This window comes from Sinohyriopsis cumingii, chromosome 18 (assembly GCF_028554795.1).
Source record: "Sinohyriopsis cumingii isolate HCF-2022 chromosome 18, ASM2855479v2, whole genome shotgun sequence".
Taxonomy (NCBI): domain Eukaryota; kingdom Metazoa; phylum Mollusca; class Bivalvia; order Unionida; family Unionidae; genus Sinohyriopsis; species Sinohyriopsis cumingii.
In genome coordinates, this window is record NC_142978.1 from 56643729 (window position 1) to 56715817 (window position 72089).

The 72089-nt window shown below is 33.9% G+C and overlaps 2 protein-coding genes across 2 annotated transcripts in view; both read left to right on the forward strand.

Annotated features, from left to right (window-relative positions):
- Positions 1-17550, forward strand: part of LOC149776697 (SCO-spondin-like) — a 22837-nt gene extending 5287 nt beyond the window's left edge. The window contains exons 5-20 of the mRNA XM_089941332.1: positions 984-1098; positions 2730-2815; positions 3623-3736; positions 4393-4552; positions 5066-5309; positions 6508-6655; positions 7403-7705; positions 8742-8906; positions 9693-9930; positions 10423-10678; positions 12770-12819; positions 13659-14003; positions 15210-15409; positions 15794-15939; positions 16711-16820; positions 17369-17550. Of these exons, the coding sequence (XP_089797458.1) occupies positions 984-1098; positions 2730-2815; positions 3623-3736; positions 4393-4552; positions 5066-5309; positions 6508-6655; positions 7403-7705; positions 8742-8906; positions 9693-9930; positions 10423-10678; positions 12770-12819; positions 13659-14003; positions 15210-15409; positions 15794-15939; positions 16711-16820; positions 17369-17550 (2862 nt within the window). The remainder of the gene's footprint in view (positions 1-983; positions 1099-2729; positions 2816-3622; positions 3737-4392; positions 4553-5065; positions 5310-6507; positions 6656-7402; positions 7706-8741; positions 8907-9692; positions 9931-10422; positions 10679-12769; positions 12820-13658; positions 14004-15209; positions 15410-15793; positions 15940-16710; positions 16821-17368) is intronic.
- A 6013-nt stretch (positions 17551-23563) lies between these two features.
- On the forward strand, positions 23564-52781 carry LOC149776698 (uncharacterized). The gene is made up of 31 exons (XM_089941333.1): positions 23564-23779; positions 26687-26822; positions 27479-27574; positions 28907-29190; positions 29907-30036; positions 30685-30768; positions 31401-31630; positions 32383-32530; positions 33392-33624; positions 33798-33945; positions 34504-34593; positions 35509-35738; positions 36562-36709; positions 37096-37149; positions 37584-37816; positions 38175-38322; positions 38881-38970; positions 39826-40055; positions 40882-41029; positions 41416-41469; positions 41904-42136; positions 42489-42636; positions 43094-43201; positions 44689-44921; positions 45998-46145; positions 48128-48369; positions 49290-49455; positions 50960-51204; positions 51538-51691; positions 52125-52262; positions 52486-52781. Exons 1-31 carry the CDS (start codon positions 23564-23566, stop codon positions 52779-52781), a joined length of 5241 nt encoding a protein of 1746 aa, XP_089797459.1.
- The last annotated feature ends 19308 nt before the right edge of the window (positions 52782-72089 follow it).

Genomic DNA, 72089 nt, shown 5'->3' on the forward strand with positions numbered 1-72089 from the left:
CGGACGCTCTAACCACTAGGCCATAGGAGAGGTCTCCTCAAAATGTACTCTGTTAATTAGTTCAACAAATCCGAATTACTTGACCCAGGTTACGGAAAACCTGATACTCACCAAAACTGTACTATAAGTTCGATTTCATTTCACATTGAAATCACATTCTCTTTACTGATCTGAATTGACACAATAAATCAAGTCCATCTTAAGCAGAAAAGAGGGAGTCAGATAGATCAACAGAAACACTAAACTCCATACATTGCAGTCCAACTGCAGAAGTTTTTTTCAATGTGGCTTAATTCAAAAGATGACTCTGAATTTCAATATTTTAAATTCTAAGTAGACTAGAACAAATTCTTTTTAAATTAGTGTCGAGCTCACGACAAAAAGTTTAAAGGTCGTTGGGCGGTGCTATATGCGCATTAATATTGTTAATGTGCTTTGATGAATCGACAGTTACGTATTATTTTTGAATACAGCAAAAATTAAATTGCTTTGTTTCTTGCAGAGTATTCCATTATTATTAGGCTCTACGAAGGAAAACGAAATGAGTAAATACTAAAAAGATTATTGCATTTGCATGGGAAAATATAAGCTCGTTTTTGTTCGGAATAATATGGCACTCCTAAGGTCGTGGAGTATTACTCAGCCAAAAAAACCCCTGGTTCATATTTTCCATATAAATGCAGTAAGCTATAAATATCATATTAATATATAATATTTCTATCTACCATAGTAATAGTTAATATGTCTACCATAACAATAGTAAATCTTTCTTACTCTGCACTGTTTGTACGGACACAGCTCTATATGTCTTCCTTTCTGTTTGTCTGCTTTCCCTTCTACTTGTGATGCAATATATCGATATATTGTCAGAAGATTGCCAAATAATTTCATCTAATCTATATGCTCTTTTCATTACATTTTGAAACTATACAGTTTATAAATACAACCTATCAATCGAAACAAAATTGCCATTTTTATTGCAGAGACTGATTTTTAGATTTAGTGGGAAAACCTTTGAGTTGGAGGGCGGTGCATTATATATTGATGGTGAACCCCATTTCCCTTTGTTGGCAGAGCCAAAATCAGGGGAGGGAAACGGTAAGTTTATCTCACAACCGTCCAATCGTTGTCTTTTCTTAAAGATGCTACTTACGTAAAACCATCGCATCTCTGCGATTTTACAGCCCCAACCTTAAATAAGGCGTGGATTATTGCTGAATAGAGAATGGAATTTTAGTCATTCAAATGTAAAACTTTCAAACATTTAGGCGATTAAAGGAGTAACATTGACCATTTTTATTTTTGTAACAGACTTTTAGGAAAGTATAAAACATTTTAAGGATGACTTACTTTTTTCAAAACACAGATTATGAGTGTAAGAGAGAGAGAGAGAGAGAGAGAGATGAATGCATTTTGTTGTGATGGAGTGAACACATGATAACACTAATATATCTCCTCTTCCACCTACACACAGCAGGACGATTTTCTGTCCTATTAAGAGTAGTGTTATGCTTGTGTGTAAATACTTAGAGTAGTGTGAATACTTGTGTGTAAATTCGTTTTTTCACTTCCGTCTCATTTTATCAGCGTACAGCTTCTACAAATTGGGGGAATACGTAATGCTGGTATTCCTAGGCGGGACACTGAGAGTAAAAGCAGACGCCCATTCTACTGTAATGATCACCTTACAGAAAAACTCTGTTCATAAAGTTAAGGGTCTTTGTGGGACCAACAACGACAATCCACTTGGTAAGTATCGTATAGAGTTAAGTACCTGTCTGGGACAAACAACGAAAATCCACTAGGCAAGTATCATATACAGGACACACTTTTTGAATTCATGAAATTAAATTTCATCTGAAACATTGCCATAATGTAATATAGAAGACATTTACTACTTCATTAAGCTGCGAAAATCTTATGCCGATAATATCCCACATTGATTGTATTACTGGTAATGTCTCGCATACATTGATTATATTACTGGTAATTGACTATACTAGCGGTAATACACCGCAAGCGTTGACTGTATTGCCGCCGTAGGATACAACCTATACTGACTATATTACCCGTAATATAACGCATGCATTGAGTTTATTCACGAAAAGACATGAGGTTAGAATACTGTTATATACAGCATTTTATTTTCTATATTGAAATACATTAAAAAATATTTATATAGTATGCAACAAAGTATATATAGGATCCCATTTTTTCATAACTGGTTAGTTTTCATTGACTTTGTTAATAATAATTGTAGCCATATATATTCATATTAGTACATCTTTTAGACTATAAGTAATCCCGAAGAAACGATATGTCATAATAGAAATTACGACATACACCGTGTGGTAAAGGATTATCCTGTACAGAGGTTGGACTTCTGAGACAAGAGCGAGACTCTGCCGAGTTTCTGCCGATGATTGTGGGATTTAATTCTCATGCACTAGCACTTTTAATTGATTATTTATATATGCTTTTTATATATAAAATAACATGGTGAAATTAGCGATGGTGTATGTACTGTGCATTGTGTTGGTAATAAAACTAATTAACTTCATCTAGATTCTTAGGAAGGATGTACATTTTGTGTCATTGGATGCGCGAATGGGGAATATAGTTTCTTTTATTTGTTTTTCTTCTTACTTTTGTTTTACCATGAATAGGTTTTGTTCGATATAAAATAACATTTTTTCTTTACTTAATTCATGGTTTAATTAATAACTCAGATGACATGGTTCACTACGTTACTGGAGAAGCAGTTAATGAGGTAGTCTTTGGAAACTCCCACGCTATTGCGAACGGCGAAACGGTGGTAAGTTGAACGCGTTTTTGTTTTGTTTGTTTCAAATCTTTAATAAAATATATGAAAATTAATTCAGACGAATATAAAAACTTATTCTTTCAAACGGTTTTTCCACGCGAATAAATTGCCCGAAGCATAATAAGCTTATTGTCTCCTTGAATGATTGACTATATTTAGACTTATTTGTCAAATTTTTATTTTGGCTTTTAGTGAATTGTCAGGTACTTTTTTCTTGATATATATTTGGTCATCATTACAGTTGTCAAGAACATGACAAAAGAGCTACATATCCCACCAGGAAAGTCCCCTGCAGATTAAACAAATCGAAGAAACTTCCTCCATGTGATTATTTATTTCGGTTGCTTAACCAGGAGCTTTTACATCTCTGCTTAACATTATCTATGTGAGTCATAATAAGCGTTAGGTTTGCCATTTTATCATCTTTTTAAGAAAATATTTGAAATTTTGAAATTATTTGATAGACAATAGAGAAACAGCCACAAAGTGAGGAAGATGTTTTTATAAATGAGGGTAAATAAATCCACAACATTGCTAGTTATGAAACAAATTCAGAAACTCTGAAAAATATAACTGCGCATTTCTTGGCAAGAATGACTGGTGGGGAGCGGTCGAGTTCTGCGGTATAGGGTGTTATCTATTGATCAGCACACTCACTAACCAGCCAAAATGGTTCGAACCTTTTTTACTCTTGCGGTGTGCGTGTCTTTCTGTTGTGCAAGATAATCTTGGTTCATGCTTCACCATTTTTCATTGGCATATATGGCTTAGGTAAGTTTTGTTTCATTTCTGTTTTAGTGTCCAAACGCGGGCAGCATTCCAGATCGTTGCAGCACTCAGGATCAGCGTGTTCTGGCTGAACTGGCTTGCAACAATTTGATCTCACTAGGGTTTAGAGGATGCCACTCAGTTGTAAGTCCGTGATACTCTTGTAAACGAAATTAATTTAGGCAAAATGTGTATTTTGTTTTACAGGTTTTACGGCAATATGAAACTATATTCATCTCGTCATTTTGGTAGGAAATCATTTTCGAAATTTGTTTGTCATTTAATTAAACACTATGGAATCGGACACAAATTAACGCAACTCACCTAAATTATTTCACAAAATATAAAAATGATCAGAAAATGATATTAGTCGTTATGGGTATTGAGATGATATAATAAATACATACTTGCAACGAATGCGATGGAATAAAAGACATAGATGATCCCGCACATTACAGATTTGCAAACTCGTAAAGAAATGCAAGGCTGAATATTAATTGTTTTTCACAAAATATCAGAAAAGGGCGCCCAGTTCTAAAAAAATAATACACACATATGAGAAATTGTTCTCATTTTCAGAGTAGCTTGGGAGAGTCTTGGTGTAAATATTAATATCTAGTGCATCCTGAAAGTATATTTGATAGAAAAAAATGAGGCTATTTAGTAAATCATCTTTTTTTATTTACATTATAGGTGTAAAAATACGAAACAAACCCAGAAAAGTGTGTATGTCTTAACTGAAACTTTCTTATCTAAATCAGTCGATTTCAAAATTTCATTTTAATATATAACTATTGCAGGTTGACCCATTTTTGTGGTACCAGATGTGTATCAATGACTATTGCGCCGCAACAACACCAGATGGAAGAGATGCAGTGCAGTGTGGTGCAATGGACGGATATTCAAGAAGATGCTCCCTCAACGGCGTACAAATCTACTGGAGATCGCCATTCCTCTGCCGTAATTAATATACAATATCACCTTTTGTTTTATATATATATATATATATATATATATATATATATATATATATATATATATATATATATATTGCCTTGACAACGTGATTGCATTGATAATTAGCTAATTTGATTTTCATTCTATATATAAGCATTACGTAATCCTACAGTAGGCTATATCAGAACAAATATTGCTTGATACGGCGTAAATCGTATACACATTAATGTTTTATTTGCGTAACGGCAATCGCTTTGAGGCTGTTTATGACTGATAGCGTAATTTGTTACATTATGGAAAAAGAATGTTATTGTATTGAATATTTATCTTGTCGCAGCCGCTCTAATTAGGTAAGATATTTATAACAAGATTGCTGATGGCTAATGCTAATTGTTGAAAAATCAAAAGCCACATAAAATAAAAACAATGCTTTTATTATTATTGCTTTTTTTCTTTTTATCTTTTCATCAATTTATATTGAACTACGACACATTGATGTCATGATTTCACTTGCAGCTCCCATCCAGTGTCCGTCAGGAACTGTGTATCAAGAACATATGTCCTCTTGTCCGTTCACTTGTTCGAATCTGTACACCATTCAGCAGGGTCACTGTGTACAGCAACTAATTTCCGGCTGTAATTGTCCCAATGGATATTACATTCAGAACGGATTGTGCATGAAACCCGAAGAATGCCTTTGCTTCAAGAACAACAATCCCTACAAGAACGGAGACACCATAAAGGACCAGTGCAATGAATGGTGAGTTAAATTATTTGGTACTATTTCTACTACTACCTCCACTATAAACACGAGGACGATGTTATGCTGATTAAAGTATTGATGACATAATGTATATTTCCTAACTGAAATATTTTAATTTGCTTAGAAAGCTATTTAGTTAAAGTATATATGAAGTTCAAACTACCACCACTGATGTCACTACAACAATATACGCACATTTAGCTGATACTGTTAGATGATCTAATAATTTTATTTGGCAACAGGCTATTTCATTTAAAGTGTCCGTTTTCTTAGCATACATCTTTTATTGCAACATAGCAGCTCTTACAAATTTGTATTTTAGATTTATTTTATTGCCGCAAATTCAAATACAAAATCAACAGGATCTAAACAAAATTAAACAAAGTTACTAATTTCTTTTCATTATAGTAGTTACAAGATACATTCAGAATAACAATGGATTGGATAACCGAATAATTAGCTGTCAAAAAGGCACAATAAAAAAAATTGACGAGAGAGAGAGAGAGAGAGAGATGATCATTGTCGTTGTAAACGATTGTAATTTCAGATATTATTTTGTGTTTTAGTTAGGATGGGTTTAGTTTTTGTATTAGTAGTATTTCACAGCCTCAAAATGTAATGGTATTGTTTTTAAACTAGATAGCCATAAAAAGCTGTAGTATATGATTAATTCAAAGAAATAGCGGAAATCAACTGGTACAACCACAGTAACAAGACATTTGTCTACGATAATATATATAGAATGAAAATCAAATTACATAATTATCAACGCAATCGCGTTGTCAAGGCAATATGTTGACACAACATCACAAACTTGTAGTAAGCTAAATTTAAGTTACGACAGTGACGATTATATTTGCGCTCTTCGTGTGACATGGACTTCAGTGACCATTTCTCAGAAATTCAAAGAAATAGCGGAAATTAACTTCATTGGTACAACCACAATAACAAGACATGTTTCTACGAAATTGGCATATAGGATCCATACTACGTTTGTGCTTAATATGTCAAAATAAGATTTTCACATTTTCTGTCACTAAAAACAAATCACGTTGGCGCAGAGTCAAAAAGATAGAAATATTGCTTTTTAAACTTATTGTGGTTGAGTTAATCCTAATTTTTTATGAAAGACTCTTTCATCGTTGCGTAAGGACAGAACGTGTATTAAAATTTTGAAATTCTTTTCTTCTTTCAGCACATGCAAGATGGGTCAGTGGGACTGCACACATTACAAATGTTCATCAACCTGTTCAGTTTTTGGATTTGGTCACGTGACAACATTTGACGGAGCGAGTTACAGTTTTAGTCCTGGAATCAAAGATTGCACATTCAAGCTGCTGACTGTAAGAATTACGTCATCTTTAACTATAAAAATGCCGTATTGCTTGCAGTTTCTTTTGCACATACTAATTGCTTCACCCACAATTAATTAGTTACTCAAAATAATGTTTCTTTTCTTTATTTTTTATGTTTTTTGTACATGAATATTTTATAGCGATTTTGCAGTTTCTGAAAATTAACATACGAAGGGGCTGAATATTGTGGCTTATATTCTGACCTTTAAATTTTAACACACCGAAATGTTAGTCAATAAAACTATACCATAATTACATCAATATAGTTATGAGTGTATCACTTGGTTTTAGTTGTAAATAATGTTGCCATAGTAAAGTATTAATTTGTTAAAATGAAAAAGAGTTATGCTATGAGAATCAAATGTACAAACTTTACAAGTGCAAATCCTTTCATATAATGTTTTTTACTTATTATGTATGTACATGCATTATTTAGTACACGAAGTGCCAGGTTTGAGTGTAACAGTTCTTGTTTACTGGAACGTGTCTAATTGGTAACTTTAAGAAAGATGTTTATAACAACAGAAATAGGATTTGTAACCTGTAAGAACACAAGGATTTCATTTAATAGAAATACTAATATAAGAATATTCAGGAAAATACTGATATAAGAAATGTCCGGGAAAAATACTTGTTTTAATGATTAATATTTACAAATACTCATATTTATTTAATATCTAATTAACTTTACAGATACAATCAAATCATATTGTTTTTTTCTTCTTCTCCAAACAGACTGGCAACACATCCTCGAATGACGCCGTAGAAGTGACTATGTACACAGCTGCATGCAGGGATCTTCAGACTGAAAAATGCATCTCCAAAGTTGAGGTTACAATACAAGGAGCAGTAGCTGTGATTGGAACGGATACATTCAGTATAAACGGGAAAGAGACATCATTACCGTACACCTCTAACATCCTCTACTGCAAGCAAGTGACCTCCATCTTCACACAGTTGCAGACATTTGGACTGGATATACAGTTTGATAGAAGAAACAGAGTTTATATAAGGGCTGACCCAGTCTATGCCTACAAGGTACAACAATATTTACTGATATTTAGTTTAAAATGCTACATTCTTCGGAAAGTTATATAAACATTGTTGAGGGTACCAGATCGGGTTGATGGTACCAGCTTTTGTTATTGGAATTTCTACGTATGCTACTCAAATACATCGTGACTGGTTTGGCCTAAAACCTTACTATAAGATTGTTACACAAACAGCAACAACACCAGCAATACAACTACTACTAAATAAATAAATAATTCATAAGAGAATAAAGAAGGCACAATATAGCAGTATTATATGAAAATGACTTAATTTGATTACCGAATATAAACTGGACTACAAGGGTCTTTTCCTGATTGACCGCTGAGGTCTCATCTGGTTTTGAATTTGTTGGACCCTAAACCAATTTGGCATAACCTTTAACTATATTTTGCACCGTGCGCAATATCTTTGGTTGGCCATCGTGACGAATTTCATTCCTAGTCCTTGCAATCTGTCAATGAATTAATTGCTAATCATATAATTTTTGAAAATGCTAAGTGAATTTCTCATCAATCCTGTTCAAGACAGCCGATGAGATGTTGACAATCAATTTGAGCATGTCGTCATGTTTCATAACTATTGCCTTGGTCTTTACTATTTAAATACAATTTCTTCGTAACGTAAATAACCTATTACAATTTTTAAGAGTGTGTTTAACTATATATTTGTAGTTATCTTATCCTTATGCATTATTGCCTAATTATATACATCGTGGTTCCTAAGTATAGCTGTTATTCGTATTTAGGAACCATGCAATATGAATTCGCATTTGATACCTATGTGTTAATTAAACACATGTAAAGGGTCATTAAAAATGCTTACCATTGAAAATTAAGTTTTTGCCGACAGTTTCACAACTAAAACAATATTGTAATCGCATAATACCTGAAAGGGTTTCCGAGCTTGTCAATGTACAATTTTGAAACCTGATGATGAAACAAAATTTTCTGAGATCGTTTACGTAAAAAACACTCTTCAATATTTTGAGATAACAAATATCTTTTTGTACACATTCTTGCAGATACGCGGTCTCTGCGGTGAATTCAACTACGTGTCCGACAACGATTTGGTGACAGCATCTGGGATGCCAGAACCTAAAGTGGAATTTATGGTCAGCTCCTTCGCAAGTGGCACTTGCTACAATCCAGTTCCATACGCCGACCCCAGAGAAATTCAGCAGTTACTGGTTTGTATGCCTATATTGAATGTAAAATATAAATATGGTTTTTGTGTAACTGAATCAGGCCATTTTCACACAGGGTCTCTTGATATACATGTAGGATATTTTGCGTCAATAAATCATTCATTGTCTCTTGTTCTCATTGATAAATCCTTTCACTTTCGTTTCTAACATTTTAAAAATCATATAGGTATATATAAACATATACTGAATCGACGTTTAGTTAGTATAATTTAAGTTGCATCACTTTCTGTTAATGAATTGTATGATCATAGGAGGTGTTTACTTGGATAAACAGCTGGTTGATCATAGCTTTATGTATGCTATAGAACTGATTGACATTTATTCATTTACAATGTTTTTACAAATTGGGAAGCCCTTTTATCGGCTTGGTGCTGAAACAAACAGTAAATTACACAATTGTGCGAGATACGCTCTACTGTGAAAGGGATGGAGTTCACATGACTCTTATACAGGGTATGAAGCAGATGAATGTGTGACTGTGATCCGTAGCTAATGCCAATACAATGTGCTGTATTGTCGTAATTAAAAGTTGCATATGATACGTTTGGTAAAACCTAACTGTGCTAAAGCCTAATGCAGACGTTTTCGTAAACTAATAAAGTAAGTCTTTGCTTGAGATGTTACAGAGAATAAAATGCTGAATAGGCTTGTACAATATCTAATATATATGTTTTCAAAGTTTTTAAAATTAATTTTAAAAAGTTGATAAAATTATCCTTTAGCACAAACTGTTCTTTGAAAAAGACTTTCTTTTTAATATATTTATAGAGACCAAGAGCTGAGCAGGTTTGTGCTCACCTGAAAGATGCTGAAGTATTTGGCAACTGCATGTCATTGGTTAACTTTGAATATTTTTACGAGCTTTGTGTCAAGGATATGTGTAAAGTGACACAGCCCAACAATCTGATTCCCATGTGCGATATCACCGGAACCATGGCTCATGAATGTGCTGCACACGGCATCATCGTCAACTGGCCCAACTATGGTAGTCTTTCCAGCGACTGTGGTAAGTGAACCAGATCATCGGTTAAATGGCTGAGACTATTATAAACATATAGACTATTGTAAAGTTAGAGATGATCCGGAGGAAAGTTCCTGTTCATTGTTATGTGATTGGTTAGTTAACCCGCGTAAACGTTTGATAAAAATTGATGTTTCAGGACTGACTGATAATGGTTTTCAGATTGTTCTGCAAATTAAGAATGTTTGACAAATTGTTCCATTTGTCCTTTAATAGAAGTGTAAACTTTCTGAAGAAAATTGACCCTCTTTTTTTTAGTATAAATATTGACCAGAACCGCATAGGTAGGTATGTTGCATTGAAACCAATACTATTGATATTATATACAAGTCGTAAAATTACGTTAAAATAATTTCACTATATTTATTATAACAACAATGCTGAACGTTATAGTTCAAGGGATTTATGTGCCAACAGTGCACCTAGTATATCGTAAACAAAACATACATTAATATTAAAGGGATATTTGTTTTACAGCACACATGTTGTCCTGCGTCACTCAGGGAACAACTTACACGGAGGCTGCATCCTCATGCGGCAGTCACTGCCGTGACTTGGAGTTAAGCGGCCAAAACTGCGAAGAGATGCACATTGCCGGATGTAGCTGTCCCCAGGGTCAATACATCGACGATTACGGTGCGTGCCGCAACCCAGAACAATGCACGTGCTATAATCCTCACAGTAGAAAGACATTCAATCCAGGGGAAAAAGTAATGGGAGACTGCAATGAATGGTGATTATTTCGTTTTAGTGTCTATTAGTGTCTGCATTAAAAGCAAATGCAAAAATTAATAAACTGATAAAAAATATATTTAATCAGTTATTGATGTATCTTTCTAACTTGACAACCAATCATGTACACTCCTTTCCAGATGGTATATCCATCGAATATTTTCTCGGGCAATTACATTTTTTTTTCCCCAATCAATTTTATTAGCCCTTAATTCATCTCTCTTCTTGTGAAGTTCACGTTTTCATATATTTTGTAAAACTGAAGCATTTCAAGTCACTAAAGTCTGCTTAACACAATTAAATATCAACTTAAGGCAAGAAAAAGTAAAAGAGCAAAGCAAAATAAAACATCCGTCCTCCAGCAATTAATATAAGTGAAACATTCTCGTAAAAGTATAGTTTTCTTTTCACAGCACCTGCTCAAATGCTATCTGGAACTGCACGGAAGAAAAGGAAAACTGTGTTACTCAGGTACATTGTCCAAGAGAAGGTCAGGTCTACAAACAGGACACATGCCAGATGACGTGTGACAACTATAACGCAGAGGGCATTTGTAACGCCAACGAATTCAATGGGTGTGGCTGCATAAAAGGACTAGTACTTGCACGCGATGTAAGTGTTGAAATAGTCATGTTTGAGGTTTCTCTTGGTTACCATGGAAGATTTGCTACTTAATTGCACAAAATTTTGTAATTTCGGCCGCTTTTAGAAAACGGAATGGCTCAATGGTTAGCATACTGGGTTCGCAACTCCAAAGGTACACGATCGATTCTTCCCATACCAGAAAGGGTCGGCTGATTTGTGTATAACAGGAGAAAACACTTTAAATGCCATGTCACGAGATAGCTTACCATTTATTGATGTGATGTTAGACACAAATCAGTTGATCTCATTTTTAGTCTGCCAATCTCATTGCCTAAACCAAACCTTGATTAGGTTTCATGAACAAGTAGTATTTTTATAATGTAATTTATAGAATTTACCTTGAAACAGTGGATCCATCTATAAAAGAGTAAAGACAATTCTAAACAACACAAGCTCTATGGAGCTAAATTATATTTAAAAAATATCGGCGATTTCATGGTATTTGTTTCATATACGTAAATGTTATTAGAAATGATTTTAAACAGGTTTATACCAATTGTTTAGACTTTCATTACTGATTTCATATTTACATACAGGGATCTTGCATAGAGCCACAGAATTGTCCGTGCCAATATGCGGGACAGTATTTCCTTCCTGGGGAATATATGGACACCGAATGCATAAGATAGTGAGTATTCATTTTGTCCAATATTCATCTTTTTGTAGTACAGATCAGCAGATAATGGAACATGGCAGACAATACATGTCTTACTCACTTACTGAATTGCCCACTGAACTTAGACACAACGACACAGTGATCACACTGAAAAGGGCTCTTAAAACTCACTTATGTCGACTGCAAGAACAAACTTAAAGACCTAATAATGTTCCCTACCTTAAATATTCTCAGCATGTTTTTATAATTATTTTCTAATTTCATGGTGTTTGTTTTTGTAATCATATCATATGTTTTTTTTAAATATTTTATAGGTATTGTCTAATGTTGTAAAGCGCTTAGAGCTTCTAAAGATTAGGCGCTATACAAAGTCCTCATTATTGTTATTATTATTACTCCTCTCCCCAAAACTACAACCAACCAACCAAAATAAACAAAACAGAAACAAAAACAAAAATAATATTAAAAAAACCAATAAAAGCAAGCAAAGAAGCAATCCCCCCAAAACAAAGCAAAAGCAAACCAGGACAAAATACTCCCCCCCCCCAACAAAACAAACAAACCAACAACCAAGGACCAGGCGTGCATATGAGTTATGTTATGTTCACAGAAACATAATAAAAATGAGTAGATAATATTTTTGGAAGACTGAATTTGTAGTTATGTATTTATCTTCAATCAATAAAATTTATTTAATACTTGATAAATGGTTTAATTTTTCTTTATATTCAAATAATTTCCTACATCTCACAAAGACAGAAAATATACACCTTGGATCGAATTCGACTCCTTGAATCGTGATATATATGGTATTTCTTTTCTTTTTTTTAGCAAGTGTGAAAATAGAGAGTGGGTGACAGTTCTTCACAAAGATTGTTCAGGTACATAAGCTTTATGATCTTCTTAGAACTGTCAGTTTTGACATCTCATACGTTTAGAAGTTGAAATGAAATGTATTTATTGCAAATTGAGATTGTTTAATGAAATATTGATATAGAAAAGAAAATAAATGTTTAAAAACAGGTGAACTGAAATATTTTGACCTTCAACTGACTTTGCATCTTTGCATTTGTAACATTCTCATAGGTTATATATATATATATATATATATATATATATATATATATATATATATATATATATATATATAGAAAGAAAGAAAAAAGGAAATGAACAACTATTATGGTCAGCGATGTAAAAGAGTCGTATATAATTTAAAAACAATGGATGAATCCATTAATGCTTGTATCATATGCATGCTATGTAATTTACAAATGCTGACTTTTAAAATAAGTAATAAACATTATTTGTATATAATTACATAAAAATAACGTAGTTGATAACATTACAAGGCCTTAAATCATTGTTTCGCTCTCTGCGTAAATTGGCTTTTTTTTCCCCTCATTTTATGCTAACGCATTAATTATATTCCATTGAGTATATCTTAAACATTGTACTGATTTTGAAATATTTTGAACATTGTAGTGGCCATGAAATGTCCTGAAGATTGTATTGATCTTTCAATATCTTGAACATTGTATTGATCTTGAAATATCTTGAACATTATAGTGATCTTGAAATATCATGAACATTGTACTGTACATTGTACTGATCTTGAAATATCTTGAATATTATACTGATCTTGAAATATCTTGAACATTGTGCTAAGCGTGAAATAAATGATCTTTCAAAACTGTAAGAAGCAAATTTACTATTACAGCTGTCTGCTGGACCTCCGGAGACAAGCACTTTGACACATTTGATGGAAAGCACTACAGTTTCTCCGGTGACTGTGAATACAGTTTGGTTGAAAGCAAGGATGGTACCTTCCGCGTGACAGTGGAAAATATCCCTTGTGGGAGCACAGGTGCCGTCTGTACCAAGAGGGTCAAGATTAATGTCAATGGCAATCTAATAACGCTTGTCAAAGGTATGGATCTAAAAATCGGTGACCTCAGTATTGCCGGAAATAGCTACGTCACAAAAGGTCTAGAGATATCATCAAGCGACACGATGGTTCGTATTGTCGCCGAGGAACTAGGATTCGCTCTCCAGTATGATACAGGTGCGTTTCCTTTAGAGTTTGAAGTGGTATGTTTTACAAATTATATTTATCCTGTATAATGTATTTTGATGTAGACTAACATGAAAGTTTTTGTTTCCATAGGTGTTCGTTTTGATGAGGTTTTCTGCTGAAACGTTTTGTCCTTAATTATCCAAAATTATATATATATATATATATATATATATATATATATATATATATATATATATATAATTCATTATTTTTCAAAGTTTTGTAATATTTATTCGTCGATGTAAATTATACAGGTTATCTTTAGTTAGATTGTGTCTAGGTGACAGGGTCTGTTAAGAGCTTAAAATTACATAGGATCTATCAATAGATGCGTACGTATCTGTTGACAGTAAATAATAATACTATTAATAATAAGCTTTAACGACGACTTTGAGTTAGTTTCTCATTGGGGTTTGGACTGTTTTAGAAAAGTTAAGTAACTTCTCATTGGTTGGGCTCGGTCACCTGATAGTCACTTTTTGAAATAAATTGACTAGTAATATCCGTCACGTGGGGTGTCTTGTAAAATATAGTCATAACAGAAGGTTATACAAGGAGAAAACCGAGATTCAGATTCATTCCAAATTTGTAGTCATTTTTATCTCTTTTGTTCCTGTTGCAAGTCTGCGAATGTAATTTATGCTGCACATACATTGAATTTGCGAAGGAAAACATTTGTTTAGACCGTTCATTAGCATTAGAAAGTGATCATTTCCTGGAGTATACTATTATTCTGGAACGGTTGTGACTTATTGAAAGGAGTTCTTTACAACGCTATCTTGACGACTTTTCATTGATTTGGACTTTCATAGAACTTAATCAAGATTATTTTGGATTCACTTCATAGAAGTTAAGTTCCTCTCACACTTTCATTTATAACAATGATAATTAAATTGGTTGTTAACATTTTCAAAGCTTGTTGGTTTTGCCTCTTTCTTTTACTTTGTTTGTGACCGTAGAGTCGTATTTTTGACATAAAGGGACCACAAGACTTTCAATTCAGTAAAACCATTGTATCCTCATCCTCCTAACTTTTTTAAAGATGTTTTTTGATCCATCTGCAACTATTACTCCTCTTTCCTTATAACTACATTTATTTCTTCGTCACCATTACCATTCTTTCATGTGCATTGCTTGTTCTGACTGCAGTGCCAACTATGCAGCGTCAATAATATGACATCTTCTCTATTATAGGAACACGAGTGTATGTATTCTTGAAGAACCAATGGCGCAATGCAGTTGGAGGCTTGTGTGGAAACTATGATGGTAATGCACAGGACGACTTTACTTCAAAGTTTGGTGAGCAGTCAAATCTACAGAATTTTGCAGATAGTTGGAGAACAAGCACAGATTGTCCCAAAATAGACGATCCAGACGGCAGTGATCCTTGCTCGGTATGTAGGCTTACTTTACACTGTAGATACTTGCATAGTAGGTTGTTACTTTCCAAGCGTAGTTCTTTGTCTTTCGCATGTAAGATATTTTGCGATTTTTAAATATATTTTTACGAGAGCTGACGAACAATATAACAATAATTAATGGAAATGATATATTTTAATTAATATTTCACATGAACGTAATTGATTTTTCTTTTATTGAATAATCGCGTCTCCACAAACGAAACTGTTTTCTTCAATATAAAATATTTACTTTCAAAATGTTTTAAAATCATTGTCACATATTGGTCCGAGTACTTAAAAAAATGTATGTTTGATGCTGTTGAATAAGACTAACCTACAAGGTATGAATATTGTCGCAGTGTTATATTTTGCCTACAGGGAAGTCATGCTGTAAGAAAGGCCTGGGCCAAACAGCAGTGTCAGATGATTACAAACGTAGAGGGAGTATTCGGACCATGCATTCGACTGGCATCCGATGTGAAAATTCAGATGTTCTATACTGACTGCATGTACGATGCTTGCAGGTATGGGACGAATCATTTTATTTTCTAAATGTTGATGTAATGTTTATGTAAGAAAAAGTTATTCTGAAAATGTTACAGTATGGTGATTAAATAGTGATTTTTAGTGACTCGATATTTAACTTACGATTTTATAAAACGAAATGACATTAATTGTCGGTGAAATATTTCAAGTGTTTTGGTCTTTAGTAATGCGTTTAGTTTGTGGAAGGAAACGTACCAGAGAGCCTATGTGTGATACGATTTCCAAATCAATTAGGGAATTTTATAATGATTGAAAATTTTATGGGAGTAAGTTGCCATCTTTGCAATGTGTAATTCAAGTACCTTTTTACTTAGAAAACAGTTTATTCCATCATACATTCATACAATTATAAATCAAAGTCACCCTTTATTTAAAGGAATATTCATTGCTAAATACAATCGGTTTTGCGTAGAATCCTTTTTCCACGGTCACATATTTAAATTCACAAATGGAAGGTGTGAGAAAGAACATTTGTCACTGAGGACATTTTAAATTATATTTCAGTATTTACTAAAATATTTATAGTTCCATAAAATGTTTTAAAATCATTAATATTAACTGTACTTATTAATTGAAACACTGAACTCAGACGATTGTGATTGCAGTCATATTCCTAAAACAAATTTCCAAAAGTGACACGATACCTTTGCCAAAAAGAGACACTTTATATTTGCCGAAAATAAATTCTAATAGTTATTCAACTTTATGTCTGAGTAATACACCAAACCGTTTAAAATATTTGTTTCCAGTTGTGATTCCGGAGGTGATTGTGAGTGTCTTTGCACTGCATTGGCTAACTTCGCCAAATATTGCAATCGACTGGGACAGGCAATTAAGTGGAGGTCTAATGCACTTTGCGGTAAGATAATGAAAAGATCTGCGATTAATGAAATAAATATATCTCTTATCAATATAAATCGTTTCTTGTTACATCCACTGCATGTCACTTATTTTCTAGACGAATCTGTTATACATATATAATTTGTAATGCTATTATTTTCCCTGCATACAAATAGTAGGAAAATATATACATATTGACAGAATTATGCATTTGCAACATTACGTATCTACACCGTATGTTGAAACTCTTTTAAAGTTTGCCGTACGGATTTAATTCAGATGTGTGGTTTGTAAATCATTTTTTGTCTTTAACCTGTCCTGTGTCACAATAATGCAATAATACGGAATATGTACTTTTGAAGAAGCATATGCACAGTTTGAAACTTAAACATTTAACATAAATATTTATATTATTGTGGCCTTTGTTTTGACAAGGTATTGGTACACAATGAAAATATAAATAAATATTCAATTTGTCTGATTTTAAAATTACATTCATTATTATAAATAGCCAACTATTTATTTTATATCTATGCAGTATGATCAGATAAAATCTCAATTTCACAGCAATTCAATGTGAAAACGGTCTTCAATATAATCCATGCGGTTCCCCATGCCCACAGAGCTGCCGAAATATTGGTCAGGAGCCAGAGCCCAGTTGCGAGGCAACGGGATGTGACGAGGGATGCTTTTGCCCACAGGGATATGTACACATGGGTATAAATATAAAATGCATGTTTAATAATTGAATCTTTTAAAAGCGAACTATAATTCTTTTCCCATTTAAAAACAATTCCTATCACTAATGTGTTATTTTTATTTATTAGGACGGGAAAGGTTCCAAGACCATATCCTTAGTTCGTTATTTGGTTTTGTAAACAAAATAATATTCTTACCAAACAAGACTGACTTATGAGGGGAATGCTATATTATTATCTACATAGAAACTATAATGTGTTTTCATTTTGAATAACACACAACTCCTTGGTTTTACCCCCCCCCCCCCACAGCTATTACAATGATACATGTGTAATTTAATTCAGAATATTGTGCTAATGTGGGTATTTTATCTGTATGAATATTACCACGTATATAACTAACATTAATCCATATACTCATTAATTTTATAAACGGCATATAATATGATGCAAAAAATATAAGGCAAGTATGATTTCCGATAGTTATTCCAATACGATGCTATCCTGTACAGGTGCTAGTTTTAGCTTGCCTTACTACTATTTTCTACAGTCACATGACTCACTTCATGCTTGATTATGAGGTTGCCTTACATTTTAAATCATCTGTTGATTGGAACATATGGCAGAAATAGTTCACATTATTGTAAATACGACAAATATAAAAGTTATCCACACTTTTTTCAAATTAAAATGTTAATAGAAACAATGTATGCTGAGTTTTTACCATATAATTCTGTCAGGAAATATTTTGAATCAAGTACAATTTATTTCTTATTCAGAGGGAGGTTGCCATCCGGCTGACATGTGTTCATGTACACATAACGGCATGGAATATCCTCCTGGTACGTCCATGATGGTCAACTGCCAAAACTGGTAAGCAGCTTACATTCATGCGATGAATATGACTGCTGTTTGATATATTATGAGACGTTTAGAGCTTTGTGTGATATGCTGAATCCAAATTTCGTTCGTTTTGAATGTTGTAAGAGAGATTACTATTGCCTATATAGCCACACTTGCAATGTTCCTTTTAGTTCAGGGGTATGCATTGTTACTTGTAGATGATATATCTAGATGATAACGGTTGAATTTCTCTCACGTACTAACTGAATTGTTCTATATATTTGGCTAAAACTTGGAAGTATTCTGTATGATTATTCAGAGAAATTATATTAACTGCGAACTTGCAAGTATTCATGTAAACACGTGTATTTTCCCTTAATTATGCCAGTCATTTGTACAACCCATGTTGATGAAATATTTACGCACACACAAACTGAATTATTTGATAACCGTTGTTCCATAACATTGAGCAGCGAAATGATACATATGTCCATGGAATGTACAAGCATTGATAATTTTTAGTCAGTACCATTGAGCAGCGAAACATTTTCCGATTAACTCGTATCTTGATTAGTTTGCAGATGTACAGATCCCTAACAAATCCATGGCATATTTAGTTTCATCTGGTCTCTTACATGCCCTCTTGTGTAAGTTAAGAAGGTACTGGTTGCTCATAACGTGACACTTGTTCAACTTCCTTCAGTTTCCATGTTAGTTTCAATAGGCTTCTTTATCAGTTGACTTGAAACTAAATGTCTGCATTTATTATTGTGCAGGTCCATTCACAAGCGAGAAAACATGCTATGTAATTTATACAAGAAGGTTTTATTTTCACATTTTCTACAGTTCGATACAATCGCTGAATTGAATCTTTAAGAGACTGTTTCAATGTACGCAGATGATACAAAACTCTAAACAATCCCTTTCAGCACCTGTATGAACGCAGCATTTGAATGTTCCGGAGAGAAGTGTGGGGAATGTGCAGAAAATCAGTTCCGTTGTGGTGACATGGAATGTATCAATGGGACATTCAGATGTGATGGATACCCAGATTGCTTTGACAATTCAGATGAAAAAAATTGTGGCGAGTATCCATTAGTGATTTGTTTGAACTTCTGAATATTGTAAAACGTATGTACTTACTTAATAATATATATTCTGGAGAACTAGTTTAATTTGGTTTGGAACTGATGAATGTTACTATAATGTATGTGGCTATGTTCGCCATTTTTGTCAATAATTAAAATATCGACAAGGCGGGAAACTACATACGATCATAAAAGCTGTTTAATGTGACGTATAATGATGGAGAGTGCTTTTTTTCTGTATTCCGTAAATGAATAAAATTGTGCCTTACTTTGTACACAGTGTCGTATATTGGTAATTATGGAAACTTAAGTCGCATCACATGTCTTGATTAATAATAAATTACTGCGGAAATAAATATATTGCTAGTCATATACCTTTTCTTTATGAATTTAAGTGGCTTACAAAAAATAAAATTTGCATCGGTGCTAAGTTTATTAATTGAGGAAGTGGGTTCTAGATAGTTGCTGATCGGCGCTTTATTAAATTATAATAGATTGCAGTTCGCACTTAAAATATAGTACCCTTTGTGTAAAATTAAATTTGCAAGTACTTGTTGAATGCATTAATATCAATTATATCTTACAGATCTTACAAAAAGCAACTAATCAAGTGCCGCTGACATAAACATTGTCAGGAACTTGTTAGTGAGAGATAGTTTTAATTTAGGTGCCACTTTGTATTGTAGAATTGTTTTTCAAGAAGATATTCTGTTGAAAATAATGCTGGTCTTAATTCTACACGGAAACATGCTATGTAACTCAACTGTTTAATATTTATCTGAATTGTAGAGTGTGGTGAGAACGAGTTCCGATGTGAATATGACGGAACGTGCATTCCCAAAGTCTTTCAGTGCGATGGTACACCCGATTGCACCATGGCTACAGACGAAAAAGATTGCGGTAATATTTCTGTCGTCGTTTGCATGTATGCTTTTAAAGAAGTTAGGTGTGATTGTTGGAGGTTTCATTGAAATAAGGATGTTATGAGTTATATACTGAAAGCTTTATTTAGTAGAAAGTTTTAAGCATAACCATTTAACATTACAACAAAATGATGTGAATGTTGCACTTTTGTTGTTGCTATGTGATAAGATTAATGAAAGTACTATCGTTGTTTCCCTTCCTATATCAGCTAGTAAGAATGTTGAATGAAATTTAATTGATTTCCCTTTTGACGCACATCTATGTTCGTGACAATGGTAAGTAGTTAACTACTTCACGCAGTCGACGTGGGCATTCTCAGAAGTCGCAGAAAGTATAACTAAAATATTTAATATACTTTTAAAGTCTCTTATGAAACGTTTAGGGGATGATTTGTGTCTCTATTATCTTTTTAGAAATGCGCACACTCATAATTTTCTTTTTGTGATTCAGAGGTGGGCTGCAAAGAAGGAGAATTCCATTGCACAATGACTGGTCAATGTATCATGCCAGAATTTGTTTGTGATGCATTCAAAGATTGCTTGGATGGATCAGACGAAGAAAACTGCGGTAAGATAATGATATACTAACATCAACACCGTGTACTACAATTATTAATAATTTTACTGCTGCTGTACTATCAATACTAATGCTACTTATACCACTGCATCACCAGTAGAAAAATGTTAAACACTAATTTAAAATCCAGTAATGTATATCATACAAATAAACTGGTTTCGCAAGTGAAGTACAAATGTTGACAGATACAAGCTGAAATATGCGCACCACTTTATAAAAGACTTTTGCAACACATTTTGATCAGCTAAGCTAGCATCATAGTAAATAAAATATACAACGATATAAACATGTTACAAGAACACGGTTTGTAATGTAAACGTGAAAGTGATTGGCCCATCTTTTTCAGCAGCTGCCAGTAAAATAGTATGGTTTATATAATGATCAATATTGGAAGGGCAGTAGTCTTACAGCGCAGGCATGATATTCGTATTAAGGACTTTTTTGTCTCCTTATCCTTTCGTTTTTAAATCTTTTAGCCACCTTGTTTTCGTTGTTTCCATGATTATTTTTCCATATAATTTTGCGTATTAATTAAATACTACCTAAAACGTAACAATACAGCTCCAACAGCATCTACCACAGTAACCCCCACTGCAACAACAAAGCAACCATGTCTCCAGGAAGGAATGGACCAAAGTAGACTGATTCCAAGCAGCAACATCATTGTGATTGGTCAACCAGAGCTAAGTAACGCCGAGAAAGACCGGCTCAGAACTGATGATGGACAAAGTTTTGTCTTACAAAGCCCTACAGAGATAGAATACACACTTGTCCATTCCACTGAAAACTTTGTTTATGTCGAAAAAATACAACTTGTTGCCAATAACAACGTACAGATGGCAGACATTTACTACAGAAAGGATGCAAAGTCTGACTTCACGAATATAAAGGTAGGTAGACTAACCAATTACAACAAGCATGCATCGTTTCAAATAAACTCTTTCATGAACAATTGATAATCAAAAGATGCCTCTAATTGACTCACGTTGGAGAGAATTGGATAATTTGATTTAAATGGCAAAGGACAAAAATTGTTTGTTGTGGCACGTCTTGGTTTGAAAACTTAAGAGTTCTACTTGCATATATTGGATTCATTTTGTTTTTGGAATGTACTTATTATTTATAAATAGATATAAATACTTGTTTCTTTTACGAGAAAGGGAGGAATAAATGTCAGTAAGTACGGTTCACCATTTGTTTTGAAACATCTTTGAATAAATTTTAATAGATATATTTCTCAAAGAAGCCATTCAAGTCACATGCATTAATTCATTTGTAATATGTCTAGCAACAAATAACTGAAGCTTTATTACTGTTATCTCAATCTTCAGTGTAGTGAAATCTGTTGTGGACAGCTGATAATTTAACTGTCCATTGCACCTAGTTTCTAAGTGCAGACAATGTATTGATACAGGCATATCTTTTTCCGTTGCAGTATAACGCTGCTGATTACCCTGACGGTGTCGTAGCTCTAAATGCCGATATACATAACCTCGTCATCCATTATCTGGCACCAGTTGTGCCCGACACAGGGATGATTGCTGACATCAGCATTGTGGGATGCTTTGAAGGTACAATATGCCATCTGTCAATGTGACGATTTAAAGTTTAGTTTCCCAAGAACTCCGTTTCGAAATAATTTGCTTCCCTCCAATTAAAATTTAAATTTGTATAAGGTTGTCGTTTTCATGATATGGTTTATCTCTTGCAGTAAGTAACTGACTCTAGTATTGTGGGTGAATATTTGACTCTTGCAGTAAGTAACTGACTCTAGTATTGTGGGTGAATATTTGACTCTTGCAGTAAATAGCTGACTCAGGTATACTTAATGGTTAATGGAAGCCTGTTTAATGCCAACTGTTATCACATTTTATATCTGATCAAGTGTTATTATAAACGTATACGTACCCGATTGAAACCCTGCAAGTGTTATTGCATTTTATAAATATAAAACATAATATTTGGATCAGTTCCTCAATTCGTTATGATTAAATACGTGCGTCCAGAACGTAATGTCATCTAAGACAGAAAGTCTGCATGCAGAGTACATGGAGTTATTTTTTGTAACACAAAAAAGTATTTTGCTGTATTGTAACTTCTTGTACATACGTCTAGTAAAAGTAATACTCAGTAATTTGTTTGGTGAAAATTCAACGTGTTTGCTTGTGCAAACAACTTCCACACATTTATTGAGTCGAAATGTCAGTTATTGATTATTTTAGTTTGTTTGTAAAAATATTCTTTCGTTAATTTACCTACAATAAATAACAAATATGACTTAAAACAATTTCATGTTTACTACTATATTTTTGTAATTCGATATTTTTAGCATTTCAGCTTGATATTCGTAAGTTTCATTAAGAAAAATGACTAATAAGTAATACTCAGACATCACAATTTTGACATATTCCTCTAATATTTGTAGTGTTATATTTCCAGATCAGTTATAAGTATATTATTTAATGCAAAGTTATTTTCATGGAAATTTATATATTCGGGATAAAATATCTTTATTAGGCCTTCCCACACCGCAACCTACAACACCACCTTCACTAACGTCACCAAAAACAACAGCTAGAACCCCTTGTGCTCTGGAGGAGGGTATGGACTGGCAGAAATATTTGCCTAGTAGTATGATTGAAGTGGTGGGTCAAGAGGGTCTAAGCGATGACGAAAAGGACAAATTAAGAGTTGATGATGGCATACCATTCTCCGTCACACCAGGGACACAGATCCGCTATCTGCTGACCCCAGGGATATTCATCGGGAAACTTGTCTTCATGCCCAATAACAATGCTGCCTTTGTAACGATTACATACAGAAAAACAGGTTCTGATGACTGGATCACTGTAAGTGTTTTGTTTTGTTTTAGACTACCATATACATAAATGTTGGAGATTATGCAATGATAATAAATCGGTTGAAATTTGAAGAGGAATATGCAACTGTACCATTGTTTAGCGCTGATAATAGTTTCAATAAACTTATTATGGGGAAAATATAAAGAGACTGGTCTTCACATTAAAGTCATCTTGCATTTTTAATATAGTTTTCGAAAAATGACTTACAAGGTCAGTTAGGCATAATCATTTTTCTATAAAGACCGGAAAGTTCAAGATTAGGTATCATTTGGCTGTTTTTGTTTGCTTCATGGGAAATATGCCGAAAGCAGTCTATTTTGATAAAATGATCAACAAACTACTCTAGATAATTCTATGATTTAACAACATGTTTTCGTGATTCCAGGCAAACCTAATACAATACAATTCAGCTGTTTAGTTATTAACTCTTTTGGATTTGACGAGGTTCTAACGGTACAGTTCAATGTTTTCACTCTCCTGAATGAACTATATATTGAAAATATCTGGATATGAGAACCGAAATATTCTATCAATAGGACTGACGAAATATAAACTACAAATAACATATATTAAAATCATAGTGTTTTATTCTATCTATGTATCTATCTATCTATCGACTGCTGTATGATTAAATGAATGCGAATAATGTTTCAAACGTATCATTCCAGGAACTGTTTCAGTGTTTGTGTCCGTAAAAATGTTTTTTCATTCTGATAAATTTGCTTCTGATATTCATCTTGTAAAACGCATAAGCTACAAATAACACATTTATGTCTACAATGAATTAGATAATAATTAAAAAGGTCAAGATAACATGGTTTTTACTTATCTTGAAAGCCGGCTTCAACTTACTTTATATCATAATAGTAATTGTAACCCAATTTCTAAAGGATCCGATGTTTTCAATACTCAGGCTAGGATTTAAACAAGGTACACAATGAATTATCATATCCCCCTTAAATAAACACGATATCTTGGTATTAGTTAGGCCAATAAAAGCGTTGATCATGAGATGATTCATATTACTTTTTTATAATAAAGGCTTCATTTTTGCTGCAGAAAAATATGGCACGTGCGAACTTCTTTAGCTTGGCTGGTTGTAAACGATCATATCTTTTCAGCTAATTGAAAATCCGTCTGATACCCCAGATGTGCTTATCAACGAGAATTTGGAGGAAATCAAAGTTAGTTTTGATGTAGCACAAAATGCGAATGAAAACATGGCTGCTGACTTATCTATTTCTGGCTGTTATGAAGGTAACAACTGAAATAGTCTTGTATTCGTCCATGAATTAGCATCATTTATACTTGTAAAACCACATATTGTGTGATTGATTTAAGAAATTGCTATTGTCCCTTCAATTCCTCACTTTGATTGTTATCTGAAATAAAGTTTATATTGAGTAACATTTTTATGTATTCTTTATTCAGTTTTGCTGCATGATAGCTTATTGTTTTGATAATGCTAGCGAGAAATATTTGTGAATTCGAAGAATCGTTGCATTTTGCAAAATATCTCTAGTAATACACATATAATTGATCTAAAACATATCTAAAATATCGTTTCTTTTCCCCTGTGATAGAGGCCACTATATCATCAAAACCGTATACAACTAGCCCAAAAGGATCCACTACTCCAACATTCACAACACCTTCTGCAACCACGTTTAAAGCGACGACGCCCTGTTCTCTACAGAATGGGATGGACGATAACAGGCTTATCCCAAGCGACAGAATCCTGGTTATAAACAAAGACACTCAGGTTCTGCAGGATCTCTCACCAGAACAAAAAGATCTTCTTAGGACCGATAATGACAAACCGTTTCTACTATCCGAACCAGCGGTTATTGTTTACAGGCTAGCAAAATTAGACAAAGAACCAATTTACACGGAAGATGTACAATTTCCACCCCAAAACAATTTGAAGCAGGCCGTCGTATCCTTTAAAAGTACTGATGCTGATACTTGGCAAGATATTCCGGCAAGTTGATATTCTTTTTTCCCTATCTTGGCATTGTGGTAATACTGTCCATATTTTTAAAGTGACCACTAATTGTTTAATAGTGCATCGTGTAAGGGGCGCATTATTTAGCATATTCATCCATAAAAGAGCCAATTCCAGAACCTTGGCCCAAACAAAGAATGTTGGGAATAATTATAATATACTTTGAATGATGTTAATGAAGTACCAACGCCAAAAATATTATACATGAAAACAGCCAATGCCTTAGTTTTATTAACAGGCAATACGCTAGTAATTCGCGCCGTGAAAAGCTTAAAAGTGAATAAGATTTGAGCTTGTTATGGACTCAAATTACGTTAACGTATTTAAGTTAAGAAATATAATATATTTACCCCGACATATTCCAAATTACAAGGATAAATTATATGATATGAGTGAACTGTTGGATAGTTAGTAATTCTAAAGTGTTTTTTCCCGCCTAGTCGTTAACAATGTGTAAATATAGTTTGCTGGGTCGCACTAACAGTATCAATTCATTTATGTTTTCATACAAAGCCACAGTGATTATTCAGTAAAAAATATAATTAAGCTTACAAATATTATAAAAATTATTGTGACTCTAATAATTTTTACACCTGTTATTATGAACACATTTATGGCAATAAAATGACACTCTTCGTCTTTATTTTGAATTTTAGTAAATTGCACTGTATTTCATACCCTGAGGTAATTAATATATATTCATTTCTAATAATTGTTCTTTTGCATACCAGTACAATGCGTTTAAGCTTTCAGTATAAAATTATTTCTTAGTGTTCTTCGTCTCTTACTTCCATTTGGAAAGAAGACTGGCATTCACACTTCTATGTCTTACACTATTTCGGCTTTAAAACATGTAATTATTTGTATGAAACTCTATGTGATAATTTCAGTACGTGTCTGACGAATCAACAGTACCATCAGTGCCTATAAAGAAATATATTGTGGTGCTGAAAATCAGTTATGACGTCCCGATTGATGCCGCTAAATACATGGTTGGAGATGTATCAATCAGAGCATGCTTTGAGGGTAAGAGTAGAATACAATTAACCAATCGCTATAAGTCAGTCAAAACCTGACATTTTCTGGCCGGCAAAGGACTGACCAATTACATAATCAAAGACACACTGATATTTAGTTGGATATTCGGGCCTGATGTAATTGACATAGACTATATATCTTGTACAATTTCAACGGGTCACCATATTACTTACTTGCAACAAAGATTATTGAATTTAGCATTAGCTATTTAAATTGAATTCTAATTCCTGCAGAGGTAAAGGTAAAAATAAAAATATTGATTTGTTGTGTCCATTTACAATTTTTTGCTATGATGAAAGGTGAATGAAACGCAGATTAATATGTTTTCACCAGTATCCTACGACCACGTATGTATATACACATCCCAAATAAGTTCCCAGCTGAAAGATTTTGTTTGCAGAATTAGAAAATATTAAACGTTATTGTTATGGATAACCATTTTGTCGCCTATAGAAATTTAAAAAACGATATTGACGTTTTAACATAATATTCTGTGAAATCGGATAACAATATACACCAAGACTAAATGTACCGATAAACATCTATGTTTACGTATCTGTTGAATTATCTATGTATTAATTATTTGTCCCAACTCTAACGCTAAACATTTATTATTTAATTATAATTATATACGTTTGTCACAGAGCAAATTGCAACTACCACAAGTGGAATGACTTTCATCACAACTCCTTCGGAAGGACCAACATTCCCATCGACATCGCCAGTTGGAAGTACAACAGGTATGGACACACTAGATTGTCGTTGTACTATGTCAGAGAGAGAGAGAGAGAGAGAGAGAGAGAGAGAATTCAGCAGAAGTAGATTTATTTTTCCTCATCTCAGGAAAGAGTACTAACTTGGAATATAAGAGACAGTTTAGCCTTTGTGAGTGAAGAACAAAACGTAGACTAATATATTTTACTTAATGCCTATTATTGTTCTTTTATGTGAACTAACTTGATCTACAGTTTGAGAATTTTGGGAAAGGAGAGTTTAGCTAAATACCAAGGTAGCATGCATGCTTTATACTTTTATTGAAAAACAACCGTAATAAATGTGAATCTAAACATGTAAGGTCCACGTACAAATCGGGATTAAGGTTGTTTAGATGTTGTCATTTCATAATATTAATAGCAGATGGTAAAACTACACATATATTTTGTAGAAGGTATTGCTACTACGTACTCATGTAGTTGTCGGAATCTTTCGTGTATATATGTTTAACGTCAAGTACAGTATGCAGTGGTAGTTTTGATATATCCATTCTTTAAACTTACGCGGCCCAAACCTTGGAGGCCTCAGAGACGTTTCGATGAAACCGAAAATCATGGTGCCTCTTACATAACTGCAACGGTTCTGACTTAACTGTGTTGATATATAAACCGATTTAGTTCGTACGAATCACTGTTAGAAATATTTTTACTGCTCGTTGTCGAAATGTGTTTTCTGATTTTGCTGACAGCTTGGTCCGGACAAAAAGTAATATTTATTATGCCTAGATGGGTGCTAGGAAGCCTAGCTAAATTTAGTTTAAATGATTTTGGTCATAGGAGCGGAAACTATAACCCTCTGGCCTGTTTGTGTGTGAGAATTATTTTGTGTGCTGTCTGTATATATCGAAATTAATACAACATTAAAATGAAACCTTTTGCAATTATGCATAATAAGTAAACGTAGTAACATACGCCGTCATGCTAAACATGTCAAATGACAACAAGAAAAATGACACAGGTGATATTTCAGTTTGGTGCCCTGTCTTGGTAATATTGCCTCATAACAATCGAATGGTATCTGCTTTACAGTCGTTGGATCACTGACTGCACTGACTGTTCACAATACAGTACGATGTGTCACTTTTATCATGAGGAAACGTTGCTGCTAACACGTGCCATTGTGCCTGTTTTAATTTGGAGCATGATAATGGAGTAGGTCATATTTATTCTCATCATCGCATTGACAACAACATAGGTTACTAGAATTTCATAATAAACAATGGGTATTCTTATGAGGAACATAATAATAATAATAATAATAATAATAATAATAATAACTGACCTATATACTATCTTCAGGTCCTGTTCCATCTACTGAATGTATCCTGAAGAACGCCATGAGCAGACCATCACTCCTTCCTAATGATGCCATTCAAGTGATACCCAGTTTATACCAAAACAATATCGACTCTCTGCGATTCGAAGAAAAAGGTCCTTTGGTAGTTGACTCTAATACATTAGAGATAACAATAAACTTCATGGAGATTACAACAATAGGCATGATTGGACTGGCACTCGATAACAACGTCAAAGATATTGAAATAAATTACATCGATGCCCTAACCAAGGCGTTGACATCGGAGGTTCGTAATTATATGAATCTTGTATGTGCAATTCTCGTAAATATTATTATTATTATTATTATTGCGTATTTTATTCTCAAGGGTTCAACATGAATTTTGACCATTAAGTGAATACAGTTTCAACATGTAGTATTTGGTAATTTATTTGAGGCATTTCTCCGCCCATCAGAAAGATGTCAAAAATTAGGAAAGTTTAATTAAACATAATTAAGCATATTAAAGAAAAAGGGCATATATTTTATACAGCAAAGATTATTTTTTTAAGTTGCTCCTATATTGTAATTCAGTAATTAAGGTAGTGAATTAGACGGGAACACCACAATGAATTAGAAATCTTAATTAAACAAAATATTAATTTGAAGAGTGTATACTCTACAATTAATACATTTAAAAATAGTCAGTTACTGATAAGTTGAGATTTGTAAACCGGCAAGGAAGGAAACTATTATAAAGGAAATATTTAGTGTAATTAATATTCTCTAAAAAGTATATTGTTATTTATAGTTTCTTTCACTACAAACAAGAAAGCGACATTTTGTAAATTATAGTCTTAAGCATTTTATAATTAATTGATATTGTCCTTTTAGCAATGGTTATAAGTATCTTACAGTAAACGTTAAGGCCGAAAATGCACATTACACTTGTATCTAACAAATAGTTGAAGAGACGTTATATTGTGCCACAAATATTGACAAAGAATATTTTACTTTTTTTAGGTTTTCTATCATGTACAAAATACTATTGATGTTAAAAATGTACTTACTGATGAACTGACATTGGTCGTGCGAAGAGACAATCCCTCACAACCGATGGTCTTTGTGCTGAAGGTCTGGGCCTGTGTAGAAGGTAAGAAGTTTATATTTTGTCCACACCAAAGGTTTGAAAATATTTATCTGAAAAGTCAGAGATTTTATGTTGTTGCAAGTCATTGTTATATTCCCCGAGAATGCAGTGCATTTTATGATTGGTCTTATATATGTCAATGTAACGTATCTTTTGATTGGTCAAGAATAAAGATTTGTAGCATTAATATACTTGATATATAGTCAGAACCTTTGACGCTATTTGTTATCAGCAAGTGTTATGATCAACGGATCTGTACACTATTGCTGACAATTTGTTTCACAGATCCTCTGAAAACAGCTAAAACAAATTTTAATACCTGAATTTAAATTTGTCGATAAACATAAAAAGCTTGCTTACATTATTGTATTCTCTGTGTTATGCACGTGAAAAAAAAAGAGAGGTCTCAAATGAGATTTAATAGATACTACTACTAATATCAACATAAATTCCATCAAAATGTTGGATTTCTATTCGTAACGAAATACTTAAAGCATTAACACAATTTTTAATTATACGTGAAATTCAGAATCGTATGTACAATATAGTAATAAACCTTTCAATCAGAATTTATGAAGGTGTATAGACATAGATTTTGTGCTTTAAATCGCGAAATATGAAGTAAATTCTATTAAATTCTCATTCTATTAGAACTTACGACTACCAGTGCCAGAACAACTGTACGATTGCCGACAACAATTGTTACATCGCCAAGAACATTAGCAACAACAACAGGTTCGTAAATAAGACTTTATTTTATCTAAAGGTCTGAAACACTCATTGAGAACATTTGTTAACTTTACTTATGCTGTATGTAACATCTGTCTGTAGCGACACTAGCCTCAGCAGGACTTGTACATAGTTTCCAATAGCAGAATGTATCGTTGCGTTTACCGTATTTTCTTCAGCCTATTGATTGTCCTATAATTTTGCATCAAAAGACTTACTTACAGGTTTTCACACTTTCATTGTCTTATTCTTCGTAATATGAAATCTGCGGATTTACTTACATGAAGAACTGAAGAAAACAAAAAGAGTTTCACAGTCTCAGTGCTGCATTGACGTGAAGGTTGTGACGTACATTTCCTTATCGTTTTCATTGATGTAAGTAATGTTGCCAGTATGCATCTATTAATGGCGTCTCTCTTTATATATATATATATATATATATATATATATATATATATATATATATATATATATATATATATATATATTCATTTTCCTGGACCGATTCCCTTAGCGACCACTACGCATCAAACATATTTGACTTGCATGGGCTATGTACCAGTGTTTACATAAATCTCGTTCATGATTTCAGTTCTGGTCACCTTGAAAAAAATGTTATGTTTCATTTTGTATCATAGCTCAACCTGTGTGTGATGAGGTGATGACTCTCAGCAAAAAAGAAAACTCAGACCTTCTGTTCGCTACATCTGTACAAGCTCGAGATGCCTTGGAGAGCAAGTTTGTGGGATCGCCAGAAGAGAAAACACTGATTTATGTCTTGAAAAAAGAAATGAAAGTAGTTGAAATTTTCCTAGTTGTTGAGAGCGGAGTTGAGAAGGTTGTTGCCATAGTTGGATCCTCTCAAGTGGTAAGTGAAAGTGTTGTACCATGCCTTCTCAAATATTTTCTCATGACAAGCTCATACATGGTTTAAAACCCAATCGTATTCTAGATTTTAATTATCACATTTGAATTCAGTACGTTTTTCTCTATCGCTGTTAAGTTCAAACTTAATGAATAAATATCGTCCCCAATAGTCGCATCACAATGTACATTCTGTTATCATATACCGTGCTCAATTATCTACATGGATGAACATGAATGTAAAGCGTATTCTGGTAAAAGTGAGAAAACTAACTACGTTTTTAATGTAGGGTCCATCTAATCTAGAATATCGGATATATGGATGGATAACGTTGATGTTTAAGGACAGATTACGTTTTGATATTATAGCGTGCCTTGTTCAAGGACACATCAATGTACGCAAGGATTAATGCCAGATGAAAATTGCAAATGCCATCGCTTTAAGTGCCTTCCTAGGCATTCAAGTGAGAATCCTTCTTTGAATATAGGGATAAATTCTTTTATTTTTTAAAGGAGACCCAGAGAAAAATTGACCTTTGTCGTGATAAGCTAAGGAAATTGCTTGCACAAGAAGAATTTCATGGCGTTTACAAATGTTTTTCTATATATGTGTATCCATCATATACCTGCTTAGAAGCCAATCATAATTTGGTTATATAATAAAGGAAGCGATGTCGAGCATATAGAATAATAACAATACAATTAGAAATGGATTAATTATGATCACAATAATGGTCTTGTTTGTACATTTAAAAGGAGACAAGAATCAGCGAGCCAACTGCATCATCTGTGCTGGCAATAACTCTTCCTGGAGCTGTTGGTCTGACAGTGGCATTGACAATTTACCCACTGGGAAGTGAAGACGTTGTTGTTTCCGGTGTCTCTATTAAAGCATGCGTGGAAGGTACTATCTCTACTGCCACTTCTACTACTAATACTGCTACCATTGCTGCTGCTCCTTGTATGATAACGATATTGATGATGATGTTGATAATGATGGTAATACTAATGAAAAGATGACGAGACAAATTCTGTTATACGTATTCCCAAATAAAGCGATGATGTTAATTTAATTCTGGTATAAAGTCACGTGCCTTCCTTTCCTTCACACAACGGTGATATGTGTCATCTTTGTACATCATTTGATAAAACTACATCTTAAGCTGCACATGTATTTAGCTACTTATGTTGATAGTACTCCAGCCTTATTGCTGTACATTGAACTTAATAATAGCTCTATAAAAATGATAATATTATATTCACTGGCTCTTCTCTCCTTGTTTTATTCAGAAGTTATACCAACTACAGTTCCTGCAGTGACCACTACTGGAATCCCCACAACAAGTAAGTTTGAAAAAAAACTACACGTAAAGGATATGTATATGCATATACATTGTAGAAAGAAAAACAACGATGGCCATGCCTATAATCCTATGTTCTAGATGTAAAGAAATTAATCTTACATTTGGTGTGGTCCGTCAGTAGAATGGAAACTATGTTCGGATCTCATGATGAATTTTAAATTAAGTTTGCGAAGTATTCATAGACGAAACTATTGCCGAATTATTATGAAGATAAAAATGGATACGTTGGCAATGGTCACAGTGAGCCATTCTTAATTGGGAAAAATCCTTCTATAATATAGAAAACCGATGACATTTTGAAGAAATAAGAATTCATGAAGAAAATCCTCCGCCATGATATCGTAATTGTAAGTATAAATGAAACAATATAAAAATGAATATTTTCCACATTGTTTCTTCAGCTACTCGGGTTCCCTGTGACGAGCTGATGACCGTGGACAAGGTTGAAAACACAGACTTGCTGAAACCCACGTCAGATTCCGCCAAGGAAGCATTATCCGGCACGTTCACAGGCCCATCAGAGGAGATCTCTCTTTTGTACAACTTACCAGATAATCTAAAGATTGTCAACGTTCTGATTGTAGCGGAGAGGGGAGTAGAAAAAGTCATAGCTACAGTGGGACCTGCTCAATCGGTAATGGCTTATAGCAGTTTGAATCTTCATTGTTGGTACTTAATGTCCTATGCGATACGTGGCAAATTGAAATCTTAGAAGATGCGTTTACTTGAATTAATATTGCTTTAAAAGCAATCTTATTTTTTGAACATAATGTATATAACAAATAATATATTAATTCAACTTTATAGGAGATACCCGTTCCTGACCTCGGCACGCCTCTTACTCTAACATTCAGCTTCGCAGGAGTTGTAGCTGACTCGATAGAGCTGATAATTTATCCAAGGTCTGGAGAAGAACCTAAAGTGTCCGGTGTTGGATTAAGAGCCTGCTATGAGGGTGTGTAATAAAACCTTAGTCATACGGTATAAATCTTCACCTGTCCTAATATCATCATTATCGTAAAATTAGAAATATAGCGTATTTTTCATTAGGTAATTAGTGAATTTGATGTTACTAAACGTTCCTTTGAAAACCAGGTACACGTAACGTGAAACATCCTGGAAGGTAATAGTTGAACGTTTCTTAGTTAAGGAATTGATACACCAAGTCGGTAAATATGATTTTTGTAGGAACGTTACCTTGTAGCAAAACTGGTTATGCTAATTAGTTTAATCTGAATTACATCAAAAACAGTATCATTTAACTGGATACAATTGTGAGGAGACTAAAATAGCCGCTTTCACCCCGAAATTATATATATTGAGGTATCAACACAACTTTTGAATTATACTGCATATTCAGAACAGAAGGTACACTGTAGCAATAATATCTCACAAGAGAATTAATCCAGGTTTGCAACTAAATAAATATAACACGAACATGGCAGTTATATTGCAGGCCTATATGTAAGTCTGAGATAATTGAAGTAAGCTCATGTCTATTCCATTTTATCAGAAGTAACAACTCCCAGTGGAACAACGCCTACAGAATTGCCGACATCTGGTCCAACTGTTACATCGCCAGGAACACCTTCAACAACGCCTGGTTAGTTAATATATATATATATATATATATATATATATATATATATATATATATATATATATATATATATATATATATTTGTATATGTTAGTTTTAGAACACCGATTTATTAAAGCTAGTAACTTAACTTATATTAATGCAGTGGAAGTCAGTTTCACACAGTTGTCACAATGGTACTTGCAAACAACTTCTATTGGCAAAATACATAATTTCCGTCTTCAAAACATGCTGTACTTTCTTACGATGATTCTTTCCTTATAATTGTTAGGAGTAAATGATTGATGGACTTGCACAATTTGATTCTCGTGGCCTTTGTAATTGAACATTTATGCAGAAAATAGACACGAGTTATTACTGGAAAGGCTTTGAATAACACCACGTGTTTTCCTTCAATATATATACTCCATAAATAAAGGAATTGATACTGAGAAAACTTCACATGCAGAGATTTCCGTTGGATACTTGGGGCAAATATGTGACTATTTATTTTTAGAAATTTCAAAACTATATGAATAATGACAACAAAAGTGACAGATGTTCGGGATATGAAATATTCGTAACGGGTGTGTACATTTGTTTTTGTAGGTTTACGTTCAGACACATTAAGAATTTTAAGTCTTTTATCTCCATGAGGACACTATTGCGTCAAATGTCATTACACATATTTATTACGTTTGCTTTGAAAAGACTGAAAAATGTAGGAATGAAATCAATACGTTTGCTACCAGGATGTACTTGCGACTGAGCGTAAACATCACACGTCGCATTTACGTATATATGTATTGTGCATGGAACCCATCAGCTTAAAGCACATTTAGTCTGGACCGGCTGAAAAGCATAGCCTCAAACAGATCTCTTTTCTGACTTAAGTTACATTTCACTTGTAAGTATACTATGTTTCATTTTATACCATAGCTCAACCTGTGTGTGATGAGGTTATGACTCTCAGCAAGAAAGAAAACTCAGACCTTCTGTACGCTACATCTGTGTCAGCCCGAGATGCCTTGGAGAGCAAGTTTGTGGGATCGCCAGAAGAGAAAACACTGATTTATGTCTTGAAAAAAGAAATGAAAGTAGTTGAAATTTTCCTAGTTGTTGAGAGCGGAGTTGAAAAGGTTGTTGCCACAGTTGGATCCTCTCAAGTGGTAAGTGAAAGTGTTGTACCATGCCTTCTCAAATATTTTCTCATGACAAACTCATACATGGTTTAAAACCCAATCCTAATCTAGATTCTGATTATCACATTTGAATTCAGAACGTTTTCCTCTACCGCTGTTAAGCTCAAACTTAATGAATAAATATTGTCCTCACTAGTCGCATCACAGTGGAAATTCTGCTATCATACATCATTCTCAGTTATCTACACGGATGAACATGAATGTAAAGCGTATTCTGGTAAAAGTGCGAAAACTACGTTTCTAATGTAGGGTCCATCTAATCTAGAATATCGGATATATGGATGGATAACGTTGATGTTTAAAGACAGAGTACATTTTTATATTATAGCGTGCCTTGTTCAAGGACAGATCAATGTACACAAAGATTAATGCCGAATGAAAATTGCAAATGCTATTGCTTTAAGTGCCTTCCTAGGCATAATAGTGAGAATCACTCTTTGAATATATGGGTAATTTCTTTTGTTTTATTAAACAAGACCCAAATAGAATTATGGCTTTTGTCGTGATAAGTTAAGGAAATGGCTTGCACTAAGAAAGCTTAATCCGTGTTGGCAACTAAATAATTATCGTGCCTTCCTTTCCAGGCGTACATGTTAGCAATGGAGAATGCCATGGCATTTACAAATGTTTTTTTCTATATATGTGTATCCATCATATACCTGTTTAGAGGCCAATCATAATTTGGTTATTTAATAAAGGAAGCGAGGTCGAGCATATAGAATAATAACAATACAATGAGAAGTGGATTTATTATGATGACAATAATGGTGTTTGTTTGTATATTTAAAAGGAGACAAGAATCAGCGAGCCGACTGCATCATCTGTGCTGGCAATAAATCTTCCTGGAGCTGTTGGTCAAACGGTGACATTAACAATTTACCCACTGGGAAGTGAAGACGTTGTTGTTTCCGGTGTCTCTATTAAAGCATGCGTGGAAGGTACTATCTCTACTGCCACTTCTACTACTAATACTGCTACCATTGCTGCTGGTACTTGTATGATAACGATATTGATGATGATGTTGATAATGATGGTAATACTAATGAAAAGATGACTAGACAAATTCTGTTATACGTGTTCCCAAATAAAGCGATGATGTTAATTTAATTCTGGTATAAAGACACATGCCTTCCTTTCCTTCACACAACGGTGATATGTGTCATCTTTGTACATCATTTGATAAAACTACATCTTAAGCTGCACATGTATTTAGCTACTTATGTTGATAGTACTCCAGCCTTATTGCTGTACATTGAACTTAATAATAGCCCTATAAAAATGATAATATTATATTCACTGGCTCTTCTCTCCTTGTTTTATTCAGAGGTTACACCAACTACAGTTCCTGCAGTGACCACTACTGGAATCCCCACAACAAGTAAGTTTGAAATAAAGCTACATGTAAAGGATACGTACATGCATATACAGTGTAGAAAGAAAGACAACGATGGCCATGCTTATAATCCTATGTTCTACATGTAGAGATATTAGTCTTATATTTGGTGTGGTCCGTCAGTAGAATGGAAATTATGTTCGGATCTCATGCTAAATTGTAAATTAAGCTTGCGAAGTATTCATACACGAAGCTATTGCCGAATTAATGCGAATATAAAAATGGATACGTTGGTAATGGTCACCAATGTATATCACAGTGAGGCATTCTTAATTGGGAAAAATCGTTCTATAATATAGAAAACCGATGACATTTTGAAGAAATAATAATTCATGTAGAAAAGCCACCGTTATGATGTTGTAATTGTAAGTATAAATGAAACATTATAAACTGAATATTCACCATATTTGTTACTTCAGCTCCACCAGTTCCCTGTGACGAGTTGATGACCTTAGACAAGGATGAAAACGCAGACTTGCTGAAACCCACGTCAAATTCCGCCAATGAAGCACTATCCGGCACGTTCACAGGCCCATCGGAGGAGATCTCTCTTTTGTACAACTTACCAGATAATCTAAAGATTGTCAACGTTCTGATTGTAGCGGAGAGGGGAGTAGAAAAAGTCATAGCTAAAGTGGGACCTGCTGAATCGGTAATGGTTTACATCAGTTTGCATCATTACTGTTGGTCCTTAATGTGTTTTGCGATACCTGGCAAGTTGAAATCTTAGAAGATGCGTTTACTTGGCTTAATATTGTTTTGTTAAAGTTTGTTATTGATGAGTTTGAACCTACAGAGATGTATATGGGAATATCGATGATTAAGTTATCATTAACTGTAGCCCTGATGTATGCAACAATGTGGGCAAAATTGTTATAAATAATTATCGTTTGCAAATATCTGATGAAGATCGTTTCTATCAAAATGACTTTAGTAGAGAAAGAAATGGGGTAATCTTATTTTTTGAACATATTGTATATAATAAATAAGATATTAATTCAACTTTATAGGAGATACCCGTTCCTGACCTCGGCACGCCTCTTACTCTAACATTCAGCTTCGCAGGAGTTGTAGCTGACTCGATAGAGCTGATAATTTATCCAAGGTCTGGAGAAGAACCTAAAGTGTCCGGTGTTGGATTAAGAGCCTGCTATGAGGGTGTGTAATAAAACCTTAGTCATACGGTATAAATCTTCACCTGTCCTAATATCATCATTATCGTAAAATTAGAAATATAGCGTATTTTTCATTAGGTAATTAGTGAATTTGATGTTACTAAACGTTCCTTTGAAAACCAGGTACACGTAACGTGAAACATCCTGGAAGGTAATAGTTGAACGTTTCTTAGTTAAGGAATTGATACACCAAGTCGGTAAATATGATTTTTGTAGGAACGTTACCTTGTAGCAAAACTGGTTATGCTAATTAGTTTAATTTGAATTACATCAAAAACAGTATCATTTAATTGGTATACTATTGTAAGGAGACTAAAATAGCCGCTTTCACCCCGAAATTATATATATTGAAGTATCAACACAACTTTTGAATTATACTAGATATTCAGAACAGAAGGTACCATGTAGCAATAATATCTCACAAGAGAATTAATCCAGGTTTGCAACTAAATAAATATAACACGAACATGGCAGTTATATTGTAGGCCTATATGTAAGTCTGAGAAATTGAAGTAAGCTCATGTCTATTCCATTTTATCAGAAGTAACAACTCCCAGTGGAACAACGCCTACAGAATTGCCGACATCTGGTCCAACTGTTACATCGCCAGGAACACCTTCAACAACGCCTGGTTAGTTAATATATATATTTGCATATGTTAATTTTATAACACCGATTTATTAAAGCTAGTAACTTAACTTATATTAATGCAGTGGAAGTCAGTGGCACACAGTTGTCACAATGGTACTTGCAAACAACTTCTATTGGCAAAAGACATAATTTCCGTCTTCAAAACATGCTGTACTTTCTTACGATGATTCTTTCCTTATAATTGTTAGGAGTAAATGATTGATGGACTTGCACAATTTGATTCTCGTGGCCTTTGTAATTGAACATTTATACAGAAAACAGACACGAGTTATTACTGGAAAGGCTTTGAATAACACCACGTGTTTTCCTTCAATATATGTACTCCATAAATAAAGGAATTGATACTGAGAAAACTTCACATGCAGAGATTTCCGTTGGATACTTGGGGCAAATATGTGACTCTTTATTTTTAGAAATTTCAAAACTATATGAACAATGACAACAAAAGTGACAGATGTTCGGGATATGAAATATTCGTAACGGGTGTGTACATTTGTTTTTGTAGGTTTACGTTCAGACACATTAAGAATTTTAAGTCTTTTATCTCCATGAGGACACTATTGCGTCAAATGTCATTACACATATTTATTACGTTTGCTTTGAAAAGACTGAAAAATGTAGGAATAAAATCAATACGTTTGCTACCAGGATGTACTTGCGACTGAGCGTAAACATCACACGTCGCATTTACGTATATATGTATTGTGCATGGAACTCATCAGCTTAAAGCACATTTAGTCTGGACCGGCTGAAAAACATAGCCTCAAACAGATCTCTTTTCTGACTTAAGTTACATTTCACTTGTAAGTATACTATGTTTCATTTTATACCATAGCTCAACCTGTGTGTGATGAGGTTATGACTCTCAGCAAGAAAGAAAACTCAGACCTTCTGTACGCTACATCTGTGTCAGCCCGAGATGCCTTGGAGAGCAAGTTTGTGGGATCGCCAGAAGAGAAAACACTGATTTATGTCTTGAAAAAAGAAATGAAAGTAGTTGAAATTTTCCTAGTTGTTGAGAGCGGAGTTGAAAAGGTTGTTGCCACAGTTGGATCCTCTCAAGTGGTAAGTGAAAGTGTTGTACCATGCCTTCTCAAATATTTTCTCATGACAAACTCATACATGGTTTAAAACCCAATCCTAATCTAGATTCTGATTATCACATTTGAATTCAGAACGTTTTCCTCTACCGCTGTTAAGCTCAAACTTAATGAATAAATATTGTCCTCACTAGTCGCACCACAGTGGAAATTCTGCTCTCATACATCATTCTCAGTTATCTACACGGATGAACATGAATGTAAAGCGTATTCTGGTAAAAGTGCGAAAACTACGTTTCTAATGTAGGGTCCATCTAATCTAGAATATCGGACATATGGATGGATAACGTTGATGTTTAAAGACAGAGTACATTTTTATATTATAGCGTGCCTTGTTCAAGGACAGATCAATGTACACAAAGATTAATGCCGAATGAAAATTGCAAATGCTATTGCTTTAAGTGCCTTCCTAGGCATAATAGTGAGAATCACTCTTTGAATATATGGGTAATTTCTTTTGTTTTATTAAACAAGACCCAAATAGAATTATGGCTTTTGTCGTGATCAGCTAAGGAAATGGCTTGCACTAAGAAAGCTTAATCCGTGTTGGCAACTAAATAATTATCGTGTCTTCCTTTTCAGGCGTACATGTTAGCAATGGAGAATGCCATGGCATTTACAAATGTTTTTTTTTTATATATATGTGTATCCATCATATACCTGTTTAGAGGCCAATCATAATCTGGTTATTTAATAAAGGAAGCGAGGTCGAGGTTATAGAATAATAACAATACAATGAGAAGTGGATTTATTATGATGACAATAATGGTGTTTGTTTGTATATTTAAAAGGAGACAAGAATCAGCGAGCCGACTGCATCATCTGTGCTGGCAATAAATCTTCCTGGAGCTGTTGGTCAGACGGTGACATTAACAATTTACCCACTGGGAAGTGAAGACGTTGTTGTTTCCGGTGTCTCTATTAAAGCATGCGTGGAAGGTACTATCTCTACTGCCACTTCTACTACTAATACTGCTACCATTGCTGCTGGTACTTGTATGATAACGATATTGATGATGATGTTGATAATGATGTTAATACTAATGAAAAGATGACTAGACAAATTCTGTCATACCTGTTCTCAAATAAAACGATGGTGTTAGTTTAATTCTGGTATAAAGACACATGCCTTCCTTTCCTTCACACAACGGTGATATGTGTCATCTTTATACATCATTCTATAAAACTACATCTTAAGCTGCACATGTATTTAGCTACTTATGTTGATAGTACTCCAGCCTTATTGCTGTACATTGAACTTAATAATAGCTCTATAAACATGATAATATTATATTCACTGGCTCTTCTCTCCTTGTTTTATTCAGAAGTTATACCAACTACAGTTCCTGCAGTGACCACTACTGGAATCCCCACAACAAGTAAGTTTGAAATAAAGCTACATGTAAATGATACGTACATGCATATACAGCATAGAAAGAAAGACAACGATGGTCATGCTTATAATCCTATGTTCTACTTGTAGAGATATTATTCTTACATTTGGTGTGGTCCGTCAGTAGAATGGAAACCATGCTCGGATCTCATGCTAAATTGTAAATTAAGCTTGCGAAGTATTCATACACGAAGCTTTTGCCGAATTAATGCGAATATAAAGATGCATACGTTGGTAATGGTCACCAATGTATATGACAGTGAGGCATTCTTAATTGGGAAAAATCGTTCTATAATATAGAAAACCGATGACATTTTGAAGCAATAATAATTCATGTAGAAAAGCCACCGCCATGATGTTGTAATGTTGAGCATAAATGAAACATTATAAACTGAATATTCACCATATTTGTTGCTTCAGCTCCACCAGTTCCCTGTGACGAATTGATGACCGTAAACAAGGATGAAAACGCAGACTTGCTGAAACCCACGTCTAATTCCGCCAATGAAGCACTATCCGGCACGTTCACAGGCCCATCAGAGGAGATCTCTCTTTTGTACAACTTACCAGATAATCTAAAGATTGTCAACGTTCTGATTGTAGCGGAGAGTGGAGTAGAAAAAGTCATAGCTAAAGTGGGACCTTCTCAATTGGTAATGATTTACATCAGTTTGTATCGTTAGTGTTGGTCCTTAATGTGTTTTGCGATACCTGGCAAGTTGAAATCTTAGAAGATGCGTTACTTGGCTTAATATTGTTTTGTTAAAGTTTGTTATTGATGAGTTTGAAATTACACAGATGTATATGGGATTATCGATGATTAAGTTACCATTAACTGTAGCCCTAATGTATGCAACAATGTGGGCAAAATTGTTATAAATAATTATAGTTTGCAAATATCTGATGAAGATCGTTTCTATCAAAATGATTTTAGTAGAGAAAGAAATGCGGGAATCTTATTTTTTGAACATATATAATAAGTACGATATCTTTACAACTTTATAGGAGATACCCGTTCCTGATCTCGGCAAGCCTCTTACTCTAACATTCAGCTTATCAGGAGTTGTAGCTGAGTCGGTGGAGCTGAAAATCTATCCAAGGTCTGGAGAAGAGCCTCACGTGTCCGGTGTTGGATTAAGGGCTTGTTATGAGGGTATGTAATTACGCCTATGGCATAAAATGTAATCATGAATTTATCATGAAGGATTTATCTCCATTCCCTTCGATAATAAAAAATAATACTGGAAATTGTGTACCTCTGCTCTGTCATTTTATAAACATGTAAGTTGCATCGAGGAGATTATACAACATAATGAGAGAAGGTTATGCAACATATAATATGAGTCCAACATGTTTTGCAACATGTTCATGTGAGTCGAGCAAATTATGCAACACTTTAATGTGAAAACTTTATTGTGAGTCGCACAGGGTGTGCAACATGTTAATATGAGCCTAACAGGTGATTAAACATGTTAAAGTGATTTGAACAACATAATAGTGTGAGTCGGATAGGTTATGCAATATATTAGTGCGAATCGAGCACGTTATGCAACATAGAAGTTTCATTGGACTTGAAGTAAGAACATACTTTTCTTTTGTAATTTTACAAGAAGCAGGAACTCCCAGTATCACAACAGCTAGTCCAGTATCAACCAGCGGACCAGTCGTCACACCATCCGCAACAACTATACCAAGCACGACACCGAGAACATCAACAGGTTTGTGTAATAAGTTTTAAATCAGATTTTGTTAAAAAAACTTCGAATGATTCTTTCACGATTAATAGAGGTCAGACAAAACTAGTTGTCTCGGGAAAACTTGGCGTTTACTTGTATACACAGGAATAGACTATGTATAGTATTCTAAGGTTTTACGATAAAAATATAATCCCAGGTACTCATGGTTATAAGTTGGTGGAGTCATATAAGCAACACACACATACACACACACACACACACACACACACACATGTAGAATTTCGTTTTGTTCAAAATAAAATTTGCAATGCAAAATCCTTTAGCATGCATGGATTTATTTCTCGGCTAGTGTGATTAATGGCTTCATTACTACCTTTCTAAAGAAAGTTCTGAAATATTACTAAAGTTATATCACAAAGACGTTTTGAAAAGTTAAATTGTACATATACTGTTTGATGTAAAATTAATTATTCTTTTCACACATAATCGATGTTTTTAAATTTTCATTACATTTCATGGGCGGATTGATACACTCAATATTGGTGGGGTAGGGATAGGTGTAGAAACATAACAGAACGGTCCAACATACTTTAGAACGTACCATCCTTAAACAATAGATGTTGCGCAGAGATCTTGGTTTCAATGTATATTTTGTCCCGAATTTCATTAGTACATTTATGTGTCGGCATGCTTGCAATCTATTTCAGTAGCAGATGTTGCACCAAAAGTTCGGTTTTCATTGGAAAATAATCAATTCCTGATTTCTCCATCGTTTTCAGACTGACATGATAATAATAATGATGACAGTCAAAATCTTTATTTAAACAATTTTCTTACTATAAGTGATAAATATGTGTATCGTTTGTCGTTTGGTGTAATATGTATTCCATACTATACTGTGATATCACATTGCGACTAGTCCGGTTTTCCTCTGACCCTTGACACCCCAATTTTTATATTTGGACTTAATGTTGGGGATGTATTGTCGGAGTCCATTGCTTATCGAATAGATTGAATTCGCAGACACAATTTGGTGCCGTGACAGGGTAGCCGTTTACTAGCTGGCCTAGCAAACTTGAACGACCTTTCTTCGGGATATACCTGTATGAAATCGATATGAATACAATGTATTTTCTCAAAAATTGCGATCATATCATTTGTTATATATTTAAACTATCGACAGACGAGGCAAAACTACATATTTGATGAAATTTTGCCTGAATCTCTTCATTTGCATTCCTAGTCACATGACTACGCAAATCTCGCGACCTAAATGTCAGTGACATCAGAAGTCCACTAGTCTAAATAGCAGTCATAAATGTTGATTCACACTGTAAATGGAAAACGAAACTAGTTTCAAAAGTGATATCGCCCTTGAGGCGATAAAATGGTATCATTAATGTGGCAATATAATTTATTTCCTTGATATATTTCAATATCTCAACATTGCAAAAGATTTATGTTTCCAATCTTCTTGGTTATGTTGGTTTCTTTATGTTTTTTATTAGCAAAGCCACCAATCTGTGATGAAATAATGACTGTGAGCAAAGACGAAAACAACGACCTTCTCATGCCAGCATCACCTGAAGCACTAGAAGCTGTTGAAGGCATATTTAAAGGCCCCTCAGAAATACACAGTCTAATCTACAATCTTAAAGAGGAAATGAAACTTATTGATTTCTCGGTTCTTGTTTTGCGCAGTGTAGAAAAAATAGAGGTGAACGTTGGAAGTGCCAGCACGGTAAATATTTTTTATAATGTATTTTTAAAAGTAATTGGTCATATGTTAAGAAACTTTTGTGAATTATACATCAACTATAACAAAGATAAATTAACTTTTCACAATCTAAGATTAAAAAACGTTAGATGCAACAGATGCATTGATTCAAAACTTAAAGTCTTATTGTTAGTGTATCAGCGGTTTTGCTTTTGTTTCAGAATGTATCATTTTTTGGCATTATTTAACAAAAATGTTCTTTAATGTTATTTGCGTTAAATCTTAGCGGTCAAATATATTACGTTTTGAAGAAAAATTGTCAAGGAAATTAAGTGAACAAATGATTTGAGAAAAACAGACACAAGAAATCGCGATTGTCTTAATCAGAAAAAATTCTGATGGAAATTTCAGTTAGTTTTTTATTACAAAAGATTACTTTTTGTGCGTAAAATTTGTTTTTGTCGCCTACGTTTTGAAAGTAATTAAAATGTATTTCAATGTATCTTTGAAGGTTATTGTTATATCTTACAATATTTTAACAAATTTCGTAAAGAAAATATCATGGACCGACCAATTAATATGAATAACAAAATATACAATGCAAACACGAGTTTCGAAAGTAATGCAACAATTCTGGAAGTCATAAAACGTATAAAAAATAAGGGCGAAATTGGTTAGAATACAACCATCATTTATATACTATAATGCAAGGTGGAGACATCTGAGAATTTGTTGAATATACTTGTCCGCAAAATATTCTGTAAAAATTGCAAATAGAATACCTCTACCAGGTTTGATTTTTGTGTGCTTCATGCAAGTATAGCTTAAGTGTTTACATGGAATATGTCAGATTACTATTACATGGAATGGAATAAAGCACAAAATATTTGAAATACACGTTAGGAAAAGAAGTACTGGTCTATGATTGATATGGTGCTTATATCTGTTCGTTAGATCATGGAAGCGTAAATATATTCCAGGCTTAGTTGAAAAATCAAATAAATAATGGTGGTGTCAAAATGAGAGTGATTCAATATACCTACTATTTGGTACAATATTGCATTAAGTTACAGAAATAATGATATCTGTCTTGTTTTCAGGTGTTTTTCTGTGGCAATAAGCCTACACCATTACCTCTTACATTCCATCTGAAAGGCTTGAAAGCAGACAAAGTAGAATTGATTATTTACCCAAAAGATGGAGAAACGCCGGAAGTTTCTAATGTGCATCTGAGAGGTTGTTTTGAAGGTGAGACCTACATAATGGATTGACAGACATGTTCAGTTTTGACATAGAAGTAATCTTTTTTAGCCTTTCTCAGCAAATTAGCTTCTCATTAAATTCGAGAAAACCTCGTCAAGAAATAAAAATACTTTTTCTTTATTTGTGACATGTCTTGTTTTAAAAAGAAGTGATATTGATATACAACGGACCTTTGAGGAATTGATGAGAATTCTTTGAAATTTGATAGCGAGAACTGTTCAAGTTATGAAAATCGGACATGTAAATCGTATAAAGTGCAAACTCAATAGATGAGAAAGTCTGTTTGCATTCTTAACCAGCTAAAACAATTGCATTTTATGTAATCATTGACACCTAGATCTAGGTCTTTATGTCCATCATCTGGCCACATCGTTAAGTGAACATATCCATCAGTTGGCCATAGCGCTAGGTGTTTATGTCCACCATCGGGCCATATCGCTAAGTGAACATATCCATCAGCGGGCCATAGCGCTATGTGTTTATGTTCATCCACTGGCCACCGGAATACATGTGATATGATAGATCATTGGCAGTAGTCGAGCTTATGTTGGAAGTCAGTTGACTTCTACAAGTTTTGAATCTATTATTTGAAGTCCAGCTGATTATTCTGGTAATGAGGCCTTCATTCTCAGGACAATTACATGCATAGTTGAGAGTGATGACAATTTATTTTTTTCACCTGAAGAAAAATATCCGCGAATAGAAAATTATCTTTTATAAACAATGAAGCTGTTTTAAACTAGAATTTGAAAAAAAATTGTTTCAGGAGGGATGAATTATAACAGAAGACGTATGTGCCGGCTACTATCCTAGTGGCAAAATAATATCATAATATTCACATCTATCGAATTAGCGTTGACTATTTTTAATAACAATACACCAACATGATTCATAAAAATTACAAGAAAATAATCGATCCAAATGAGTAAAATGAATTTAATTTGAAAATCTTTGCGATAGTTATATATGCATACAATTGGTGTGCATTGGCTAAAATTAAAAATGTCACATTTAAACATTGGAATCCTTGATCTTAAATTTGTCTTTTCAGCGAAAACAACAACACCAACACTAATGACAAGGAAAACAACACTACCCGGTATGCAAAGTCTTTGAAGTAACAAAACCGGTCTCTTTTTGTTGCCCTCTCTATGCAGTCCTTCCACTCTCCGATTTACATTATAGCTTCGTGTAAATAAAGCAAGACCTGCTTGTGTCCTATATATAATTGTCTTGATAAAACAAGCAAGAATAAGCTATATGATTGTATATTCTACCTACACAGTGTTCTCTAGATTGTTTGTGCCTTGATGTTTCGAACATGACATCTCTAGTTTCAATTGTTCAGTAAACGTTTCTTGCAAATTTAGATTTTCCGCTAACTTCTCTTTTCTTCCATTTTACAACCTATGCGAGAGTGAAGCGAAACGCTTTGGAGCATTGTACATATGATATTATTATGGGTAGATATGGTGGTGGGCTAATGATTAGTGCACAGTGTACTATAAAGTTTGATATTTGACAAAAGGACTTTGTTTTCCATTACTACTGAAGAGCACAACTAATTTTATTTATCTTTTCACGTCTTTTTTGTATTGTCCAATAATTTGCCATTTGATGTCAAATCCAATTAAAAAAGTTTTTTCATCATGAGCACATTTATATGTGTGTTTTAGAAATTCGGAAAATAATCGGTAGTTAATGGTTTATTTATCCTTTGCTTTTGAATGCAAAGATCCATTTATTGTAAAGTCACTTTTTCTGGAGCTCACAGCGATGCTAGATTCATGTTCACACGAGAAATAATAAGTGTTTACTCCCAGATAAAATATGATTTGAATGACTGCAACATACGTATCTTGAAATTATCAGTAGTAATTGGCTAAAAGTTTACAATTTTATAAGTTCTGTATTTTCGGGAACATTATAAGGTTAATTGATTAAAGAAATGATGCATCTATTTTCAGTCTCGACCCATGCTGTTTGTGAGGGCGATATGGCGGAACCAATTTTCATTTTGCCCAGTTCTGTGGCTGGAGATAATGTTAAAGGTGATAAAGTCATAAAAGGCGAGCTTGACCAGCCTCTGACGGTGAAAATAACATTCAGGGACACAGAAAAGAAATCAGAAATTATCAGCATATCAGTTGAGTTAGTCAATGTAGAAACCTTGGAAACCATGGTAGATGGCGAAATCATACCACTTGAGGTGAGATTACGCGAATGAAGTTTTGATTTATCATATTAACTCAGACGTGTTTGCTGATATTTCTACCTTTAGTCGAAGTGGTTATCTTAAAATTATATATGTCAATTATTCTTGAAGTAAATGTATGCATTATTATGTGAATATATATGCTACCTCCTTCTTTGTTCTTTAAGAATATAGAACAATTCTTATCACTTACGTATCTTTCTCCATAAGACCATAGAAATTTTAAACATAAGATGCCTATATCTAATACTAATATGTAGTTGTATCAAACTATATACAATGGTACCTCACTTTAAAGCCCCAATGTATACAGAGGTCCCTCACACGAAGTGGGTTTCTTCATGGGTACCATTTCAAATACCAAATCTTTTACTTTTATTTCGATTTACATATTTCTCTTTCTAAACTTTTATTAGATTAGAATAAAGTATAATATTATCTCAAATTAATAAATATTAATGACTGTTTGAGACAAAGATAGAACATACCAAGTATAATGTGGATTTACTTATTACACACTTTTCATGAACTTTGCGGTGATTGATCACTTCATGCGGTCTTTTGATGTGACAACATTTTAAAATAATAATTTATCTGTATAGTTTATCTCTTACTGCCTTTTTTATCAGTGGTAATTGCTCGGTATAAAGTAATTAGGATCTTCTCGTTTGCAGGAGGAATCTTTGATAAATGATAGAACCTGGCATAATTTTCGTTTATTATAACGTATCAATGACATGCCAAATCTAATCACAAAATGACAAAATATTTCGCATATTTTATATATGCGATGTCGTGTATTGAGGTTACCTCAAAAGTATATAACTTTTACAGAACAAGCCACTTTGATATTCGGCCTCACTTAGATATCAAACAGTATTACAATTATAGAACTATGTGATATTTTTATTTAGATATCAGATGGACCGATATCAAACACACCAAACGTGCCTATTGCATTTGTGATCAGTTTGCCCGAAGATGTGAAAGGTTTTGAACTTGTGCTCACATTACAGCCTCTCAAAAATCTTATTCCTGAGGTATTAAGCATAGCTGTTGAGGCTTGTGCTGAAGTTCAAGGTGAGATTAGAATTTCCAGTTTTTCTGTGTACTTTAATATCTATAGTTGGTGCTTTTTAAAATAAATGTTAGATGTTATATAATTATAGGTGAAAAAGTAATGATTGATGTTCAGCTTAATTTGAATAATAACATTTTTGATGTTAACTGTAAAAATATTTAAACAAGAGATCAGAGACCCATACGCTAGAATCTTTATCTTTGTTATTTCTGATGTATCGCGAGTATATGCTTTGCTATTCTACCATTAGTTGGTATTTATATCTGGAAATAAGAGACACCTTTGCGTATATTATACGTGTTATTTCTGTAATTTGCATATAACCACAGAGAGTACGTGTAATTTAAACTTTGACATATAGTTTTTAAAATATATCGCTAAAGAAAGTTAAAAATGAAATGCTGGACTAATATCTAATTATCCATTTCCAAAAATATTTGCAAACGTATGTATTCTCAGACAGTTGCGTGATCTACAATATTTATGTTGGCAGAGGTATTGACGCTGCAACTCTGATTAAATTTCTCAATTGATAACATATAATTTCTAATTTTTAGGAACTGGAACAACAACATCAATTCCTACTGCTGGCCCTGGTACGATGTTCCATATTTATCTCGTGTGTGTGTGTGTGTGTGTGTGTGTGTGCGTGTGTGTGATTGTTCAAATGTGCGTAAGAGAGAACAGCTATTACAGTGTTTTGACCTTCAGTACACATTGTTATGTGGACGATTGTGTATCTTTATCTCATCGTAAAAGTATTTACTGCGCAGCTAAGGCAATTCGAGGTCTGTAAATCTTGTAGATGCACGATCTGCATTCCATTTAACGGTGTTAATGTAAGTGGTGTCTTATCAGTGCCACTATAGATACTGTCTGTTATGTGTCGTTATAAACTGTGTAACGCTGTCGTTATAAGTTGTCTTTTACAATAAGAATGGTCGCTGGAAAATATATATTCTTTTGCACTGGAAAGTATAAACTTGTACGTACGTCCTCGCACTAGGACAACTGGTCTAATTTCCTACAAAATATGTACCATCTGGGGCACCTTGACTGATTAGATTCGGGTCCTCAACCAAAATATGTACCATCTGTGGCACAATGACATATTATATTTGCGTCTTTTGACTGTGTGTCACTGTAGATGGCACTTAATGGACATCACGCGATTAATCTATGTTCGATGTCGCTCTTCAATTTTTTCTTATTCGATGAAAAGAACAACTGCCTATCTCCGATCACGAATATCTCCAGATCAAGAAACGTTATATTCCCGTTGAAGAATCAAAATGAATTCCTGCGAATCCTATGATATTTACCTTACATATTACTTTTCATTGACTATTTAGCATCTTGTTATTGTTGAAAATGAACGTTAAATATTTAGTAATAAAACCACATAAAACGACAGATTTTCCACTAGATTTGAGATTTATTACTTCACATGAGTTCTTCATGTCTTGCTGCTTAATTAATCGACACGTTTTGTTTTATTTTCAGAATGTACGGGTGTCATGTACGACGATTCATCTAATGTCGATGTAACGCTTGATGGCGTACCTGCCAACTCTCTCTTGACGCCCGAGGGTCTATTGTCTATCCCGCCAAGTCAAGGCCAACCTTCCGACAAAACCGTCAGTATTAGTTTTAGAGGAGAGGAAGTCCGGCTAAAATATCTTCACATTGATGCTGTGAATGCGTTGAAAGTTACCTTCAGTCTCACAGGACCTTTCCCTTATTCAACAGTACGTGAAAATCGGATTTCAAATCTGTCTGTTTCTTCATATGCTCGACCTGCTATAAAGATATCTGTATATATTACATTTGTATGATAACTATTAAATTTAACTGATAATTCTTTTAGCGAATTACAATCCAACTAACTAATTACTAATTTGAAAAAGGCTTTATTACACAAAGAACATCCTGATATATATTCCCCATTTCATTCAGATTTCTCATAGACGAACATTTAAAAAGGAACCATAATATTCTTTCATGTTTCTATTGGTACATAAATGATGCTATGATAAGATCACCACACTCAAGATTAATTCCTTGATGTTTTTCTCTTCCAGATTATGTACAATACAGCTTTGGATGTTTTAATCGGATTCAAACTTAATATGCCCCCTGGATATCCAGTTACTGGAATTACTATTAGTTTAGAATCTGCTTCCGGCGAAAAGCTTACATTAAGCGGCCTTATTGTTCAAGTCTGTGCTGAACCAGGTATTATATCATATTACTCCAACTTTTTAATTTTATCTTTCCCTAAACACTGTTTTATATCAATATAATTTTCTGGCATGCGGTTCACAATATTCTAAGATACAGATGTACAAGGAATTTTTCATAAGCGTTTGTATCAATATTTCATATAAAGGTATTTCTGCAAACATTATTGCGAATTGCAATGACAAAGGACCCGTGTTAGGGTGATAATTAAAAAATAAAAAAAATTAATATAATAGTCATTACACTTGACCAGCGTGAGCCTACCGACCGTTATAAATGCTCCAAGAAGTTAAAGAGGAGTTCATAGCTAAAACAATCCTATAATTGAGAATAAAACATATCGTTGTACAAGATTGACATCCCATTTGTGATATATGCTCTTGTTCAAAAGTGTTGTCAACACTAGTGACTTCTCTGATGTTCTTAGGAACACTTACAACCGGAACAGTGTCTGGAACACCAACTGGAACAGTAGTAGTAACAATACCCGAAACGACACCAGGGCAAGTGACAGGAACGCCAACTGCAACGCCAAAAGGAACGCCAACTGGAACAACTTCAGCTGGTATGCTGCTTATTGCTTATTATGTCATTAATTTCAGCATTATTACGATACAATCTAGGAATTAGGCAGAAATATTTTAGCACATACATTTTGATTATAAAGCATCTTATTTAAACTGAGGATTAGCACTTGTTATTTAACAATTCAGATATTGCTTCAAATATAGTTATCATTATTGTCATCTTCGTCACTATTATTATTATTATTATTATTATTATTAAAGCATGCGAAGAAGGAGCCGAATTAAATATCAACCAATGGAACGTCGGGGAATTTTTCACGCTACAAGCTTCAGATACCATCATCAATTCTGAACCAATCGATGCTTTTAATAGTGAAACAAGCCCATTATATTCTGGACTGCAGTTCTTGTCGACTGGAGCAAATTACCTTTACATTTTCTTCAACGAACCTCTGAGAGCAATGTCGATTAGCTTCACCGTGCAAAATGTAGAAAAGGTCATACTTGAGAAAGTAAAAGATCAGGAATCGGAGGCAGTCATGCAGGTGAGAAATTAAACATATTCTACAAAGAAATAGAAATGGATGAGATTGAGAAGAGGGACGTCATCGACTTAAATTATCTTTCTGCAACAAGGACTTCGAAAATATAAACCATAAGCAGAAACAACACCATATGTCCACATACAAAGTTAAAAAATATGTATCATATATAAAACTATAAAAGTTTCTTGTTTTTAACATCATGTGCTTTTTTCCATTTGAGAAAATACATGTTGGTTTACTCTAATTATTTTACATTGGTAAGAATCAGGAAGTGTGAAAGCTTAGAGTTTATGATATATGAGAAGACAACCAAACGATTGGACGGTATGACAAAACTTTTACTTCTTCCTTAATATTGCATTCCTTATCATTTAACTGATTCGTTGCCAATTCTGAGATAAGCATCCTTATGTGCGGTTAATATATATAATATAGGCTGTTAATTTATCTTATGAATCAATTGTCGTAATCGTATAATAACTTTCACATTAATTCTGAGTATGCATAATTATTGTAAAATGTATTAAAAGAATCATTCCTCAAGTCAATAAGGTAAAGCTAGTTTTAAGAGAATTGGGTGATTAGGAAACAATTAATTGGAGTTCATATCAGCATATTTTGCAAAATATCATAGTGCAATGCTATTCCTATAGTTTGTTTCATATATTATATATTAATTTTAATACGTGTTTCATGTCTTCTGCAAATATTAGCAAATCGACGAGCCTTCAAAGAAAACGAGACTGACTGTGGATCTAGAAGGCAAGGTGTTGACGGCATTGTACATAGTGTTCCCTAGAGTGACGCAGCTGCCCATCGTAAACGTAGAAAGCATAAAAAATGTAGAAGTAACTGTTTGCTATAAGGCAAAAGGTAACTTCATTCATTGCATTTGAACTTTTAACGATCAATAGCAATTTTAGACATGAAGACGAGTTCGTTTGCGAAAATGTTGGGCATGAAGTTCAGATAATACGTGTATCAAGGTTTTAAACAGATGTGGAGCAATAAATAGTCATTTGCAATTTGTTAGAAAATCTTTCTTAGAATATAAAGTAATCTTTATGAAAGCATGAAGGACAAAACATAAAAATTTGGAATCTATTTCAGAGCTATAATACAAAAATAGGATTTTCAGATATATAGGAACTATGGAGTATGTGAAGGAATAATGGGGCTAGAGTTTTCTGGCGTATTTGTCTTCAGCAGTAGTTATTAATGCACGTGCACGTTATAATACTGAATCATTTTAACACCGTGTATATGCGTGTCCAATAAGCATCGATTTACGCAATCATATGTACAGTTCTGCTATCCTTTATTATGGCACTTGTTCAAAACCTGTCCTGCTTCCTCGAAATGTTATGCGTTTTGGAATTTTAAAAATGAACATTGTGAATGATGCAAATTAGTAGTGTTATATCTTTCCCTAAATATTTGGAGGAAAGTAAGCTGTACTACGTAACAAAATGAACGTTGTGTTTTACTATGTCTATTTTCAATCCGAAATCGTATGCTACAATATTATGATGGATTAAAATATAAATGTTTGGAAGATTCTTTATCTTATATTTCAAGTATGACTTCTTATACAAGTTTCATTGAAATCAAGGATGTCAGAGTAAAAACGTTCTCATAGGAAGATCTTTCCCATTACTTTCCCATTATTTTGTTTATAACATTATTTCTTTAAAAAATCTATGTATCTACCTATCTGTCTATCTATCCGTTTATAAGACTGATGATATCATTGAACAACTGTGCAGCAAACTAGAAACTAATCATACAGAATCGAAGAACGTGCAAAAAAACTGGTATCATTTTGAAACTCTGTTTATATATATATTTTAGAAACAAGTGCAACTACTGTCACTACATTCTCAACACCAGAAGTCACAGAAGTGACTATGACCACAATGACTGAATTGACCAGAACGTCATTAACTACCACTACAGTGACTCCATTTACAACAATACAAGTCACAGAAGTGAGTAAAACGACAACGACTGAAATGACCACGGCTTCAATAACATCTCCTACTCCAACGCCATCTACAACGCCAATGGTGACGATAGTAAGTATGACACTATTTTTACAGGGATGAATGTTGCATCATGAACATTGCAACGAATCAAACATAGCAATTATTTTGGCGGAAGGAAATATTGAATTGCAAGAGTTATTGCCACATATTAAATCCAGTGAAAGATAACTTCCTTCGTAACTTACAGAGGCAGGACAAGATTCAGCAAGTTGAATGCTTTTGATAGGTACGACAAACACCATGCTCTAAATACCTGATTCAAGGATTTACAAATGAGAGCACTGGTACACTGAATTGGTGGAATGTTCAGGAATGAGAATTCAATGACTTTTGAAGTTCATTGTCTTATACTGTACATAAGAAGAGAGTGGATGATGTGGTGTATAAGATGTTTTATATGTGATTGAAAACAGATCTCAGCAGCAAATCATATTTATACTGTACGTTCCAGACGTTCGGATTTTATATAGTGTATAAAAACTATTAAAATAATATATTTTACTGAAATGTACACGACCACACTTCAGCTAGTATGACAATTCCTTTTAGTCTAACAGTAAATACGTTGTATCCGTGGTCGTTCTAACCATGTTTGACTGTGCAACGTTCTGGCAGTAAACTGAATGTTGAAACTAATGTTGTCTACTAGAATCATACACATTAAGTACATGTCAATTTTGATCTCGCAGTGCCAGATAGGTCTTCTAAAAATAGGATCAGTTACGCGCCTCATCGGGTATAATCTTCATAACAACCATCGTCTTCATTTATTAGGCTGATCAGTTAATATCACTGAAGAAACATGAACACGGATTAATACGAAAATGTCACAATGAACAACCATACACAAGAATAAAACCTTTCTGAAACGTTGATGTTGAATTAAAGCCATATAAAGCAAATCCGCATGCCTAATTACCTGATCATTTTCCACCCATTTAATTTAAAGAAACAGATCATGTAAGTTTCTTTCTATTTGTTTTAGGTCACATGCAGCTACGACCAGGGGTTATGCTCTGACGGTAAAACATGTGCATATTTCTGTGATATGAATCCAGAATGCTTCGATATGGAAGATGAAATAAAGTGTGGACATACTACAAGTACGATATTTCTATGTCTTACCATTTCATTTTTGTTACAAGTAAAGATAAACAATATGTCAAATACATCTCCTTCCAGACAGTTGCAGTGCTAAATTTATTAATGACAGTGAGAATTATTGTGTTGCAATGCTATGAAATACACAATTGTCGTAAACTATATTTTACGTCATACACTATGGCAGGTTTAGTTCTATTTTGTAAGTTATCATTATTTTCACTTTTCAATTATTTCTTTTAATGTATTTTTGTATCATTTAGTCAAATTTAAAATTATTTTATATTCTACTCATTTCAGTATAGCGTATACATCATATAGAGAAAAACTTCAAAGTGTTATTTTTAGCTTGGCAATTATTAATTTTAATGAATTTAATTACAATTCTGTACCATGTGCAACGTTTTGATAATTTAAATATTTAGAATTTAAATACACAAGTGTCAAAGAACCTTTAATGTTTACGTGAAATTAGTACCACAGAGTGATTATAGAGAATAGTAACGTACAAATGTTACTACACATTGTTTGCAGTGAAAAGTAAAGTAAAACTAATGGTAGAGAGTCGTTATATATAATATTGAAGTAAACCCAGGGGTTGCGAAGAAAGGCAAAGTGAACATAAACTCTTTTTGTTAGTTTAAATACTGATCTTTTCAATCACTGTATGCAAATAATGTAGCCAGAGAAAGTACGAAATCACAAAATGACATGGACAATTCCTGTCCATGTCATTTTGTGATTTCGTACTTTCTGTGGCTACATTAATTGCATACAATGATTGAATAGATCAGTAAAGAAAATAACATTACAAAGAAATATTTTTGTCATTTACTAGCTTCGTCAGTGGGAAGTACATCTCGTACAACGACACTTCTACTAGAACGTGAGTATGGTCCCAAACTATATATATATATATATATATATATATATATATATATATATATATATATATATATATATATATATATATATATATAAAAGGTAAAATGATAAAATTCAGCATATCGTTTAGGTATAATTTAAAATGAACGCTAAAAAATATAGCTTAAAACGAAATTGCTACTTGTTTAGTTGCAAAAAAGGTAATTAAATTGTAGTAAATAAGTAGTCAGACATATTGAGAGAAACTTGGATGAAAGAAATCTGTACGCGTATAGTGTGTGAGTTTTCAAGTTAAGACAAATACAATTTCCAGAGCAGAAATACAATATTTCAAAATAATGTCTGAATAGGTAAGGAGCTCATATGAAAAGTGACACATATTTCCGGTGGCAAATCTAGTTTTCCGGTGGCAAATCTAGCTGTAATTATTACAGGTGAGACATAAATTCATTTTGTAATTATATATTTACCTATATTATGATAAATTGCACAACATTTATAACTGAAGAGAACCTCAAGCTGTCCATTCAAGCACATTAAAACATAACATGTCTTGCCTATCACAGAAATTACTGGCAGTAGAAAATTCAGTGAAATAAATATTTTCCTTAAGTAAAAGAAATACATTTCGTGTAACGTAAGCTCTTGTGTCTACAGCTACGACAACCCTTGAAGCAGAATGCTTCACATTCAAATGTGGAACTGGAGAGTGCATGGAAAGTGGGGTCGTATGCAATGGCAGATGTGACTGCGTTGACTGTTCTGATGAGAGAGATGATTACTGTGGTAAGTAATATGAACAATGATTGTTCATACCTTAATTTTGTCAATTGTAATGATAATAAATACGCATCGGCATACTTTCTTTTTACCACTGTAAATAGAAATATGTGAAACGTGGCAAGGACAAATATGTCTTATTTAGGATAAACATTAATTTGCTTAAAAACCAAATGTCAGCATTTATAAAATTTTCTCTTTAATTTGTTTTAGGGAGAATTTTCTATCCCAGTAAGTGGTATTAATCAGTATTTTTGACCATACTACTAGTGATGAAGTTCGTTTACTTGAAAATTAAAAGAAAAGCACCTGTATCATAAATGTATTCTATGTCAATTCAACACAATCATTTTTGAAGACAAATATATTTGAAATATATTAGAAGCACAGAGCAAAACCAGAGATTTAAGGGCTGTTACTCAATTTAATATAGTCTTTTACAGCTAATAGCTACTGCTTATCACATACTTGCTACACTTATATGCCGTCTGCAGTATATTATTTTGCATCCGTCAACAGGTTAACATATCACTTTCTCTGAATCTGATTGGTCCAAATATGTCCACAAGATCGTTACGCAGTATACTCAGTATTGATCGACACTAACCGTTTTAATTTCTTAACCTGACTATAGTTAGTTTACTATGAAAATCAAATCGCGGCCGTCTTTCCAATAAGTAACCGAGTTGACACTGGAAGAAAAGCATGAATATCATATAAACGCACCATAAAGGCTACTTAGGTCGAAATATGGCATACTTACCTTATATATAATTCTCCGAACGCCAGACTAAAACGAGAACATTAGCAAATTCAAAGGGTTGTACGAACGACAGTTCACGGTCTGTGCATACTATTTTCAATAATGGTGGAAAATATTGTCTTTTCTTTATTATCATAATTATACAGATCATAGTCAAGGCTGTGTTGCTTGGGTAGTGCCGTCATATGATGCAGTGACAATTTTTGTAATTAGAAAACATAACCAATAACTCATATTTGACAACGCTTTAACAATGCTTTAACTGTTCAAGCACATATACAAACAGTATTGAGTTCTAACCTAAAGCTTTCGTCCTCACGCTAAGGATTTCACTGTTTGTCCATAATCACATACTGTTCAATCACAAAGAGTTGAAACATTGTAAAATATGAATATTAATATATGAACATTAATACTACACAGTTAACGTTTCACCTAAGTATAACCAATAGCTCTTTGATAAAGATATTTAACATAGATCATTAGTACTAACAATGTCAATGCTTCTATAATGGGAGGTATAGTTCGCACCACATTGGGAATAATCTGCTTCATATGTATGATTTACTAAGATACAAATAAATTGGTTTATTATTTCAGGAACGTCTCCAAAATACACATTACCAACTGTCACAAGTAAGTAATTTACGTGATGTCACACAAACACAAGCAAACACACACGCATTTAAAATAGCTTTCAGTAATATAAATTAGTGTTTCTAATACATCAGTCACAATATTAATTGCAGCTTTTGAAATTAATTGCAAAGATTCAGAGAAAAAGAGAGAACGAGAAATAGATAGATAGATAGATAGAGAGAGAGAGAGAGAGAGAGAGAGAGAGAGAGGGCTAAAGTTACCTTAAAATTATAAGATAGACTGCAACTGCTTGTGTTCGGACTCAAATATTTGACTACTTTTCCTCTGAGTTGATGGTGATATTATATGTATGAGTTTGATGTATAAACATGCAATTGAATCTTACACATAATATGCATTTGTTTTGATCACTCTTGGTTTTGGAATTACCAATTACAATTAACATCTTTGTTAGAACTTTGATTCCTAATGCGCATAGTTACAGAATTTCAAACAGTTGAGTGCCATCTAACAAGCACAAGAATTATGGGGCGACTGGTTTCATAATAAAATAATTGAAACTGTCCCTATCACATGATGTGCCATAATGAAAAATGATTAGTATTTGCATCATCCCAAGCTATGCACTAACCTTTATTAAGTATTCGTTATGATTTTCATTTTCTGTTTGTAGGTACAGTCTCCACCACAACAATAGCTGGTGAGTGAAACTAGTCTTGTCTTTTAAGTTAGGTTGCTGCGTTAGTGATACCTATGTAACCATTAGAAGTTACACAAAAATGTATTTATCGTGCAACATATTAAAATCAAGGTTGCACATAGCTTTATAAACAAATATTATAAAATAAACTGCTGTACTGCGAACATGGCATGTTCTTATTTTGGTTTTCAAGGGACACATATTCATCAGAAATAAAAACGTATTTTAAAGAAAATATTCCAGTTCAAAATCGATTACTGTATATAGTTGCTTCAAAAGTAGATTAAAATGTATTGATATTTCTACATAGATTAATGTATATTGATATTATTATATGTTTAAACAACTAGTTTGTAAAGTGGGACATACGGAGATAGAAATTATGATCAAGAATAAAGCAATGAAATATGAATGCATGATTTTTGCAGTACAATACAGTACATTTTTATTTCTCTTTGTTTCCGATGTGAACAATGAGGGGTCCAATATAAATCAAAAGTGTATTAACATGCATGTAATATTTATATTTTTACAAGGGACTGATTATGTTGTTATCATAGTAGTGTGTTAAATAACGTGTTCTAACAATAATGTTATATGTTTTTGGAAAATTATTTATCTACGAATAACTGCTTTAAACATAACTTGAATTTCACTGAAAATTCTTATGTTAGATGTAAACTGTTATTAAACAACACATTCGAATATCAAAACGTGTATTACATATCTCGTGATTATGAATATTTCCTTCAAATTACAATTTTATATTTCATGAATAATTAATCGTACGAGTGGACGTTGATTTATATAAAATACACACTCCATTTTTTTACCGGACATGATAACGTTTTGCAAATGTACACATTACAATACCTTTTAAGTAAATCAAAATTTATGAGATATACTATATTCCGCTTTATATGATATTTCCTTTTAGGTAGATAGTTATCTTTCAGTCTTGAAATTAAAAGTGATTCAATATATAATGAAATTCATCAACCAAATCATTTTCGATTGCACAATAAACTCAATCGTTCCATGCAATATATAATCACATGCCAGATTTAATAGGTGAACTTTTGTTTTAGGTGCTAAATTAAAATTAAATAATGCTAAAGGTTCTGGGTAGAGAAGTGAAATAATCTTCAAACTGAAGGTTTCCTTTTTAAAAAAATTATATAGGTGTTTCCATTCCTAATTAATGTTTTGCTTAGTTTTCTTGGTCTGGAGATTGATTGACATTAATATGTTCTTTATACGGTTTATGGGGCGTGGTTTATTACGAATAGTGTCCCAAAATGTATCCGAATCCACACTTACCGAAAACAGTGTTAAGTAATCAAACCATCATTAATTATCTTTAATTGATGGAGTTCAATTTCATTTGAAGTACATATGATTTGACTTCAGTTTCTCCATAAATCGTTCAATGCTTATGAAACGTTCAAGTACAGTATAATTTATCCTGTCGTTAATACCGCTAGTATCATTCAGCCCATCGTACATAATTGGCAGTGTAATGGTTCTCATGAAACTTGCATAATTCCTCTCCTCCAACGTGACTTAATGATTCTTTTTCATTGTTTTCTATTCTTTCGGGACTCAGTTATAATACTGTTGCGTAACAGACCTGATATTGCTTGTAATATACATCAATATCCACCTAGAAAAAGGTGAAGTTTATAACTCTAGTGAACAGCGTTTTAATGGATGAGGAAATATAAATGGTTAGAAGTCTCATATGTGTGCCAGACCTAACAGGTAATTTACTTTTCTGTCCTAAGTTTGCCCGATGGATATGACTCCTGGTCGTGAAACCAACCTGGAATCTGTACCTTCCAGTGCAATGCAGACAGGTGTATGGGAACCAACAGATGAAGCAAACCCCGTACTAACAATTAGTATTACCTATGACAATAATGAGTTTGGTTTCCTCCGCGAATTGTCATTTACTGTGAACCAAATTCAAGAGCTCGAAGTTACAATGACTGGGCCATCTGGAACTGTGATCGAGGTACATTCATATTTGCTTTACAAAACACTACTGTCGCTGATAAAACTTATTATATTAGCTCCAGGTGACATAATCTGGACAGGTTGCAATTTCGTTTGATTATGAATCAAAATATGTTTCGATTAGCACAGTTATAGGTATCAGGTTTGTGCACTCTTTTTCTAGATAATTGTGAATGTGAATCAGTCCGCAGTCTCTCTATGCTGTCACCATACTCCTGAAAACTAACAAAAGACTTTAGTTCATGATGGTTGTCAACGAATGTATTAAAATGTATGTTTAAATTTGCATTGCGACGTATGTCATCGTGTTTTTGTCACGATTTACTTGATTTGCTTGTTACTTTTTCATGGTTTGCGTTCTAATGGAAGCTTCTCAGTTTTAAAGCAAACATTCTTGTAATTTAGTAGTCCATTAAAGAATCGTTTGAATAGAAGCAGGTCAGTTCTGAAGAGTTTCCATATTATTTATTTGAAAAATGTTTACTCTCGAGTTTGATACTATTTTATATTGCCTTATCAAAGTATCACACCTCCTCTAGAGGAATACAACATATATTACACAGCGTTCAAAGATCTCAAGGATGAATATGGTCTTATCCTTAAACAAATTCCAGAATTTCCTAGAAATCCAATTCTCATTTCGCTGTGTTTGAATCCTGCAACTGTTGCTAGTAGTTGAAGTTTCTGTTAATTACGTCGTGTAGGTCTCGACAATATGGTTTAAATTCGTGGGTATCAATGTTGGTCACTTTATAAATCTGTACACCTTGAACTGTGTTAGTATGTAGCCTATCTATTTATCCGTATCAAGACATGTAAACTGCAAATATGGCCATAAAAGGTATTAAATATATTTACTGATGAAGTGGCATTTTGTAATGCATTTGTTGGAGCCCATTCCACAGATTTGTCATTCTAGATGGAAGCCCAAATATAATCGTAATTTTAGAAGATTATATGAAATCGACCGACTCGTAACATTTGTATTCTGAATCAATTTAGAGATTCTTCCTTATTCTACAGGTGAAGAAAATTGATGACACAAAAGAGACTCCGATCGTCATTAAACCAGACGAAAAAACATTTGTACAAGATGTAAAATTAAAGGCTACAAAATTTCGATTTGGCGCACTGGTGAAAGAGTTAACAGTCGACTCATGCATCAAATTTACGCGTATGTATCATTTTGCTCATGAATGTTTTCACAAGCATATTATAAGGTAGCAGCACTGAACTGAACTGAATTTATTTCTAGTACTTAAATACGATGAAATATTACTACAATTTATACTAAAGAGGAATTGAATATTGATCACAATGAATAACCCAATTTATAAACGTACATATTTCCATACTAATTTAGTCAATACAGAAGCATTGATTGGCAGTAAATCATTGTTCATATATTGTCCTTATTGTCTGTTGAAGATTGAATAAATAATATTTTATTGATATAATACTTAGCAAATATGATGATACACAGTAACGAATTTCGGCCGAAGCTAATTAAATGATTCTGCGTAGACATCGTTTAGTTAGGGTGGCTAACGCAGTTGGAACAGGTAGAGTATTGTTATAGAAACACTATATCTGTACCAACTTCGGTATCTATCCTGATAATTCCACGGAACCAAATATTTGTATGACAATCTATGCGACTATCACCAAGTTACGTCAATGTGGAGATCTTCTAAAATATATAAGCAAAGAGTTCAGTTTTTGCACTTAGGTTTGCAAGCATTTATCAGCTTTAAGATGAATAGATTTTTATCTACGTAACAGCCGATAATGTGCCAAAATTGAAACATAAATTATTCAGCACTTATGTAATCAAGCAGACTAGATAGTTATGATACATGATAAACATGAATTCAATAACGCACATTAAATAATGATAAATATCGCCTGATTCTAGTAAATCAGTTTCCTTATCTCAATCCGCAAAAATATGGAACAAGATCGAAGGGAAGGGAAACAAAAGTACAGAGCACTCACCTCTTCAGGAATAAGAAATTTAACATTCAGCCCAATGCAGAAAATCACATGATTTCAATTTAGATATTCATCATATATACAATTACAATTATGCCTGCAAATCGGCATCTATCTACCAGATCAAAAGGGCATTCATTGACCTGGATTAATTACAAACATATGGTTGTATATTTATGGGAAAAAAGGTTTTGTTGATTAACGCTGTTATAATCAAACGACCTAGACAATGCTATTTAGACCCAAGGAAGAACCTAATATGCTCAACCTATATTTCGAAATGCACACTTATACATGAAGCAATCTTAAAAAATGAACAAATGTGTACAAAACAGACAGTAAAGTGCACAACAGCGGTTTAAGAACGATCTAAATGTATGAGCAAACACATTGGTAAACAATATAAAGACGTCAAATATATAGTCAAAAAACAAGCTGCAGTGTTTAAAAACTAATCAATTTGTTTTCCAGACACCACAGTAGGACCACCACGAACAACGGTACCAATCACCACTGCACGACCCGGTACAACAGTTGCAGAAACAGGCACCACAACACCAGTCACCACTATTGCACCAGAAACCACCACTGCACCAACCACCACACGACCACCCTTCCGTACTACTGAAGTGCCTGCTGGTAATTCTTTTTGAATAATATGAAAATTATAAAACATTTTGTACTTCTCGTTCCAATGGTTTAAACCGTTGATAACAAACTGAAGGCAATTTGACTTTAAGAGGTATAAAAAAGGAAGACGTTGTACAAAGCCATTTACTATGATAGGCAGTGGCAGTTGATTTAGATTAGAGGATTTACACACTTGCAAAGCATATTGTGTCAATTACACGTAATATTACTGAAATCAAGTCTTGAAGGATACTAATTACCATCGTGACCTTCATAATTTGTTAGAAGCCTTGATAATTAAATGAATGAGTCATAAAGCACCAGAAACCACTGCTGCATCACCCACCACACGACCACCATTCCGTACTACTGCAGTTCCTGCTGGTAAGTCTTTTTGTATAACATGCTGATTATATTACATTTTGTACTTTTCGTTCCAATGGTTTAAACTGTTGAGGACAAATTGAAGGCTATTTGAATTTAAGACGTACAAAAATTCCAAAAGGGGAGACGTTGTAGAAGCGCCATTTACTGTGATAGGCAGTGGCAGTTGATTTAGATTAGCGGATTTACACACTTGCAAAGCATATTGTGTCAATTACACGTAATATTACTGAAATCAAGTCTTGAAGGATACTAATTGCCCTCGTGACCTTCATAATTTGTTAGAAGCCTTGATAATTAAATGAATGAGTCATCTGCCTGACTCCATACTATGGACGACACATGATTGATTAGTCTTGTAATGTCAACCTTTTTCTAAATTCCTTTTAACATATACTATTTAGAAATGCTGAACATAGGAGCTCCATTTGTCCTTTATTGAGATTCATTATGGAAATATATGGCTATTTACCAGGTTGGAATTTACCAATTAAAAATGTTGTCTGTTGTAGAATGTCCATATGGAACCGGTAAATTGCCTGTAACAAATGACAACGTGAAGGATGTAACAGATACGATCACATCATCACAGCCTTCAGAGGGTACAGAGCCCAGCAATGCATTCGATGGAAGTCCAAAGGATCTGACATTGGTCCCATTGACAGATGGTCAGGTGTTCGTGGAATTGACATTCCCAGAACCAGTTCCCCTCATGTCCGTGGTCGTAACCGTACAAAATGCCAATTCTGTTACCATACTAGTGAAACGGGATGAAACAGACAAGCCATTTGAACCCATTGCAAAAGAGGTAAAAGATTGCATTACGATTACAACGTGACCTTAAATATTTTGATACAAAAATATTATAAAGATTAAGAAACCACATAGACGGGGAAACTATCACTACATTCTTATAAATATTGTCGAATAGAGCCAATCTTTCCGGTATTCTGAAAATCTCAACAACGATTCCTCTGGAAGGTGTCTGTTCTTGCATAATCCGTTACCAATCCGCTGCCATATTGGAGCTTGTGTCATGCAACCGCCTTGAAATATATTGTCCTAGCTATTGAGCCCTATGTCATACAAATGAAATGCTTGGTAACAGTTCACCTGTGATGTATATGCGAGCTTATCTTTGCGATGAATGTTAGCATTACACAAGGATTTTAAAAATCCTTTAGGAATAATTAACATTTTGTCATGCAGATTATGTTAGACGAAGAAAGAAAGACGTAACAGGACTTATCCGATATTGATTTTGCATTTAAAAACCATTCCATTCATTTGGTAATATTACTCAATAGTATGTTTTCTGTCTCAATCCTGTTATGAATATATTTGTTATTGATATGATAATTTATTATCCATGAACAGGACATAAGACAGCCAACCACCCAAAAGACCGTAGAAAAGCAGTTCCCTGGAGATGAGGTACTTGTCGTGCGCATAGTCTTCACACCATCAAATGATGAGGATGTTGTCGTAAAGGATCTTACAGTCACGACTTGCTCCGAGGAGATTAGTAAGTCAAATGGTTCAAATGGTCTTCTAATGGAAGTACTTAGTATATGAAAGACACAAACATGATGAATGTCGCAATTAGCTATTGACGTTAGGTCATGTATTTACTGACTTCCTGAGTGGCATTGTTCGTAAAAACATTTCCATTCCGGTTATTAAACAACATCGGGTACTACTGAGTGACTATGGAGGTTGAAACAATCAGTAATCTTATGCTTTCGATAGAAATTAGTAGATATAATTGAGTCAGATGCATCCGTCGTTTCCTTGTCAGAATAATTTTGTGAGCCTCAATTGATGTAACACGCTCTTTCACTATGCATTGTGTGAAAGTAGGTCTTTGCCGAATGGTAGAAAGATGCGGTTAAATTTAGATGCTGCTATAAATTCAAGGAGAATATTAATTTTGATATGAAGATTAGCAAATTTAGGTGAAGTTGAGGATCCCATACTATTCAGTAAAACTTGAGCTGACTTTGTTTACAGACATTGTCAACGTTTAAGCTGTGTCATGAGATTTTATTAAAGTCCACATATAATGCAGTATTTAGCAACTAGTTGATTTGTTTTACAGGCACAACGGTAGCACCACCACGAACAACGGCACCAATCACCACTGCACGACCCGGTACAACAGTTGCAGTAACAGGCACCACTAAAGCACCAGAAACCACTGCTGCACCACCCACCACACGACCACCATTCCGTACTACTACAGTTCCTGCTGGTAAGTCTTTTTGTATAACATGCTGATTACATTACATTTTGTACTTTCGTTCCAATGGTTTAAACCGTTGAGGACAAATTGAAGGCAATTTGACCTTAAGGCTTAACAGATTCCAAAAGGAAGACGTTGTAGATAGCCATTTACTATGTTAGGCAGTGGCAATTGACTTAGATTAGCGGGCTTTACACACTTGCAAAGAATATTGTGTCAATTACACGTAATATTACTGATATTAAGGCTTGAAGGTAATTTGCGTACAAACTGCCATCGTGCCCTTTATAATTTGTTAGAAGCCTTGATAATCAAACGAATGAGTCAACTGCCTGACACGTTACTATTAAAGACACATGACTGATTATCTTGTAATGTAACCCTTTTTCTAAATTCCTATTACAATATACTATTTAGAAATGCTGAACATCGGAGCTTCATTTGTCCTTTATTGAGTTTAATATATATATATATATATATATATATATATATATATATATATATATATATATATATATATATATATATATGGCTGTTTAGCAGGTAGGAATTTACCAAGTACAAATATTGTCTTTTGTAGAATGTCCATATGGAACCAGTGAATTGCCTGTAACAAATGGCAACGTGAAGGATGTAACAGATAAGATCACATCATCACAGCCTTCAGAGGGTACAGAGCCCAGCAATGCATTCGATGGAAGTCCAAAGGATCTGACATTGGTCCCATTGACAGATGGTCAGGTGTTCGTGGAATTGACATTCCCAGAACCAGTTCCCCTCATGTCCGTGGTCGTAACCGTACAAAATGCCGATTCTGTTACCATACTAGTGAAACGGGATGAAACAGACAAGCCATTTGAAACCCATCGCAAAAGAGGTAAAAGATTGCATTACGATTACAACGTGACCTTAAATATTTTGATAAAAAAGATATTACAAAGATTAGGAAAGCACATAGACGGGGAAACAATCCACTACAGCCTTATACATATTGTCGAATAGAGCCGATCTTTCAGCTGTTCTAAAAACCTCAACAACGTGTCCTCTGGAAGGTGGCTATTGTTGCATCATATGTTACCAATCCGCTGACACATTGGGTGCTCATGTCATGCAACCTCCTTGCAATATATTTACCTAGCCATTGAGCCCTTTGTCATACAGATGATATTTTGATAACACTTCATCTGTGCTGTATATGCGCAATTATCTGCACGATTAATGTTAGCATTACACAAGGCTTTTATACATCCTTTAGGAATACTTAAAACTTTGTCATACTAATAATGTCAGAAGTAGAAAGAAAGACGTAACAGGACTCATCTGATATAGATTTTGCATTTACAAACCATTCCATTCATTTGGTAATAGTACTTAACATGATGTTTTCTGTCTCAATCCTGTGATGAATATATTTGTTATTGATATGATAATTTATTATCCATGAACAGGACATAGGACAGCCAACCACCCCAGAGACCGTAGAAAAGCAGTTCCCTGGAGATGAGGTACTTGTCGTGCGCATAGTCTTCACACCATCAAATGATGAGGATGTTGTCGTAAAGGATCTTACCGTCACGACTTGCTCCGAGGAGATCAGTAAGTCAAATGGTTGAAATAGTCTTCTTATGGAAGTAGCTAGTATATGAAAGACACGAACCCGATGAAAGTTGCAATTACCGATTGAGGTTAGGTCATGTATCTCCTGACTTCCTGAGTGGCATAGTTCTTAAAACTATTTGCATTTCGGTTAGTAAACAAGATCGGGTAATATTGAGTGATTACGGAGGTTGACAGAAGCACGAATCGTATGCATTTGATAGAAACTAGTAGATATAATTGAGTCAGATGCAACCATCGTTTCCTTGTCAGATTAAATGTGTGACCCTCCACGCAGGCCTCACTTGATGTAACACGCTCTGTCACTATGCATTGTGTGAAGGTAGGTCTTTGCCGAACGGTAGAAAGATGCGCTTAAAGTAAGATGCTTCTATAAGTGCAATGAGAAAATTAATCCTGGTATGAAGAGTAGGGTCTTTGGGTAACGTTGAGCAACCGATAATATTCAATAAAACTTGAGCTAACTTTGTTTAGAGACATTGTCAACGTTTAAGCTGTGTCAAGATAATTTATTCAAGTCCACCAAATATGATGCAGTGTTTAGAAACTAGTCGATTTCTTTTACAGGCACCACGGTAGCACCACCACGAACAACGGCACCAATCACCACTGCACGACCCGGTACAACAGTTGCAGTAACAGGCACCACAGCACCAGGCACCACTAAGGCACCAGAAACCACTGCTGCACCACCCACCACACGACCACCATTCCGTACTACTGCAGTTCCTGCTGGTAAGTCTTTTTGTATAACATGCTGATTATATTACATTTTGTACTTTTCGTTCCAATGGTTTAAACTGTTGAGGACAAATTGAAGGCTATTTGAATTTAAGACGTACAAAAATTCCAAAAGGGGAGACGTTGTAGAAGCGCCATTTACTGTGATAGGCAGTGGCAGTTGATTTAGATTAGCGGATTTACACACTTGCAAAACATATTGTGTCAATTACACGTAATATTACTGAAATCAAGTCTTGAAGGATACTAATTGCCCTCGTGACCTTCATAATTTGTTAGAAGCCTTGATAATTAAATGAATGAGTCATCTGCCTGACTCCATACTATGGACGACACATGATTGATTAGTCTTGTAATGTCAACCTTTTTCTAAATTCCTTTTAACATATACTATTTAGAAATGCTGAACATAGGAGCTCTATTTGTCCTTTATTGAGATTCATTATGGAAATATTTACCAGGTTGGAATTTACCAATTAAAAATGTTGTCTGTTGTAGAATGTCCATATGGAACCGGTAAATTGCCTGTAACAAATGACAACGTGAAGGATGTAACAGATACGATCACATCATCACAGCCTTCAGAGGGTACAGAGCCCAGCAATGCATTCGATGGAAGTCCAAAGGATCTGACATTGGTCCCATTGACAGATGGTCAGGTGTTCGTGGAATTGACATTCCCAGAACCAGTTCCCCTCATGTCCGTGGTCGTAACCGTACAAATTGCCAATTCTGTTACCATACTAGTGAAACGGGATGAAACAGACAAGCCATTTGAACCCATTGCAAAAGAGGTAAAAGATTGCATTACGATTACAACGTGACCTTAAATATTTTGATACAAAAATAGTATAAAGATTAAGAAACCACATAGACGGGGAAACTATCACTACAGCCTTATAAATATTGTCGAATAGAGCCAATCTTTCCGGTATTCTGAAAATCTCAACAACGATTCCTCTGGAAGGTGTCTGTTCTTGCATAATCCGTTACCAATCCGCTGCCATATTGGAGCTTGTGTCATGCAACCGCCTTGAAATATATTGTCCTAGCTATTGAGCCCTATGTCATACAAATGAAATGCTTGGTAACAGTTCACCTGTGATGTATATGCGAGCTTATCTTTGCGATGAATGTTAGCATTACACAAGGATTTTAAAAATCCTTTAGGAATAATTAACATTTTGTCATGCAGATTATGTTAGACGAAGAAAGAAAGACGTAACAGGACTTATCCGATATTGATTTTGCATTTAAAAACCATTCCATTCATTTGGTAATATTACTCAATAGTATGTTTTCTGTCTCAATCCTGTTATGAATATATTTGTTATTGATATGATAATTTATTATCCATGAACAGGACATAAGACAGCCAACCACCCAAAAGACCGTAGAAAAGCAGTTCCCTGGAGATGAGGTACTTGTCGTGCGCATAGTCTTCACACCATCAAATGATGAGGATGTTGTCGTAAAGGATCTTACAGTCACGACTTGCTCCGAGGAGATTAGTAAGTCAAATGGTTCAAATGGTCTTCTAATGGAAGTACTTAGTATATGAAAGACACAAACATGATGAATGTCGCAATTAGCTATTGACGTTAGGTCATGTATTTACTGACTTCCTGAGTGGCATTGTTCGTAAAAACATTTCCATTCCGGTTATTAAACAACATCGGGTACTACTGAGTGACTATGGAGGTTGAAACAATCAGTAATCTTATGCTTTCGATAGAAATTAGTAGATATATTTGAGTCAGATGCATCCGTCGTTTCCTTGTCAGAATAATTTTGTGAGCCTCAATTGATGTAACACGCTCTTTCACTATGCATTGTGTGAAAGTAGGTCTTTGCCGAATGGTAGAAAGATGCGGTTAAATTTAGATGCTGCTATAAATTCAAGGAGAATATTAATTTTGATATGAAGATTAGCAAATTTAGGTGAAGTTGAGGATCCCATACTATTCAGTAAAACTTGAGCTGACTTTGTTTACAGACATTGTCAACGTTTAAGCTGTGTCATGAGATTTTATTAAAGTCCACATATAATGCAGTATTTAGCAACTAGTTGATTTGTTTTACAGGCACAACGGTAGCACCACCACGAACAACGGCACCAATCACCACTGCACGACCCGGTACAACAGTTGCAGTAACAGGCACCACTAAAGCACCAGAAACCACTGCTGCACCACCCACCACACGACCACCATTCCGTACTACTACAGTTCCTGCTGGTAAGTCTTTTTGTATAACATGCTGATTACATTACATTTTGTACTTTCGTTCCAATGGTTTAAACCGTTGAGGACAAATTGAAGGCAATTTGACCTTAAGGCTTAACAGATTCCAAAAGGAAGACGTTGTAGATAGCCATTTACTATGTTAGGCAGTGGCAATTGACTTAGATTAGCGGCTTTACACACTTGCAAAGAATATTGTGTCAATTACACGTAATATTACTGATATTAAGGCTTGAAGGTAATTTGCGTACAAACTGCCATCGTGCCCTTTATAATTTGTTAGAAGCCTTGATAATCAAACGAATGAGTCAACTGCCTGACACGTTACTATTAAAGACACATGATTGATTATCTTGTAATGTAACCCTTTTTCTAAATTCCTATTACAATATACTATTTAGAAATGCTGAACATAGGAGCTTCATTTGTCCTTTATTGAGATTAATTTGGGGATATATATATATATATATATATATATATATATATATATATATATATATATATATATATATATATATATATATATATATGGCTGTTTAGCAGGTAGGATTTTACCAAGTACAAATATTGTCTTTTGTAGA

Bases quoted from the DNA above. Each gene is read 5' to 3' on its own strand.
- LOC149776698 (XM_089941333.1), top strand. From the start codon at position 23,564: ATGATTGAAGTGGTGGGTCAAGAGGGTCTAAGCGATGACGAAAAGGAC. The intron at 31,631-32,382 runs GTAAGTGAAAGT...TACATTTAAAAG, and splicing joins TAGTTGGATCCTCTCAAGTG to GAGACAAGAATCAGCGAGCC. The intron at 36,710-37,095 runs GTACTATCTCTA...TGTTTTATTCAG, and splicing joins TATTAAAGCATGCGTGGAAG to AGGTTACACCAACTACAGTT.